At 35.3% G+C, this 72,089-nt stretch overlaps 2 protein-coding genes and 2 pseudogenes across 2 annotated transcripts; all 4 read right to left on the reverse strand.

The window, feature by feature from the left end:
- Positions 1–22,980: 22,980 nt before the first annotated feature.
- Positions 22,981–23,937, reverse strand: LOC100723021 (olfactory receptor 5AL1-like). Its single transcript, XM_003476434.1, has one exon. It carries the CDS (start codon positions 23,935–23,937, stop codon positions 22,981–22,983), a length of 957 nt encoding a protein of 318 aa, XP_003476482.1.
- A 7,423-nt stretch (positions 23,938–31,360) lies between these two features.
- Positions 31,361–36,170, reverse strand: LOC100723297 (olfactory receptor 5W2-like; annotated as a pseudogene).
- A 192-nt stretch (positions 36,171–36,362) lies between these two features.
- LOC134470307 (olfactory receptor 5AP2-like) lies at positions 36,363–37,301 on the reverse strand. The gene has a single exon (XM_063249477.1). It carries the CDS (start codon positions 37,299–37,301, stop codon positions 36,363–36,365), a length of 939 nt encoding a protein of 312 aa, XP_063105547.1.
- A 6,999-nt stretch (positions 37,302–44,300) lies between these two features.
- LOC100723571 (olfactory receptor 5W2-like) lies at positions 44,301–48,607 on the reverse strand (annotated as a pseudogene).
- Between the last annotated feature and the right edge of the window lie 23,482 nt (positions 48,608–72,089).

Here is a 72,089-nt window from a genome sequence, read left to right on the forward strand (position 1 = left end):
CCTGGCCTCACAAGTCCCTTACCTCTGTGTAGTTGCCTCACACTCGCTCTGACCATTGCCCCCACAACTTCCCCACAGTTAGTAGTGATAAAGAAACTGCACTTATCTCATTGTATGAATGTTCACTTTGCATGATTTAATTTTATAATGTGGACAACTATTTCAAAGATGACAACATGTAACCTATTAACTAGTGATATCTTACTGTATTTTTTTCCTTGAAATTCAATTATTTGTACCCTTTTACTGCTTTGTTTTTTTTTATTTTATTTCCTTTCTTTTTTTTTCTCTTTAAAAAATAATAATAATAAAAGAAACTCTGCACTTTTGTGCCCACAACTTACAGGTGCTTTGGGGGCATTCATGTGGCAGGAGGCAGAGCCATTGTCATTCAGCCTTGCTCACCAGCCTGGGGTACAACAGAGCTTTGACCATAAGAAGATAAGATCCCAAGTCTGCGTGTCTCCTTATTTTGCTCAAAATATCATACTTTAAATGCAGGCAGATTTTTATTACCGGCCACACCTGCGTCTGAATCCTGAACCTGTCAAGAGATGACATCAGGGATCTTAGGGGAAAAATGAAAGTATTAATCAGACAAGAGTCAGGAAAGTCTGAAGAAATGTAATTTCTCACCAGTATGCACACACTTCCAGGATCCCTAGCTCCATGTTAAGCCTATCAGAGTTGCTTGGGTATAAGACTGTCTTTTATGATTCAGCAGGTGGCTTGAATTAGAATCTGTTCACTCATCTGAGTTGTTTAATATGGAAAGACATTTTTTCCTTTTAAGTTCAGAGGAATCAAAGTTTCTTGATAAAAGAAATGATGGGACAAATTGTTTATCTGTCCAACAGTTTGCCTGTTTGCAGTGCTGGGATTTGAACCCATAGCTTTTTGCTGCTGGGCAAGCATTCTAGCAGGAAGCTGTAACATCGGCCCAAGGTTTACTTTTCTTCTTATTAAAACTATTAAAAGTATTATAAGGCTATTTTATGAAATTCAAGAGCACAAACTATAACCAAATTTTATGAAGAACAGATACCCAGGTCTTAGAGACAGTAAAAACACATAGCTATCCTCTTTTGGTCTCTGTGGCTACATGAGTTTCTTTTATTTAAATTTCTTTACTTTCTGTTTTCTTTTTTTCTCAGTAGACAGCAAAGTATACAACAGAAATCTTAGCTCTAGAATTAACTTAACCAAAATAAAGTGACCAACTGAAATTTACAAGAGTTATAGGATCACAATTCCATACTCCCACAGACAAAACATGAGTGTCTTATCCTGTCAGGCAACCGCTCTACTCTACATTATATGGAAAGGATAAAACACTAGAACCATGAAGGATGTGACACTCCAGTCCTGTGAAGACATGGTGGGGGACATCATTGCAAGCAAGAAAGCGGAGGTCACATCTTATTAATTTTGTTTGCTTGCTGATTGCCTCACTCATCCACCACCATTCAGAATGACTGCAGAAGTTATATTAGAAACTAAAAGTGTTATGTATCTGAAGAAAACATGCCCTCTGTCCAGAAAGTCACTCTGATGGAAACCTGAAATGGTGTCCAAGCCAAACCAAGACTTGCTGTGAGGTGCAGACAACATAAGGTAAAGGTGGTAGTTACACCAGAGTCTGATGGATTTTAACAAAGTACTCCCGCTCATAATTAATAATGAATCATGAGTCTCTGTGTGTGTCTTTCTCTGTTTTTTCTCTCTCCTTCCTCAGGCTTAGGGTATTTTATATACAAATCTATTCTTCCTTGTCCCACACCATCCCAAGTGTCAAGTGCCTGTTCTCATTTCCTATGACTTACAGGATGCCAAAAACTACTATGGGCCTGGTAAGTCTTGATACTGAAACGTTGGCCTTAGTTGCACATTAACAGGCTTAATCTTTCTTCTGTGGAAGTTGCCTTCTTGCTGGGTCTTACTCCTTCACGCTGAGGTGAAAGAGATTTGAAAGTATTTGATTAGAATCTGTCTCCCTCATTCTGCCATTGGTGCCTGCTGCCTGTCACTGGCATGGACTGGCTCCGGGCTAGACTATCAGGTTAGAGATATGTGTGTGTTCTCCAAATATCACATAATATCAAGTACAAGATACATATCCAACAGTTGTATGGTAAATTAAAAGAATTTTTCATACATCTAATATGTTGTAGTCATAGTAAAAATAATATACCTACTAGTGTTTGAGTAGTTTTTGTACTGTTTCTTTAAAATAACTCAGCTCAATTATTCAATTTAGACAGGAACCATGGTTAGCATTTTAGTTTATGCTTGTTTATTCCAAATCTACCATATTATGATTATCTAATGTACTCTAAATTTCAAAGATTTTTTGGAAAATATTTCTTTGATTAAGGAATTTAGAAACAGCCTTGAATTTTCACTTGTGAGGGATTAGTGGAAGAATTATGGCCCCTTTAAAAACTGGGTTTGACTTTCAGATCTACATAATAACAATGGAATCTTGTCAAAGGATGTGAAAATTTCATGTATTAGGGTTCAGGAGCAAAATATCAAAAACAATTGAAGATAGAGAGATGGCTAGATGGATAGACAGATGGGTGGATAGACAGACAGATCCATACATACAAGGGTGGATGGATGGATGGATGGATGGATGGATGGATGGATGGATGTGTAAATGAATAGATAGATGGATAGATGGCATAGTCTCATGTGATCATGGAGGTAGAGCAGTTCCATGATATACAACTTAAAAAGCAAGACCAGAAATAATAGTCATGTAGTTCAATTTGAAACCAAACTTTTGCAAACCAGAGTTGCTAATGATGTAACTTGAACACAAAAGGTGAAGGCTTGAAAAACAGAAGTGTCAAACCAGAATAATTTGGAGACATCTAAAACAGAAGTTGATGTTTGAGGGCAAGAGAAAGCAGATGCCTCAGCTTTAGAAACAAGTGAGAATCATCATTCCTCCATGTTCTGTGTGGGACCTGAACAGATGGAGTCACATCTGATCTCAGTGGTGAGGCCAATCTTCTTTGCTTAGGAAGTGGACTCAAATACTAATTGCCTCCAGACATCCTCACAGCCACACACAGAAATAATTCTCTACCAATCATGGAGCTGTCCCTTTTCTCAATCAAGGTGACACTCCACAGAATCAGGTAATTTCAGGGAATAACATGTGGTGGTCAGAGGTAGAATGAAAAGTGATGGGTAGCACTCAGAGTTAAGATCAGAAACTTACATGACATGACATGACATGACATGAAATGACATGAGGGTACATACAGATTCATTCCCTTGATGCATTCTCTATCTTCTACCAATACACTCATCAAGAAGGAAAACTGAAAGTCAGTAGCTGAGCATTATTGATTACTTAGGGTCTTTCAGGTTGACAGCATCAGTCATATGTTTAAACAATGATAGTTGTTAAAAATTTGTTTGTACATTTTCCAAGAGTTTATTATTTCATGAATTGAATGAGGAGCAAGTACACATGCAAAATGACTTTACTCATATGGAAGGTGATTAAAAAAGGCTTTAGTCCAGACAATTATTTGTAAAACTTTCCTATCTGCATAGGGTACTGGTCCAACTCAGGAAATCACCTTTGGAGAATGCATTAGAGGCAGGGCATAACATTTCCCCATGGCTTTCTTCAAGGTATTATTTACCTCCTGATTACTCAGGTTATATATAATGGGGTTCAGCATGGGGATGACCATGGTGTAGAAACAGGCCATTTTGTCTGTGTCAAGCAATGCTGGGATTTCAGACATGAGCCCTGAGTCTTTCTTAATGTTCACTGTGAGGTTTTGTTGGAGACCACTATGAAGTATCTCTGAGCAGGATTTAAATTTTACTAACTGGCTTTCTATGTTTATCTGTGAGTCTATGCTAGGCCTAGGCCCCTTGCCTGGCAATGGGAGCTGATTCATAGTAAGTGAACCTCTATGAATCACTGGTCCTGGCTGAGGCCTGTAGTGGCCTGTGAGGCCAGAGATACCTCAAAAGGCAAGAAAAGGCTGCAGCTGTGGACATTCTGGCTCCAACTAACAAGGTAGAGACTGCAGCTGCAAAGATTACTCCTGAAAGTCCACTTCTATCATGTCTTCATGATAAGACAGTGCTTCTAAATTGACTTGATTCATGACTTGGAGATGTCCTTAAAGTGACTCCCAAGGTCTTGCTCATTGCTTGCACTTTCCTCAGTCTCTCTGTCCTTTGTCCTTGGTTCTAATATAAGTGGACTAATCCAGAGAAGTGTTTGTCTTTACCTCAAAGCCTCGACTTAATTAAAGAGTTTTGACCCTCCTGGAGCCCTAAAAATCATACAATTTGTCTCTTTTTATTTAACCTCCACCATATATTTGTTTGGGAGATTGGGAATCTAGGACAGAACCCAATAACTGGTGCCCAAACAGGGACTTAAAATTCTTGGACTGGGAATTTATAGCCTGAATGAGTAAGCCCAGAGTGGAAAGTTTTGGATATGCAGGAGGCCTTCACAGGATAAAAACTTTGCCAGGGACAGAAGAGAAGGAAGAAAAAGGGTGAGTCTTCCTGCTGTGAAAAGCCATTTTTTCTGGGAGTAAAATATAGGGCAAAAGGTTTCAGCCAAGGAGCAAAGGTATTTACAGCTGCTCCAAAGCCTGCTTAAACACTCAGGTGCTTGTGTGCCAAAGAAAGACTTAACAAAAATGTTAAAAGAGGTAACCAAATATAACCCATAGTTTCCTCAAATAGGCACTATAGAAATTGATATACAAATCATTTCCCCTGAGACGTTCTCAACTTGGTATCTGGTCAGGTCAGTTTTAAAGAGCTCCCAGTCTGCAGGCTCTGATTGAGACACAGAAGGAAGAGAGCTCCCTGCTGAGGTGTCTGCCACCAAAACAAAATCCCTTGAGGGACCTCAGCAGGAGCCTGAGCCTTTACAAAAAACATCTTGTACAGCTCTATCCAGAAACTTACAGGTAGTGTGAGAAAAGGCAGCCACAAAGGGAACAAATAATACCCTCCCTGATTCCCAATTGGAATTGTAACATGCTAATGATCAGGAGTATTTTATTCATAAGCCTTTTGAAATACAACTGCTAAAAAATGTTAAACAAAGTGTGGTTCACAATGGAGTACAAAGTCCATTTACTATGGGACTCTTGCAAAATGTTTTGGATACATATCAATTGACACCTTATGATATCAAACATTTGGCACAAATGTGCCTGTCTCCTGCTCAGTCTCTTCATTTGATGTAAAGTTGAAAACTCCTGTCTTGGAGCAGGCTAATAAAAATAGAATGGGTCCCAATCTCCATCCAACAATAAATGAGAAAATGCTTTCTGGGACAGAAATCTGGGTGCCCCCTCCAACTAAAGGAACAGTTGGTCTTGTGTTGGAAAAAGCTGATCTAAATTTAAAAGGACTAACTATTGTGCCTAGTGTGACTGATGGTGATTGTAGAGATGAAATAAAAGTTCTTGGATGTGCTATGGACATCTGGATTTTTGAACAGGGAGACTACGTGGTGCAGTTGATTTTATTGCCTATAGAGAAGCCTTCTTTTGTTAAGGATACACAGCTCAGGAGGAAGAGAGACTCTCAGAGCAAAACTACAAAAGGAGAAATTTATTTTACACAGGAAGTGACTAAAAACAGGCCTATGTGTTTTATAAAAATTAATGGGAAATACCTTGAGTATCTGATAGACACAGATGTGTCTGTAATTGCTTTAGAACAATGGATTGCCACGTGGCCAACACAAAAGGGCCCCTACATCCCTTATCAGACTTGGAACCCCTCAGCACATTTTACAGAGTGCCTCACCTTTGACTTATGAGGGACCAGACCAATAAAAGGGTTTCTTTCTTACCTTACATGGCACCTATTCCTGTCAACTTGTGGGGAAGAGATTTATTACAAAAGTGGAAATTAGTGATGACTAGTGATTCTGATTTTAAAGCTGAACAAATGAATTCCAATTTGGAAACTGATCAAATAGATTCAAACCCTAAAATTAAGAAAATGATGATTAAAATGGGATATCAAAAAGGCAAAGGAATAGGAAAAACTTACAGGGAATCAAAGAGCCTGTTAAGATTACACCTAAAGATGACAGGGAAGATATTGGAAATCAGCAGGTTTTTTGACAAGGGCCATTGATGCTTCTCCCCCCAAAACAGCTCTGCCTTTACAATGGAAAACTAAGGAGCCTGTTTGGGTAAATCAGTGGTCCCTTAAAGAGGAGAAGCTAACTCAATTATACAAATTAGTTGAAGAACAATTACAGCAAGGCCATTTAGAAAGCTCAGTTAGCCCTTGGAATACTTCTGTCTTTGTTATTCCAAAGAAGTCAGGCAAGTGGGGGTTGTTACAGGATTTAAGATCTATAAATGCCAGCTTACTTCCTATAGGAGTGCTACAGCCAAGACTGTCAAATCCAACGGCAGTTCCTAAAGACTGGCATCTCATCATAATTGATCTAGAAGATTGCTTTTTTAACATTTTTATTTTTCCCACAGATAGACCAAGTTTTGCATTTTCCATGGTTAATTTAAACTTAAAAAGATCAATACAAATAATGATGTGGAAGCAAGATTATGCGTGTGTCTTAACAGGTGAAAGAACCACAAGATGTACAGAGCATTGGTGGGAAAGACAATCAATGCTGGGGACAGCCTTAGGTGATGACTCCACCAACCTGGGCCCAGAGACCTGCCAATCAGCCAGAAAATTGACCTCCAGATCTCCCAAGACACCAGGAGAAAAGACAAGTGATCCAGTGGAACAACATCCAAGCAACGAACCGTGAGGCTAGAGATATAGTGAGCAGAAGAGGAATTCCACCAACCCCTGAAATCTTTTGGTTGCCTTAATGACCCTGCTGGCAGAATCTGTAAATATGACACGTGTCTCAGGAGTGGAGTAATGAATTTATGTCTCTAATCCACCATTACTAAGACCCATTACTTTGGGCAGATTCTCCACCTGAGATTTATCGTGAACTAGTCTTGACTTCCTAAATTGTGCCATTACAAGGCCGCTCATTTCTGCATAATTCCCTTGCCTTATAACTAATCTATGTATCCTTAGGAGGATATAAAGAAACATATACTAGGATCTATCCATCAAAATATTACTATGGATATTGATGCACTCCAGAAGGAGGTTTTGTCAGTGTTCCAACAAACCAAAAAATTTGATGAACAAATTCAAGGTTGGGACAAATTTTCTGATGTTTTAGATGAATTAAATCCATTCAACTATTTGAAGGCACATTTCTAGCTTTATGTTGGTATTCTTGGAGTAATCTGTGTGTTTCTCCTTATTCTATTCATAGTGTGTCGAAGAGAAGCCAAAACGGGCCTGCTGACTCCTAGATAACATTCAACCATGCCTCACCCTGATTCAGCTATTGTTACAAAACAAAAGGGAGGAGATGTTGGAGACCACTACAACACAGCTCTGAGCAGGATTTAAATTTTACTAACTGGCTTTCTATGTTTATCTGTGAGTCTGTGCTAGGCCTAGGCCCCTTGCCTGGTGATGGGAGCTGATTCATAGTAAGTGAACCTCTATGAATCACTGGTCCTGGCTGAGGCCTGTAGGGGCCTGTGAGGCCAGAGATACCTCAAAGGGCAAGAAAAGGCTGCAGCTGCAGACACTGTAGCTCCAACCCCAACTAACAAGGTAGAGACTGCAGCTGCAAAGATTACTCCTGTAATTCCACATCTATCATGTCTTCATGATAAGACAGTGCTACTAAATTGACTTAACTCATGACTTGGAGATGTCCTTGAAGTGACTCCCAAGGTCCTGCTCATTGCCTGCACTTTCCTCAGTCTCTCTGCCCTTTGTCTTTGGTTCTCATATAAGTGGACTGATCCAGAGAAGCTTTTGTCTTTACCTCAAAGCCTTGACTTAATTAAAGGGTTTTGATCCTCCTGGAGCCCTAAAAATCATACAATTTGTCTCTTTTTATTTAACCTCCACCATACAATTGTTTGGGAGATTGGGAATCTAGGACAGAACCCGATAATGTTTCTACTCTTTCTCCATTAAATTTGATTATGCTTTCTGATTCATGATAAATTATTTTTTCTATGGAGTTAATGTGTTTCTTATTGCTGGTTTCCTGAGAATTTTATGTTATATTAATTTTGATCAAATATTTTTATAAGTCCATTGAGAGAAAATATGTTTGATTCTTTTGCCTTATTTATTTATTGATTTCTGCAAAATAAATCAAGCAATAAAATAAAAAGATTAATTATAGTAAGACTTACATTTTCAGAAAGAATAGGTTAAATATACTATTTAAAGACACATTAGATTTTTACATTTAACTCTATCATTTAACATTCTTAGCATCCAGTTTTCTCTATAGTAATGTCCATCCTCCTTATAATGAATGAATTTTTGAAAATAGGATCACGTTTGGTCGTGTGAACCCATGGTAATTTTTTTTATACTTACAAAGACCTTTTTTAAAGGTGTTTTTGTGGAGTATAACAAATGACACATAACAATTCCTCATTTTAGTTTTTAATGATTACAATAAATAACTTATTTTTCTGTCCTCTATTTGCTTACGAAAAATATAAAGCTTAATACAGAGAATAGGTACCCAATGTTATATAAGTTGTGTTAGTGCCAGAATACAGTATACAGACACACGTATGCATATACACACACATACACGTGCACATACTTCTCATTCATTTCTTAATCATTTATGTACTGACATCTAATCATATTTCTTTTCATTTTAATTTCATACTCATTTAATCTGAGGCTTTTCCTCTCATTTTTACATAGTTTTTAAATGTGTCATATTTTAGTCCTTATTGTTTAGTTAAAAAGGAGTGTGTGGATATGCATAAATAATCTTTTGCGTATGCTCCAGTTAAAATGCATTGAAACATAAAGAGTCATTAATTTTAATATTTTTAAATATAATATTTGCTATGCAATGAGGTTTTTTTGTACCAGGTACCAGGGATCAAACTCATGACCTCATGTTTGCCAGGCAGGCACTTATGCTGATCTAAATTCCTGTATCCTGCAGTGAGATTTTTGTGGCCAATCTTATTCCTTGAAAATTATAAAACATAATCATAAAAATCATAATTCTGCTCACTATGAATGATACCAAAATAAGTACAAACCAATAATCTGGTTCGTTATTGCAGGTCACAAACTATCATCCTTATCCAAACTGCACAGAAGTGACACATGCCATCCTAAGCATGCAGGGAATAGTGTAGTCCTGTAACATATGCTGTGCTACATCATCAGAGTGTCGTGAATTCCCACACATCCCACATTCCTTCCCTCTCTCCATGTGGTAGGACTTTAACAGACTGATTATGGATTTTTTTTCAAAACAGAATGAAATATCTCTCTTTCCTTTAGGAAAGAGATAGGACGTTCCAACCATAATACATGGTCAAAAATTGTAACTCTGATAAAGATTTGATTTATCACAGAGTCTAAAGGTTTTAATCAGTTACTGTGTTCCTGTCATATTTGCTGCAAGCTGGTGTGCAGTGTCTCACTACAGAAACTAGGTGATCACAAACTCCTGCTGCCTGCACCTACTCTAAAACACTGAGAGTTAGCTTAGCAATTCCATTTCTATCCAGACTTCAAAAAATTCAGAGCAACTGAGAAAATTAAAAGTGTCATTTTCTGTAGCCTCCATTCTTAATCTGTTTATTTAATGAAATAATTACTAATCTCTAAGGAAGGAGATATTGCTGCCAGAGTTCACTCAGGTGATGGATGATGAAACTGTCCCTCTGGGTTTTATTATGAAACTCTTCTTCACTGTGTGAATTCCCCACAGTCAGGGGTGGGAAGTGGGTTTACTTGCTAATCAGTTTCCATGGGACTTGTTAAAACATGTGGCTCCCTGGCTTCTTCAAGGGGACATAATAACGGAATCCAGTGTCAACAAATGCAAAGTTTAACTTTTCCATTAAGGCTAATGAACATGCAGTTTAATTTGAGTGTTAATTTGAGTGTTTAATTTTGATTCCTGGGGGAGGAGTATTTCCTATACCTTGCAGCATCTTCTGAGAGACAAAACAATGGGCAAAGAAAGAATTTGATAGAATGCCCATTTGTACCTGTGCTGTCCTATTTACTAGTGCACTCCTGGGAAACTCACAGACTCTGAGTCTTAATTAACAAATTAAAACATTACTTAGAGTACAGGAGTATTTTGAAGAGTAGATCAATAATAGATGCTAAAAACCCTTACAAACTACAAATCAGTTATGCTATAAAGATTATGAATAGAACAATAATAGTAACAATAAGTGTCTAACATTAATCGACGCTTATGTCCTAGCGAAGGTGACAAAATTGCTGAGCTATATTATAATGATAATTAACTTATACAAAGCACATCAAGTTGTATGTTAAATGAGCCTATGATCAGATAAGATAAAGCCTCAGATAATTGAAATAATTATTCAAGTTAAAGCTGATAAATGTATTTCTCAGGATTCAATTTGCATTGTACTGTATACACATACTTACACACTGCCTTGCTTTCTCATTCTCTCTCTAAATACACACATATATGGTATAAAATATGTGTTTAAAATTTGCTCAAAGATAATAAGGTATACATGACAGTTTCCATGTCAAAAATAATAACAAACTCTTGTGTGCTTTTGTTGTTAATAGTAATAGGATGAATATTGGGAGGAGAGAGACAGAGAGGATGATCATGATGACCATGCTAACTATGGTGATGATGATGTTGATGATGATGATAATGATGGTGATGATGACAACATCTGCTCACAAGGACCTGTTTTCAGCACAATCCTGCTAAAGCTAGTTAATCAGTCCTCTTTGCCCTGAGGCTTCCTCACAGTTTTCCATCACTGAACTCCACTACTGTGCTTGAGCTGTACATTTCTACTTTTCCTGGCTTTTATCATAGTTGAGCTCAGTCTCTGGCCGCCACTGAAACCTGTCCCTGCCATGGCCCCTATGCCAATGCTTTGGAATAGTTTTCCTTACTGTGCTCCAATAAGTATCACTGAATTAATTCATTCTTTAACACACACACACACAAACAGGCACACACACCTTTACTTTTATCATTTGATTATTTAATACATCTTAACAAGGCAACTTTTCCTATCTCTTTAAAAAGATACCTGTTTTTCCAATTATGAGCCCACATAATGTCACAAATAGTAAACTAAATACATAAAGTTTTACATTTGTTCACTCAAGTATAATATGAAATGCTTTAGTTTCATTTGGAATTTTATTCTTTTTTACACATACTAGTCATTCAAATTCAAAGTACAGTAATACATGAAGTTAAGTGTCTGTTTTATTAAAAATCATTTGGAAAATGCTACTTTCGATTATATATATAAAATCCCTATATCTATATATAGATATATCTGTCTATATCTATGTATCTATATGCTTGTTGCTTTTGTCCTACTATAGAAATTAGACAAATTCATGTTACATGGGTTATAAGCCACTATGTAACCAGGGTCCATTCTTTGCAATTTTATCCTTGCTGTTTCCCTTGGTGTCTGTTACAAAATCTTCTCTGCCTCATTAATCGTAGCTTTATTCCTGATCTTTGCCCTTACTAAGTCAATGAACTGCATCTCGAGTGTTTAGTACTTTCTCCCTCTTCAAATGTAACTGCTTGGAAAACCTTACTATTTTTACACTCTTACTATTCAAGTCACTTGACCCCTGGGAGAAAAGGAGCTGATCAGCTTTTCTCAGCACACGTTCTTGCTCCCTTCTGTTGCTGTGACATCTGTCTTACTGTATTCTAATGCTGCTGGCTTCTCAGGATACCCTCATTCACTTACTTCTGGTGCTTTAAATATTTTGACAAAGTAGTTTCATTTTTGTCCTTTTACTTTTTATATTCTTTCTTTTACTTTTTAAATGGCAGAATAATTTAAAAATCATTCAAACCCAAGCCTGGGAGAGCACGACGATGTTATCAAGGGCCATAATTTCAATACCATTGGTGTATGTTTTAATTCAAAACATACATCTCAACAGAGATCACACATAAAACTAAGTAGATTATCCATACTATGTTTTTTAAGAATTTTGCCTGCAGTAAACAGGGATAGAATTTTTCGTGAAGCTCCAATATGCTGACTCATTTATGTCTCTGGATTTTAGTGACCACATTCATAGTGAAACATCTTTTAATTTTGCTTTGGAAGTTGTCTGTGGTTTTTTTTTTTTTTTCAGATTTGCCATTCTACATAGTAATGCTTTTAATAGGGAAGAACTAGTACTCCAAACCCCAAATTAACACAACTATTTCATTTTCATTCTCTAATTATTTGTTGCATAACACGCTTTTCAAAATTGATTCCTTTTACAATTTTTCAAAAAGGACAAAATTAGGAGAATTGATTGAATAATGTCCTATTAAAAGAGCCCGCCTTCAGCTTCTCGGTCCACAGTTAAACAGGTCTCATCCATGCCGAATTGCTTGTCCACTCACCCTGCATGGCCGTCACTAAAGTAAACCACAGGCTTTGCAGCATGTCACCTGCTGTGGCCCTCCGAGGTCCATATGGTCCGGGCTTGGTGTCCAGCCTTCGGGTTACATGGCAGTGCATGGCCTGTAGAGGCAGAGGCTCTAGGAACACCTCAGACATGGGCAATGTGACCCTGAGAAGGTGCAGAGCTTGTCTCCTCTGCTTCCTCCTCTGTCCTCTTAGATCACAGAGAGAGCAGTTCGCTCTGCTGCATGCTCCTGGGCCCATGCACCACCCTCCTCCAAGAATCAAATCATTGGGGCTACCTGATCTTGGACTCTCATATTTAAAACCATGAGCCATAATAAAGCTGTCATCTTGGTATCTCCACTGACTCATACTTCAGTACAGCAATGTGAGGCTGACGAGGTGACCACCTCACAGTTCATCAGTGGGTGCTTCCTTGTCCACATTATTACATATTTCACTTCGCATAAATGATATTCACTACACAGACATATAGGCGATGTGAAGAGTTAATCTTTTCAATAGATAATAACTGTCAATCCACTTCACAAAGCATTTCCTAATTTCTAGGGGAAACAATCCTCTCAATTTATAAATCTTGAATATTTACCCTTTTTCCAGAGTTCTTACAATATATTTTCACTCACCCATACAGAGAAGTGATATTGTTCCTAGGAAATGACTGAAGTGCTCAGTTAATCAGGGAAAGATGAGATAGATTTTAGTGACAGCTGTATCTCAGTTATGTATCAAATTCCTGAGAAGAACTGACCTGCAACACTTCCCATACATAACAGGGGACAAGGGAGACATAGGAGACCCTTGTGAGCCAGGCTTTGACTGTGGAGGCTGCCTGGACGGGACTGAGTAAAGGGCTACACCTCCTGCAAAAGACACAGGACTAAGCAGGGAAAAGTCCCTCTACCTCCCTCCTGCTTACTTCTGAGTTTCTGGCAGGATTTCTGTTGGCTGCATCTATCTGAACCTTGCCACCAAGCACACCTGGGAGACATGGTCCTGGGAGTCAGGAGTCTCCTTCTCTAAGAACACAGGAGAGGTGTAAATCAACACTTATACTGTGGAGTAGTTTGTTTTTTGGTGTGTGGCCTTCACAAACTTCACAAGTTTGTAAACTACCTAATTCAGTCTCCAGCTTTGGAAATATGTACAATAATGGCACTTTCACTATTGGAATGTAATTAGAATTAATTATCCTAAAATAAGGGCCTCCTCTTGCCTTGAAATAGATGTTTGTTAATATTCCTGGTAGGAGAGATTCGATGCTATTTTATTTATCCAGAGCTGAGGTTAACAGGTCTATAGTGTGAGTTTGTTTCCCCATGTATTTAAGTGGCCATGTGGAACTAAATGCTTTCCAAAAGTTCAATGAAAGATGATGCAGTTAATGTTTTAAGATCTTAAGAAATTCTAATACAGGATTTAAACATACTATTAGTCCCAGTTAGTACAGGTAGTGTTTGTGAGAGCTTGTATTTCAAACAGAGTAAGAAAGTTTTAAAATGGAAAGATAGTTAATTAAAATATTTTTATTTAATGTCTTGATAGTGCAAAACCATTGTAAGGAATCATAAACAAAGTAGACAAAGTCCTGTCCTCCTAGAACTTGCATCCTCTGGAAGACATGTTTAAAATATATAATCCCACAAAGGCATATATAATCATAAAGCATGATAATTCCTTGCAAAGAGACATGCAGCATGCTGAGAACATTTGTAAGGGAAAACCAAGCACAGACAGATTTCAGGGAAACCTTCCCTTGCAAGTCATACTTAGATTTTCCAAGCCTGAGTTGGCAAAAAGGTATAAGATGAGAGCATCATGTAGTAGAAAGAAAAAAATACTAGCCTCAGAGCAGTAAGTAAGGGACAGTGAAAAAAACAAAGTGACAGTCTGTAGCAAAAGTCTGTTGAAGAGGGTACAAACCAGGGTTAGGAAGGAAAGCCTACGTCACGTCATGGAGAATTCCAGAGGCTACTGTGGAAGGGACCAAACAGTATAAGAGAAATCACTCTTCTTAAAACGTTGTGCTTTTGAAGCTGCCGAGCTCTGTAATTGCTTCGTGGCTCTGTAACTGCTTTCCTGACCCCTATAACCATGAGAGGATAACCAAACATACAGGATATCTGATTGTATCAAGTTGCCTGACCATTAATCTAGTCTTGTAACTGGTGATCATTAATCTATCTCTGTAACAGATGACCTCATCTTGCTGGCTCATCAAAAGAACTGCCAGGCTGTTCTATCTCATTTCTATACCTCCTTTGTACCCCCCAGCTTATACATCACACAAAAACCCTAGGTCATCAGAGATCGGGGCCTGGTATTTTGAGAATGATCCTAATCAGTGCCTACTGATATAAAATAAAACTGCTTCAAAATCTGCGGTTACTTTTGTGTTTCTGTTTGCTACAGTGCTGCAAGAAACTTCACTTCGATTCTAAGAATGTCTGAAGCAGTTTGAAAAGGTATAGTTATTCGATTGGGCTTTTGTGTTTCAAAAAGTTTGCTAGAAGCCAATTAAAGTGCAATTTTAAGAATTTTAGAAAAGATGTTATTTTGGATGAGAAGATGCCAATGATAAGCAAAGAAAAGCATGCCACTGTAAACAGCTAAGGAACAAATTAGACATAGATCTTTGAAAGAAAGACTGAGAAGTGAAGGATGGATGCTCATGTTCTACTTATGCAGAATAATAGAGAGTCAGACCGCTCAACAAAATATAATAGACAGGACAAAGGCTAGATGTTGGGAATTTGGAATTTGAATTGCAATGGAACCATGTAACTAATACCTGACATTAAATATTTGAATATAGAAATTATCAGTGAAAGCAGGTGTCTGAGAGAAATAAATTCAAGACATATTAATAATTGAAGTTTTGGTTAAAATAAAAGGAAAGAACTAATGCATTAAAGAGAAAAGTGAACCTGAATCTGAATTCAGAGAAATAGGCGAAAAACAAAAAATGTCGTGCTGTCAAAATGAGGGAGACAGTGCATAATATTGTTCAATTTTGGATAATATTCAGCTAGGAAGGGAGATCTTTGTACTTATCAGTAATAATACAGTCAGATAACTAAGGTCCAGATAACTAAGCATAGTCTCAGGGATGGGTGAAAAGGTAGATTGGGAAGAACAAAGACTTATGAAAATTCAGAAATTCTGACAGCTTTTTAAAAATTCATACAACTGCTATGAGTTGTTATTAGACACATGTAACACATATATCATATATTTTACTGAAGATTGAGAGGAAACTGAAGCTCACCAGTAGTAATAAAGATTTCCTGTTTTACCATTGATTTAGGAAAGCAATAGAAAATGAAATGACAGTTCCTAATACGCTATAAAATCAACATTTTCCAATTCTGTAAAGTGATAGTAAAAAACAAAAGCATCACTACTTTTTATTTAGCGATGCACATGGAAGACAGAGAGAGGCAAGCTAATTAGATATCTTGGATGCAGAGGCAGAAGTGAGCTCTGAGGATGCAGAGTAACCTGATGTAGACTTCTTGGGATGGTGACTCGCACACATGTATGTATACACATACATGAGATAGAAAGAGATGAGAAAATGAGTTCTAAGGCAAATCAGAAGACCAGCAAATGTATTCATTAAAGGCATCATGGTGGCCATAAGAAATATTCAATAAGTGTTCTAGATCCACCAAGATACAGGCTGAAACTCTGGGTGAAAACCTTTATAATTATAGTTTTGGAAGAATCTTGGTTTACTTATGATATTATTTTATCATTCTTAAAACAAGTGTTTAGGGGTGTTAAATAGCTGACTATATCAATGTTTTTGGATCATTGAACACAGCTGTTTGCAGTCTCCCTGTTTGAATGTCCACCTTGTATTCTTTGATACTGTGATTTGAGGAACTATTTTCAAGATGATAATATGTAATCTACTAACAGGTGATTTCTTACTGTTATGTGTTTTTTTGTTTGTTTGTTTTGTTTTTTTTGTTTTGTTTTGTTTTTTTGTAGTTCTGTATTACGTGTACCCTTACACTGCTTTGGTTTGTTTTGTGTTTTTCTCTTTTTCCTCTTAAAAAAAAAAGAATCTTTTAGTATTTACACTTACTAGAATACTGAACTATATAATATATACATATATATATATATATATATATATATATATATATATAATCTGTATGGCAGTTTCTATGTTTCTATATATGTGGTTTAGTGATCTATTAATTGTATATTTCATATTCACAATATATTGCAAGGAATATAACTTTAATTCATCTTTAAAATCCGGAAAATTGAGATTTAAAAAAATATATGAACCAGGCCATGATCTTCCTATTCAGGATTTAGACATTGTTTTTTATTTCATAAAGCTTGACTTTTAGAGCTAAATGACTGCAACCTTATCATTTATTGTTTCTAAGAGCAGAACCCGTATTTGCCTTTGAGGAAATACATTTCACATATTTTGAAAGTATAGGTCTTTCAGGAATACAGATAAACAATTCCTTTAAGCCCCCAGCATAATTTTTCAAGTTCATATTAATATTCAGAGAAGCCTGGTGGAACTAAGCACAGCTTTCAGATACCACAGAGAGTCACGTCTGCACTATGTGGGACCTGAGGGATGCTACATTATCTTTACGGTGTCAGATGTGCTCACTTGAAATGAAGTTAATTGCCAGCAGGTAAGTGAGATGGAGTTTGGATACAGAGCATATAATTAACCCTTCAGTTCACTCCAGATCTCGAAAAAATCTATTTTCTTCATGAGTTATCCAATTCATTGAAGTCATACTGTACCCTAACTTCATTTCGTACTTTCAAACTTATTTTACATGAATGCTACTTCATTAATCCTCAGCTTTCTCTGTCTCTGTCTCTTTCTCTGTTTTTTCTCCTTCTCCTTTTCTCTCTCTTTTCCTCTTCTCTACATTTTTTTCCATGCTTCCATGCTAACCAAATGGTGTCAGAGTTTACTCTCCTTGATGTAGTACCCACAAAAGTTATTTGCTATTATTTGGCTGATGGAAGAGCTATATGGCAGTGTGTGGGATTTCCTGCCTAAAATTCTTTTATAAAGGTGCTTCATTAAGAATGGTTCTCCATTTAAATTCTGGGAACAGTTTTCTTTTCCTTTTTTTAAGATAAAAAAGTACTTCCTTTGAAATCACTGAACACGAAATAACTAAAAGATCTGTTAAACAAAAATGGTTACTCCTTATAATTTTTGAATCCTGAAAGAGAAAATTTATTGGGATACCCTCTTCCATATATTTTTTTTCTCAGAATAAACTTTTGTTTTCAGCAGAGTTTCTAGGGAATGGGTTTCAACCCAGGGATTTCCAGAATTTTTTTTCTTTTTAATGCAGGGCTGTGCTATTTTCTCCTTCTGGGTGCTTAGGAGAATCATCTATGGCTGAAAGCAGAACTGGGTCTGAACCATGTGATGCACCGTACTTCTTGAGCAGTTTTGACAGGTTATTCTACAGAAACCAATTTGGTGCGACCCTTGCATAAGCTATGCTAAGCAGGGAAGTGTTTGCAAATCCTGATAAAACCCAGTTAGGAAGTGTGAGTGATTCAGGAAATATTGGACCAAGTGAGTAGTTGATGGGAACAAGGGATTCTCCATGATCATTTTCTTTTATCTCACTTTTGAATACTTTTTCTGTGCAGAGAATTGTTGCTATGTCAGATGTTAAACTGCATAAAATAGCACAAGACTTTAATTCTCAAGCAGTAATGCCCTTTACAAATTAGGATATGAGAACTGGGCATGGTGATGCAAGCCTATAATCCCAGCAGTAGGGATGCTGGGACAGAAGGATCACCAGGAGTTTGAGGCCAGTTTGAGCTACATAATGAGTTCAAGGCCAGCCCACTCTATATAGCAAGAGCTCTACATTTATCTTATGCTAAAGATAATTTATATGTCAAAAGCAACAATACATTACAGGCATATAAAATACAGAAACCCCTCAAAATACACACACACACACACACACACACACACAAACTTAACTTAATGAATAGTGCCATCTTTCATCATTTTTCACATGAGAAAAAAAGAACATATTTCATACATTCTAACTTTCAGTATGAGCAAGTATCAAATGTGGATAATAATTTCACCTATTACTTAAAATTATCTATGTCTCTTGTCCTTCATAATTTATGTATTTAGGCCCCAAATCCAAATTCAATATTAGTGCCTTCTAATTAATTTGTCATTGTCCAGTTTCACCACTCTCTCCAAATATAAAATACTTCTAATATATTTTATATCGTGAAAACTGTAGCTTTTTGTTTACTGCTAAACTTGGAATTGAGGTCTAAGTTTTTAATATAATTAATTAAATTTCTGATAAATAAACCCCAGGGTAGGTTAGTCTTATTGCTTATAATATTTTAATGTAATAAATACCTAAAACTGACAGATTCACAAATTATCAGACACTCTAAATATAGTATCAAAATAACTGAGAAAATGAATACAAGGATATGCACACCAAGCTCTTATTGCTTCAATTGCCTTGAAGTATTTTTAACCTCATTACATACTGGTTTTGAGTAATTACAAAGAAAAACACAGAGTACAAATACCTGAAGGCAAAACTGTAAATGCCAACTGTAAATCACAATGCAATGTTTCATTATTTAGATTTTCTGATGTTATTTTGTATGATTTATGATCTCTCTGGAATATTTCCAGGAATTACATCATCTTAAAGAGCTGCTGATTCCAAAATATAATACTTTTATGCACATAAGTAATTATGTTATGGTTGATCCTTTGCATCCCAATTTGCTAGAGAGACAAAAGTACACACTACACTGGCAAACCTCTACACTGAAACAAAGTGTAACAAAAAAATGATAGCAATTGAAGCAATATGATAAATCAGACACATAATATTTTATTTGCATTTTATACATTAAAGTTGTACATTTTTAAGAAATTGGGTCACTAATTGGGTCCAAGAAAATTAACAAAATAGTTGGCTTTGAAAGTGTATAAAGAAATGATTTTCACTGCATTAAGCACTCACCTCCATATTTGTTATTCAGATCCAGCTATATGACTACTTTGGACATCCTTGAAAATTTAAGTTAGCATACTACAGGAATACCTGCATAGACATGTTTTAGCTGCACAAAATACCATAGATAAGAAATTGCAATAATTATCTACAAACAGATGAGAAGACAATGGAAATGTGGGTTACATAGACGACATATAGTATAATAGATCCAAACGAATAAATGTTATCATTTACTGAAAAATTGATACAATTAAGGATTTTCATACTGAGCAAAAGAAGATTGAGCTACAAAAATACCACATTCTCTCTATTACATGGAATGTAAAAAGGAAAAAACAGAAACTAAAAGTAAGATTTACTATATAAAAAGAACAAAGAAGGGAAGAAGGTGTGTGTAATGGGGAGTTGAATACAATCAAAATATCTTACACACGTTGAAGTCTCCTCAAAAGTTTTAAATAGGTGAAGGTGAAAAATCAGGTAATAGGCGAATGATTAAAGTACTTTACATATGTGTTTGAGTCTATCCAGACAATGTCTATTAATCTGTATAGCAAATATGCACTAACAAAAATGTGGAAAATAATTGAGTCCTTGAGATGGTTCAAGGAGGGCCTCCCAGCAAATTGGTTCCCTGAGGCTTGTCTCACTGGCCTAAACTATCCAGGCCTTCAGAGGTAGCTGTAGGTATAGTTCAATTGCTCATGGTTGTTCCTCCAATGGCACCAGACCTTGGTGTCACCCACTTGATGCTGGTTTTACTGGCATGCAGAATTTAAGAATTGTGGGGTCAGTGATCATTCTAATCAATTTTAAAGGAAGGCCTGTGAGACCACACAGGAGCTCATTAAAGGGCAGTGTTTCATGTTATGGAATTGAAGTCAAAAGTTGGATAGTTATGACCAATGCCAGTAAAAGACCCAGCCAATCAGCAGAGTAGAGTTTTGTGAATCTGTACCAACATCTTTCTTTCCTTTTTATTACATTCAGGCTAGCAGTATATTGATAGGTGCTACCTATTAGTAAGGTGTATTTTGCCTTTGGTTGGCTTGTCTATGTGCCAGTTACCTATATACACAATCAGAAGTGTACATTTCCAATGGAGTAGGTGTTTCTCAACACATGTGATTTCATGTGTCACAAACCATGGTCACAAGCCTCAAATACAATGCTTTTATTGTCACAAATTTAAAGACAAACATTGAAATATAATGACATATACAATGTATGCTGTATGTATATATAATATAATAATGTATACAAGAATAAGGAATTATTTAATACTTTCTACTTGGTGACCAAATTAGTTCAATGAAATCAATAGTAGATAATATTCTTGGATTTCAGTCAATAATGGAAACTTCAACAAAGGAAAATTGATTTCTTTGTGGAAAACAATTGGTTACTATATCTGTCTTGAAATTTTGGTATATTTATTTTAAATTTTCTTATATTCATTTCACATTGCACTTATGGATATATTTTACATAAATGTTTAGTACAGATTCATGTATTTAGCAGCCATTTTGGGGAAACTTTTTGAAAACATTTTAAACTTGTGAATTTCTCAATCATAAATCTTGAACATATCTTCTGAGAATAGTATCTCAGAGTCTAGATATTTGTATTTCAATTCTACAGTAAAGACTTATTTAATAGAATTCTCATTTATTTCTCTAGAAATGAAATGATGACAAATCATAGTTTATTTGGCATTCATTGTCATTAAACTGCAGAAATAAATGGGCCATTCTATTTAAGAATGCATTTAGCAAAAACATTTGAACTTATCCTACACACCTACTGCAATGGTCCTTATAGCCTACATTCACAGATGCTTTACATAAATGCAAAATATAAGCTAGAAACTACTATGCATGCCACCAGGAAAAGGCGACAAGATGAAGGAAAGTTGAGAATTAATAATGAATCTACCATGTCAAACATATAAATTCTCTACCTTACCATAATAATTTAGGTATCTTGATGGGGTCAAATGTTTACTCAGACTTTAAGGAATGAATTGATTTAAGAAAAATATGTATGTACTTATAGTGTCTTTAAGGCCTACATTGTAAAAATAGAATGGGTGGATTGGTTTTATTGAGTTGTGTTGCTCAATAATGGCAGATGGAGGAGGAAAGGTAGCATTTTAGAATAAAAGTTGCACCATGGTTGTCATATTGGTAGAGGGATATAACATTGTGTTGGTCTTCAGTTGAGTTATCCTGACCTCAAGCCTTCTATAGTAGTGATACATGGATGAAGGTGTTTTGGGGATAAGACAGAGAGGCAGCTGTCATTGCTCCACTGTTATGTTCAATGTGTGTGAGACAGATAAAGTGTCATCCTCAAAGGTTTAAAATACAGTTCAACAAGTGAATTTAGAATACATAGAGATTCAGCACAATCTAATAATAAAACATATGACAATGGCATTCTTTTAATGAAAAATGCATAATCTATAGGATGGTATACATAAGCCTAAAATATCATTTTAAGAAGATGTATCATTGTGCAAACACACATTAAAAATGCAAGTAATTAAATTAAATTGCTTAGAATATCACAGTGAAATAATTCTTAATTTTGTCCCTGTCATTTTGCTGATTTTAAAATGTAGATGGTCATGTTGCCAAGTGTTTAAAAATAGCTATTATCCAATTTCCTAAAGCCATATGAAGGGACTTCGGATAACTGAAAGTATAATTAAGCTTTATGGCTATCATTTAAAAATATTTTATCATTTGCTACTTCACAATGAGGCCAGGGGAATCAACCATCATTGCATTCTGAGGTACAGAAACCTGAAAATGTAGCATGGGAAAAATGCACATTGCAAAGCTCCTAGCAAAATATCAAAATTCTAAGTTCTAAACTCTAAGTGCTAAACAGATAGCAAGGTATGGTGGGAAGAGATTTCAGTCAGCTGAGTGTGTACAGAACCTGTCACTAGAAACACAGCATCCAACTGAGGTGAGAATGGAGAAAAAACCAGGGAGCTAGGGAAATCATCTTGTGTTAAAACAAAACAACATCAAATCTTTGATACAAAATATGACACTTTCCCCGATTTCTGCGTGACAAACTTGGAATATAAATCAGCACATGGTGATTCATTGGAATAAAATTCATATTTCTTTATGTCAAATACAATTCCGCTGTAACCTGCATTTCTCGTTATATTCTTCAACTGCTGATGTTTTATGTAAAAATAGGATTATGATATTTCTGTCTCTTTTCTCTTTCATTCTTTGTTTCTTACAAAACTCAACAGATTTTTATTTACAGTGTGAGTCTGAGCTAGAATCTGTGTGAAGGGAACTATGTGGATGTTACAGACTGGGTGGAGAACATGCCTTTGTCATTTGCAGAACTGTGACCCTATGTAAACACAAATCAAACTCCTTGATCTTTGCTTAGTGACCTTTTACATCATTTGGTAGCCAAAAAATTTTTTCAACAGTTTTCTTCAGGGCATTTTTTACTTCCTGATTCCTCAAGCTATAGATCACAGGGTTTAACATGGGAATCACTACCACATAAAACACCGAGGCAAATTTATTTCTGTTCAGAGAATGGGTAGACTTAGGCTGCAGGTACATAAAAATAGCTGTGCCATAAAATATTGAGATGGAGGTCAGGTGAGACGCACAAGTAGAAAATGATTTCTGTCTTCCTTTGGCAGAATGAATTCTAAGAATGGCAAACAGGATGAAGATATAAGAAGTGACCACAATTGCTAGAGAGGAGAGGAAATTAAAGCCTGCGATGATGAACAGCATGAGCTCTTTTATGTGAGTGTCAGAACAAGCCAGAGCAATTAAGGGAACATCGTCACAGTAGAAGTGGTTGACCACCTTGGAGCCACAAGAGGACAATCTAAATGTGGCCACAGTCTGAACAAGACCCACAGTAAATCCATACATGTACGTGCCAGCAATCATCTGAACACACAGTCTCCTAGGCATGAGAATGGCATAAAGCAGAGGGTTACAGATGGCGACATAGCGATCATAGGCCATGATGGATAGCACAAATACTTCACACACAACAAATATGATAAAACAGCACACCTGAATGGCACATGCAAAAAATGGTATGCTTTTAACCTCATGCCAAAAATTCACCAGCATATTAGGGGTGACTGCAGAGGTAAAACAAAAATCAATGAAAGCCAGGTGACTAAGGAAAAAGTACATGGGTGTGCGCAGCTGAGCACTGACCTGGATTAGCACAATCAGTCCAAGATTAGTGGTGACACTGACTAAGTAGACAACCAAGAATACACCAAAGAGAATGATCTGAAGCTCTGGATTGTCTGTGAGCCCCAGGAGGATGAATCCAGACTCTGTCGAGTAATTACCTTTAGCCATGGAAGATGTGGAAAGTGTTCTGCTTACTAAAATTCTTTGAGGCTCATACTCTGAATAGTACTTTTCCCATGAGGAGTAAATAATCAAGGTTAAATCAAGAGACAATGCTAGTTTTGTGATGATATGATGAAAAATTTCAAGGGAATATCTTCATTCTTTATCTACTTCCAGAATGAACTGATTTGTCCGAGGTAAAAATTCCAAAATGTGGAGTTCTGTGGAAATTTGTAATGATTGAATGATATTTGAATATTTTATATACTCATTTAATCTTTACAATGTCTTTATTTAAATATTTTGAGTGAGTCTCAGAAACTGAAGTGGAATGTTTACACTACAGAATGTTTTATTTCGCAATCGGCTAACTCATGAATCTTTATTCAGAGACATCAAGTCATGCTTTATGAAATCATCTTTGTGAGAAGCAGTGATTTCCTAATCACCATAAATCAAGGCACTTTTAGAAAGGCAATTTATGCATTTATCCACATTGAGTGCTTAAATCAATGACTAGCTCATAGTATTTGCTGAATAAATAAAAATCTTGAGATGTTGTTTGGATTGAATCATGTTTGGTAGAAGTCTCTGTAATCCCACAATAACAATTTTGAAAGGGGCCTTCAATTACCTCACTAATTTAGAATCTCTAATCCTTGTGGATCCTCAAGTTTTTTTGGGGGGGGGGGAATTGTCTTTTTCGGTACCAGGGATCGAACTCACGACCGCACATTTGCAAGGCAGGTGCTTATGCTCCTGAGCTAAATCCTTAGCCCTGTGGATCCTCAAATTTTACTACTTACACTGATGGTCAGCAAACCTTGTATATTTTTAGCAGTGGTACACCAACCTCTCCTCCCTCTTCATGTCTGAAATGAAAATTGACTCCTTGAACACTTATATTTCTTCAGAATTCTTGCTCAGTATAAATTCTCCACGTGTTTCAAAATTAGTCAGGAAAGTGAAGATATTGCTGAAGACTTTAGCATCATTATACATCTAATGTTACTATTTGTGTTTGTGTAAAATCATTCTCTGAGGCCTCACAATTTTATACCCTTACCTGCTTTGTCACTTACATATTTCCAAGTCAATCACAGCTGCAAAAGTTGTCAGTCCCCACATATAGTGCACCTTTCATTTGTGCTTTCTCAGGTTCTTGGAAACTTGGCATCGACTATGTCATCACCACTGTACAAAAATTTTCCATTCAAGTGTGCCCAATTTGTCATTGTTTTATCTGAAAAATCAATCAAAGAGTAAGTATAAAAATGAAAGCAATAAATTATCCTATTTTTACATGAGGATATAATTTTTCATTTATTTCTATACAATTTTTAAACTCCATTTCTCAGATATCTTCTAAATTGTTACTTCTTGTATTCAATATTTTTCATACATAGCTTACAATTACATATTCTAATGTACACAATTTATGCATTCTAATTCCTTCAGGATATATCAAATTATGGATATTTTTGAAATAGTCTTCTTTTTGTGTTTGTTATCTGAGCTACCAAGAATACCATGCAAAGAACTAAGCTATCAAAGTAGTTGCCTATACCCTCAAACTTGATATTATCATATAGAATGGAACAGAGTCTAATCAGTCAAAACAAGATCGTGGGAGTATTACAGGACTTCAAAACAAGTTAATAGGAAATCAAAAAGAGTTACTATAATATATGCTAATTTTTTAAAATTTTTCCCCTTAATTAAAACAAACATAAGAAATAACTAAATAATGTTTTTAAAGAATAAGGGAGAGATTGAGATAAGCTCCAACATGGCGTGGATCTCAGGAGACACTGCTAGATCTCCTCCTGGAAGGGCTGCAGGCTGCCACCCTCCCTCCACTCACAGGGAGGGGAGATGCTGGTTTGGCTTCCCAAAGTCCTAAGCTCCAACATGGCATGGATCTCAGGAGACACTGCTAGTTCGCCCCCTGGAAGGGCTGCAGTGGGCTAAACTACTGCCGCTTACCAGGGAGGGGAGGTGCTGGCTTGGCTTCCCAGAGTCCTAAGTTCCAGCATGGCGTGGATCTCAGGAGACACTGCTAGTTCTCCCCCTGGAAGGGCGGCAGGCTGCCACCCTGCCTCCGCTTACAGGGAGGGGAGATGAAGGCAATAAGATTCACTAAGATGCCCATTCTGATTTGACTGTTGTCTCCTTTGGAAAGTCCTGTAATGTTTACAATGTCTAAGTTTTATTGGTCTTGTTCTCTACTGTTTTGTCCAACTTTATAATATCTAATGAGATAGACTATTCTTTTTAAGGAAACAAGAGACAACGTTGATAACCATTGTTGATAACCTTGTACTCTGTTCTACAACATGTGCTATGTGTATCCTTGGTATTGACTGACAGCTTTGTTTTCCATATTTGACTTTATTCTCTCCCCCCCCCCAAAAAAGTAATAAGAACTAAGGAGTAATAAAATCTAAAATGTGTAAATTTTGTTGTAAAAAAGAGAGGGGAAAAAAAAGAGCTCTAACGGATATAACAGCAAGTGTGTTTAGGGGTGTTAAATAGCTGACTGTATTAATGTTTTTGGATCATTGAACACAGCTGTTTGCAGTCTCTCTGTTTGAATGTCCACTTTGTATTCTTTGATACTGTGATTTGAGCAACTATTTCCAAGATGATAATATGTAATCTATTAGCAGGTGATTTCTTACTATTATGTTTTTTTTTTTTGTAGTTCTGTATTACGTGTACCCTTACACCACTTTGTTTTGTTTTGTGTTTTTCTCTTTTTCCTCTTAAATAAAATTTAAAAAAAAAGAACTAAGCTAACACAAATTACTCACTTTAAAAATCAATTATTTATTTATTTGATTTTTCTTCACTCAAGAATTTGGCTTAGCATTTCCAAACCTAGGATTTTTTTTATTTCTCCATCCCAATGCTGATATTTACACTGAGCAGATGTTACTATTTCCAATTTAGAGGGAGAAAAAGTGTTTCAACTTTGGAAACATGAGGTGCAGAAATATAGTCTCTTCCACAGAAAACCTTTCTATACCATGAAGAATAGGCATAAAGGGTGTTTTATTTTCTACAACTGAGCATATGTTCAATACTCTCTCTCTCACACACACATCTTTTTTTATGTTATTTAATTCAACTATTTCCATAAACTTAAATCAAAAGAATATATGTTAAGATATACCAGTGACCTCCATTCCATGACTAGTATCCATTACCTCTCATCCCTCAGTCCCTCAGTACCCAAATCTGGGAAGTCACCAATGCTCACTGGGTCCCACACATTTATACTTTACCTATTTTATTCTGATGTTTGTTTTCATCAGTGAAATGCAAATACTCTCTCCAAATTCACCAACAGCTTCCTTCCTCTCAAGCCCAACATTCATTTCTGTTTTGAGTTTTCTGAGGAAGTCAACATCACCTGACATTTAGACTATCACTTTTTTCTTTATCAGTTATCAAATTTCTGACATTTTCCATTTTTGTAACTACTTGTATTTTCCTAAAGAACTTTTTATTTTTTGTTACTGTTTGAAATAAAATTGTTCCTCAAGAGTATTTATGCCAGCTCATGTCATTTTTGCCTGTTTTACTGGGAGCTGTCATACATAGTGATATAAAGGTATCTATCAGTACATCCAGTTTTTCTCCTGAATCCCAGGCAAACATATGTAATTCTTCCCAATCATCATCAAATATATATTCCATAGGTACCTGCATTTATCTTATACTAAAGAAATTTTATATATTTAAAAAGCAACATATTCTGGCATATGCATCAGAACAACCCCCCCAAAATACACACACACATGCTCACACATGCACACACAAACACAGATGCACACACCACTTATATTAAACTCAGTAAATAGTGCCATCTTTCATCATTACCCACATGAGAAAGAGCATATTCCATATATTCTAACTTAGAGCAAGACAATTATCAAACATTGATAATATCTTCACCTATTTCTCAAATATGTCCACGTTTTGCACCTTCTGTGTTTTATGTATTAAAGCCCCAAATCCAAATTCTAGATTAATACTTTCTAATTAATTTGTCTTCATCCAGTTTCACTACCCTCTCCATATATAAACACTATTGATTCATTTCTACGATGGAAATTGTAACTTTTTGTTTACAATTAAACTTGTAATTATAGTCTAAGATTTGAACATATTTAATTAAAATTCTGATAAATAAACCCCACTATGGGTTAGTCTTATCCTCTTGTATGATTTTAATACAATAAATATCTATATCTAATAGATGCGCAAATTAGCAGACACCCTAAATATGCTATCAAAATAACTGAGAAAATGAATACAAGGATATGCACTCCAAGCACTTACCACTTCAATTTCCTTGAGTTTTTTAAAACTTCATTACACACTCGTTTTGAATAATCAAAAATAAAAACACAAGGAGTACATTATACCTTAAAGCAAACTGTAAATGCCAACAATCACAATGTAGTGTTTCATTACTTAGGTTTTGTGAGGTTATTTTGTATGATTTTTGGTCTCTCTGGAATATTTTCACCATTTAGACAAACTATTGATCAAAAAATATAATAGGTTTAAACATATAAGCAATTATGCTATAGTTGATCCTTTGGGACCCAATTTACTTGACAGACAGAAGCACACACACTGGCAGTGAACTGAACCTAAATGTAACAAAGAATTAAATGATATCCATTGTAACAATATGATAAATCATATACATTAATGTTTCATTTACATTCTATATGTTAAATTTGTAAATTTTTAAAGAGATTATGGTATTAACTGGATCAAAGTAAATTAACTCAATACTTGACTTGGGAAGTCTACAAATAAAATGATTTTCATTGCAATAAACACCCTTACCTATCTGATATTCAGATCCATCAATATGACTATTTGGGATATCCCTATGTACCATCTATATAATATTCAGATCTGCCTATATGACTATTGGGATATCTTTGAAGGATTTAAATTATCATCCTGCAGGAATACCTTCATAGCCATGTTTATAGCTGCACAAAATACCATAGCCAAGAAATGGAACCATGGTAATGTCTGTATACAGATGAGAAGATAAAGAAAATAGGGTATATAAACACCCTGACATATAATACAACCATGAAAGGAATAAAGTTTCATTATTTACTGAAAAAATGATGGAACTGGGGATTTTCACTTGAGCAAGGTAAGACTGACTCACGTTCTTCCTAATCACGTTCTTCCTAATATGTAGAATGCAAAAAGGGTAACATGAAAGTTAAAGGGAGAAACATTAGATAAATGAAAGAGAACAAAAAGAAAGTCATGTGTTATGGGAAGTTAAATATATTCAAAATGCACTATACATGTTGAAGTTTCCCAAAAATCTGAAACAGGGGGAGGATGGTAGTCATGGAAAATCAGATGATGGGGGAATGATTATATTTTACATATATATTTAGTTTAGTTTAGATTATGTTTTACATATATATTTTAGTTATATATTTTAGTTTAGTTTACATATATATTTTAGTTTATTTTACGTATATATTTAGTTTATCCAGGTGAAGTCTGGCAGCCTTTGAGCTATTAGAAAACCAGAGTAGAGGGGCTGGAGGTTTAGCTCAGTGGCATAAGCGCCTGCCTTGAAAGCGGGTAGTCATGAGTTCAATCCCCAGTACCGATAAAAAGGAAAAAGACAAAAAAAAAAAAAAAAGAAAGAAAGAAAACCAGAGTAGAAAAAAGATAAAAAGCAGAAATCAAGGAAAGACACAGAAATGTGGACTTTTCTTTTTAAGAAATTAATATCTGTACCTTTATAGAATCATCACATTAGTATACAGAACAACTTTTTTCAGAGTAAAATTCATTTTATTTTTTCAGTGTGGAGCACTTAGAACTTCAAAGGGCTTTTTCCTCTGTAGATATGCGTGTATGTGTGTGTGTGTGTGTGTGTGTGTGTGTGTGGCACATATCCTACTCATACACTCAAATATTTATTTTCTTTTAGCAGGCCAGAGTTTAACTCAGTGGTATAAGCACCTGCCTGGCAAGTGCAAAATCATGAGTTTGATTCCTGGTACAAAAAAATATTTTCTTTTACCAACATCACATAAACACTCAAAAACCATTATATTATCTGACATTTATTTTAAGATTTTAATAATAAAACAAATATTTTAATACTTTGTCTCATTTTGTGTCTCAATCATAGTGTAGATGGCCTGCATGACTCATGGAATCTTCCACCTTGGAGTAAGATAAAGCTCATCATCTCTTACTGTTGATACTGATGTAAAACAAAAGAGAACATCAAACAATATTTATGGAGGTAATTATTTAGGAGACACAGGAAAATGTTTAATCAAGTCTGAAACTGGAGTAAAGTGAAAGGAAAATTTCCTGTAGAAAGTAAAGGGAGAGTTCATAGTTGATAATTCTAACACACAAATGTGCATTGTTAAGACTCTAAAATTGTTTTTTCTACCTGAAATTGTGTGGACTTTTTTCATTACCAGAAGTAATAGACCTACTCAGCAAAAAAACCTTTATAATTGTTAAACCATTCCCTAGAATCTCTGAAACATCTCTGAAACAAGCAAAATTTCATTTCTAAAACTAAATATTTCCATAGATGGCAGTGTACTCAGTGAAGTAGGGGCTACTTTTACAGGTAAGGTCCAAAGTTAAAGAACACATGTGTGTAAGACATCAGTAACAACAGCAGGCAGCAGGGAGAACAATGAAGCAGAAGAAGAGCAAGAGAGCCACCTGCATCGTGTTTATATAGTTCTTATACAGGTTGTCATCTCATGTTTACATTTTTACATGATGCTGTAATCAGGGCACGAATGTTTACTTGTGCTAAGTCATGGTTACATAACTGTATCCCACTGTGTGCCTGCATTAGACAACTAGGATCTTTAGACACACCTGAGCTTTCAAGCAGTCTGAGTGGTTCCCCACAATCCTGTAACAAAAATCGAGGTGAGTTAAAATTTTCTTATGTAACAAGTTCAACAACCCCAACATGGAGTTGCAAAGCCCAAAATGGAATCTATTGAATCATGATCTGTGGGGAGATGCTGGTCAAAGAGTGACTGAATCTCAGTACAGTAAGGAAAAAACCTTGGAAACAACCACTTCCATGATCCTACAGTGCGTGGTTAGAGTTGAGAGCAGAATATGCAGGGCAATAATCATCAGAATTTATAAAAAGTCATTGTCAGAGATGTTTGCTTTGGTCACATTATCTAATGAGATTGTTTAAATGAGGTGCAAATGTCTCTTATAACAAACCATCTCATTCTGACCTGATACCCTAACAAAAATGCCTGTATAATGCAAAATGCTTTCAATATTTACTTGAGTTATAAATAAATAACCCTGGGAATTTCAGTTGTTGTTTCCCTGAGGCTCTCTTATGTCTAAGAAGCAGTCTCTCTCAGTTCTCAGTAATTGGAATAAAACTCATCTCCAAATAATCTTTCTCATCCTCTGTGCAGCCACTGTGGCACATTGCAACAATAGCCTTCAAGGGATCCTGCAAACGATATGTGCTAGGTGTCCTTTGACAATCTGGGGCCTGGTCAAAGTATAGCCAATCAGGAAGAGTATTGGCTTGAGGATGCATGGGCCCTGCAGGGACACTACATAAACACTGCATAGATTAGACTCTAAACACTATATAGTCTCCTACAGGTTAGGGGCAGTATGAAGTGTACAATTGCCTGAGCTCCCTTTAAAGATGCCTAGACAAGGAACTTCTTGGGTGGCCAAATCAGAGCCTACTCTTTGATAGTAGGAGCTTTACTTCCTTGCCTTTATATCTTTTACATTCTCGACGTGATATTTTATGAATAAATTTTCTTGCACCCTGTCTCTTCCACCCAAGTTTCATTCTGTATCAGTGTGACATACAAACCTGGTGTTTAAGCAACAACCCAAGGAAGTCTTTATCATGCAAGGCCCATTTAGCCATGTTTTTGTGGCTTGTGGAACACACTATTTCAGGTGTGTTCTGAGGTTTATAAGGGTTACTTCAATGTTTGGCTAATTGATGTCTACTTATGCAACTTGAAGATAAGATTCCCAGTGCATTTTTTAAAAATTTCAGAACAACTTTTAATCTTGTTGGTTATTGGAGTGCTGGGACATTTGATGTCTACTACATCAACTTGAAGATAAGATTTATTACCCAATAAACTACTGAAATTTCATGAAATACAAGACCTGTAAATTTATAAAAGGATGACTAATCAGCACTCAATAAATTTTAGCATAACTGATACAACATCCAAATAAAAGGAGAAACAAATAAAAGGGAACACAAATTAACTTTTCATGAAAACATTCTCTGAGTTGGTAAACCATCTGACAATTTAACAAAAATAAGGGTGACACACTTGGTTACTTGTAATATTTCTTATGACTATGTCAGTGCAAATACTTATTTTACTAGATGAAATTGTATGATATGGCTTTGTTTCTTGTGTATCACTCAACATTATTTTATAAAAATGAACACTGCCAGTGTGTCTGTGTGTAGTTACCAAAATCCATCTTTTCTGTCTCGGTTTTTCCAATGCCTCCTTCACATCTTTTTTCTGTAGGCTGTAAATCAGAGGAGTCAGTGTAGGAATCACAAGAATATAAAACAGTCAGGTCATTTTATCTTGATCTAGGGAGTAAGAAGAACTTGGCCTGAGATTCATAATAAGCAGCATTCCTTGGAAAATGGCAACTGCAGTTAAGTGGAAAGCATGGTAAAGAAAGCTTTGAATTTTCCCTCAGCAGAGCGGATCTTCAAGTCTGATAAGATGATGTTGAATAGGAGACCCAGTTCAATGAACCCAAAAATGGTGAATAACATCAGCTTGTTGATTTGTATGTCAGAACAGGAAAGGAGAAAAAGCAGAGGTAAATTGCACAAGAAATGATTAATCTCATTAGACCCACAGAAACATAAGTGTAATGCCAGAATTGTATATACTGAAGCATCTACAATTGCCAATAGGTAAACCCCAGCCATGAGCCAGGAGAACAGCCTGCTGGACATGTGGGCCGTGTACAGCAAGCAGTTGCTTATGGCTTTATACTGGTCAAAGGCCATCACTGCCAGCAATATGCACTCAGCATCTGAAAAGACACAGAAGGTCAGAAACTGCAGCACAGCCAAAAAAAGAAATTGATTTATTCTTAGCTATGCGATCCACCAACACATTGGGCCCAACTGCTGAGGAATAGCAGAGGTCACAGATTGAAAGGTGGCTGAAGAAAAAGTACATTGTAGTGTGAAGCTGGAAATCCACCCTAATTAAAATTATCATTCCAAGATTTGCAAGCAGATGAATGACATAAACAAAAAGAAAAACACTAAATAGAATCAACATCTCAGGATTATTGGTGACTCCCATAAAAATGAATTCAGTCAATGAGGAACAATTTTTTTGTCCATTATTCCTTTTTTTCCTAAAACTATATAAAAATGATAGATTCTAGAACATGTCAAATATCTCCCTACATTCACAATATATTCGTAAGACAAAATATACTGCTTCTGCATTTTTTCTTTTTCCTTCAAAAGATGCCTATTCATGAACCTTACTTTCAAGGGGGAGGGAGGAATGTCTGGAGGGGAATGGGAAATAAAAGGAATCAAAATGTGCGATGTACATATATCAGCTCTCTAAGAAACATGTCATAATTGTGTATTAGCAAACAGGCACTAACAAATATTTTTTTAGATTAGAAAATAATTATTATATCTAGTTGACAATGATAGCAAAATATCAGAAAGTACCACTGAAGAACATTTAAATACAAATGTCGTGGAAAATGTGGCTTTCTACAAGGTCATAACTTTATCTTCATTATTTATTTTAGGAAGTAATGTTTTATGATACTGAAATCTCAGTATATTTTTGAAATAGTATGAACCCAGCACTCACCATAGAGATTCCTCCCAGATTTTATATGTGCTGTTCCTCAGAAATCGTGGTTTATTGGAAAAACATTTTAACTCTAGAAACACAGAGGTATCACTGAGTAGTAATAAAATTAGTATTTTGCTATTGCTTCTCTATCTGTTGTTAGTCTTGGATGAAATACAAGTTTAGTATTGTTTTAAATAGAAATTAGTTGATTCTGGCATAATGCTCATTGCATATTTGATCTGGAGACAAAGCGTGAGACTCTGGATCATTCAAAAGAAAGTGGTATAAGTGGTAGATGCACCATAATTTAAAACATGTACTCATATCATACCCATTTTAAATGGACTTTCTTATTTAAAAAAGGAAAACAAGACTGAAAGAATGAATACATCAAAGCAGCATGAGATTCCCTTATTTATAGATGTGTACACTTACATATATTTATATACATGGCCCTGTATGACGTTTTATTGATGTAGAAGAGCTGGAGGGTAGATATTTCTGGTGATCTTATTTTTATTCTAATAAAATATATTGTCTGACTTGTGTGAAATTGAAATTGTAGCCATTTTGTAATGTGGTACCTAAAAATTTTTAATGACAAAAACAAACATAAAAATTCTTAAATCCATGTGTATACATGGGCAATGATAAAATGAGTAAATCTCTAGATGAGAGCCTAGATGAAATTAGAGTAACTACAGTATTATTTTGTTGATACTAATAAGTATAATAGAGTCTTCCAGTTCACAGAAAAAGTATCATTTTTTGACATTATGATGCAGAATTTATTAAAATAATTGATTTACAGACGTTTCATTTCTTTCCTGAAAAAAATAAAGTTAAGACATTTTTTTAACCTTCTGTATTTAGTTTGGAATCACAGGAACTTACTGGCAATGAGAAGTTCTTAAATAGATGAACACTGAACAGATAGCATTTTTTATTTTTTTATTTAAAGAGAAACAAAACAAAACAGTAAAAGGGTACAAGTAATACAGAATTTTTAAAAAAATAAACAGTAAGAAATCACTAGTTAACAGATTACATATTGTCATCTTAGAAATAGATGTTCAAATTACAAAATTAAAGCATACAAAGTGGACATTCAAACAGTGAGATTGCAAACAGTTCAGTCCAACAAAAACTTAATATTATGGTTTTCTATCTTACACACTTAAATATACATGCAGTTATATCCTTTAGAGCACTTAGTTTTCCTCTATTTTTTACAATAACAATTACACATTTTGGATTTTATTACTCCCACAGTTCTTATTACCTTTTTTGGAAGGTAATAAAACCAAATGTGACAAAATAAAACAGAGTCAGTTAAAACAAAAGGATGGACACAGTACATGATGGAAAAATAGAATACAAGGTGATCAACAATGGTTACCATAATGTTTCTTGCTATCTTAAAAAGAATTGCCTATATCATCAGGTGTAATAAAATTGAACAAAACAGTACAGAACAAAACCAATAAAACCTAAACATTGGAGACCTTACAGGACTTCAAAAGAAGATAATAGTCAAACCAAAAATGTGCATCATAGTAAATCTTATTGTCTTCAAAATGGTTGCCTATACCCTCAAACTTGATACTATCAAACAAAAAGAATAGAGTAAAATCAATCAAAAAAGATGATGAGAGCAATACAGGGGTTCAAATCAAGTTAATAGGAAAACAAAAAAGTTACTATTATATATCCTGCTTTTTAAATTTATTTTTCCCTTAATTAAAAAATAATAAAAAATTTATTTTTAAAATAAGGGAAAAAAGGAGAGATTGAGATAAAAGAGGACATAACAACATAACAACACAGGTCAGAACAGAACAATTTAAGCTACATGGTGTTTTACCACCAGGTAACTTGACATAATAGTAGTTACCATCATGTTTCTTTCCTTGATATTTGAGTACAAATTCGTATACTATAGCATCAAACATATCAAGCCAGTATGAAACCATTTAAGAAAATGAAAGTATTACATGGTATTTAGAACCAGCTAACAGAAAATGGACAATGGTTTCTATATTATCTCTTTGCCTATAATAATTTTCTTTATACTATCACTTATAATAAAATCCAATAAGATACAACATGATAAAACCAATGGAGACAGAAGAACAAAAGCTTGATGGGGCTTCAAAACAAACTGATATTAAATCAGCACTAGCTATTATAATGTCTTGTTTTCTTCAACATAACTGTTCATATTATGGGCCACATTGCAGACCCCAATAACATCTCACTGGGCACACTTATCAGTGAAAGAGGGTGAGTGACAGGAACCTGTTTGCAAATCACCAACATGATGCTCATTCTATTCTGCCTCAGTTTAGAAGGAAGACAATGTCCAATAATTCCTGTTCTCACACTTGTAAAGGCATACTCATGAATCTATAGTGGGAAATATCTCTAAGGTTGGGTGGGCAAGAACCAATGACAAAGTGTTTAGATTTTATTCTCAGAATTTCCAAACTGTTCTGTATGGAAAACAGAATGTTACCTAGAACACCGTGCAGTGCTGATTGCTTTTCTCACAGCCCCCTTCACATCTTTATTTCTTAAACTGTAAATCAGAGGGTTCAGCATAGGGATGACAACTGTATAGAATAAGGAGGCCATTTTGTCTGTGTCCATGGAGTAAATGGAGCTGGGTCGGAAATACATGAACAGGAGGGTACCATGAAACATGGCCACGGCTGACAGGTGGGCAACACAGGTGGAGAAGGCTTTGCGTCTGCCCTCAGCTGAGTTCATCCTAAAGATGGTGATAATGATGGAGCTGTAGGAGAGGAGGACAGCGCCAACACTGCTTCCCACGACACAGCCAATGAAAGTGAACATCACAACCTCATTTATGTATGTGTCTGAGCAAGACAAGGCCAGCAAGGGTGGGATATCACAGAAAAAGTGATTGATGACATTTGAGGTGCAGAAGACCAATCGAAATGTGCAGCTTGTGTGGATGGCTGAGTCTACCAAGCCTACGATATAAACACAGGACACCAGCTGGCTACAGACCCTCCTGGACATTGTGATTGTATAAAGGAGTGGATTGCAAATGGCAACGTAACGGTCATAGGCCATAACAGCCAACAAGAGACATTCCACATCTGCAAAGGCTCCAAAAAAATACATTTGTATGGCACATAAATTGTATGAAATCCTCTTTTGCTCAGATAGGAAATCAGCCAGCATCTTGGGAGATACAGTTGAGGAATAGCAGACATCACAGAAAGACAGATTTCCCAGGAAATAATACATGGGGGTGTGAAGTGTGGGATCTGTTTTGATGAGAAGGATCATGCCTAGGTTGCCAACCAAAGTTATGCCATAAACAAGAAGGAAGAATACAAAGAGGCCCTGTTGAATATCTTTTCTACTGGAGAGGCCTAGGAATACAAATTCAGCAAGCACAGTGCAGTTCTCCTCTGCCATCTCTCAGATCTGGAGGATCCTGGATGTGAAAATGGAAATGAAAGTAAGTTTTCATACTCTGACTATATCTATATTTTATGATGGCTTATCCTTTAGTTCTATAATCAAGAATAAGTAACATAACATTTGTTTAAAAATATAGTCTCTTATAGGAAATAGGTCCATATCCATGTTAATAAACATATTTACATTCTTCTGTATAGCTGATGTAGCACACATTCATCCAAAGTAAGTCATGCTGTCTCCATGTACATCTGTGTAGCCACGGTGACACATTCCTGAGACTCTCCCTTCTGGGAGACTGAGGTGAAAGCATAATAACTTCAAGTCTAACTTAGTGAATTAGTGATATCCTTACTCAAGGTAAAAAAGAGAGAGAGAGAGAGAGAGAGAGAGAGAGAGAGAGAGAGAGAGAGAGAGAACTCTGGTGAAGATCAGTGGAAAAAATTTGGATTTAATAATCAGAAGAGAGAGGGAGAGAGAGAAACAGAGAGAGAAAGAGAGACACAGAGAGAGAGACAGAGAGAGAGAAAAAACTAGTACTCAGGCTAATTTTTATTTATTTCTTAAAGATGAAGAAAGTTATCTCTTCAAAAGTGAAGGAAACAGTTGTAACAATTATTTATTCCAGATTACATATCTTTTGATAAGACTATCATTGTCCACTTTGTGGAAATATCATCTTGCCCTATAATACCAAGGTATGACTAATTGAGAAGTACTAGTAATGAATATATCTTATTTTCTTTCTCTTAATATCTAAAATCATGGAGCAAGTAGAGCTAAGGCAGAGCTATTTTTTGGCTGATGTACTGTCATACTTTCCTATTAAACGTTCAGGTCCTGTCTAGCTTCAGCAAGTAACTGCATGTCACTGTCACTGAGAAAACAGGACCAGATGGATTAAACAGTTTACTGTGTGCTCTACAAATGGATGGGAAATCTCCATGAGCCATCACTCTATGAAGACAGACATGAGTAAGTCAGAGTACTTCTACTCTTCCATCCCCCCAAGGTTTTTTTTTTAGGTTTTTTGAGACAGGGTCACACTTGAACAAGATTATGTTGTCTAAGCTGATCTCTAACTCATGATGATCTTTCTGCCTCATCCTCCCAAGTGCAGTGATTATAGCCATGTGTCACCATGCCTCTTTATCCCCTTGTAAAGCTGTTATCAAGATGTTATTCTCTGTTTTAAACCAAACAGAAGAGATATTGGTAACATAGGAGACCCAAATGTAAGAAAAGTTTGTTTACTAATTGACTCCATCTTATCAACTAAAATCCACATGATCTATTCACAACAAATCAGAAATATGCAATACAAAATAAAAATATTGTGCTTTCTTCATCTATGACCTCCAAGAAATTTGTTCCTAAAATATCTTCATTTCTCCAGAGTATGTTATATTGCTTTGCTGTTTACTTTGACTCTTATTTCTATCATATTCCAATAAAATCTGTTGAGTTTTAGGTAAAGACAGTAAATTTTTCCAAAGAGGGGAAATCAGTTCTAGGACTCACCATTGTAGTTTACAAAACAAATCATATAACACATTAATATCATTCATGTCCTCCTTTGGTTTTTGGATAGATGAGAAAGTGAAATTAAATATAATGAACTTTAAAAAGTTATAATAGTAATAAAAATTAATTTGTGAGTCTCAAAATCTTGCTGTAAACTCATTTTAATGTATGTAGAAAAATCTTTTAATGATTGAATTATAACATGATTACATACTTTAAATGTATCAAAATATTGGTAATATATTAAAAATAATATATGATGTTTTCTCACTTTCATCATCATATTAATATATACTGTTTTCCTGATGTCTGTGGATAGCTATTGAAATGTTAATATGTAAAGAAATTAAAATTTATGTTTGCATTATCTCATAGTATCATTTGGTTTTTATAACACACTTGATTGAAAAAAATAACTAAAAAGTGCACAAGATCAGTCAAAAAACTACCAGAAAACATCAGTACATAACCCAGTGCTCCTGATCTCTTCACTGAATGCAGTTCTGCTTGCCAAGAGATAAGTCTGTCCCCTGCCTACCCTGGGTCAAAACCATTGCTATAACTCCTCTCTGCATGTCAGACACTTGGTCTGTCAACAATAAGTGGCAGATATTTTAACATCTGGTGTGCCTCACAAATAGGGTGTTGAGAAAAGAAATGTATATCTCTTAAAAATATTTTCTTAAAACCATCTAGCATAATGCATAATCTTATGTCATATTAGCCAAAAGAAGTAACACTAATCAACAGGCATTTTTACTTCCAGTTCACCTGTCTATAAGTGAACAATTTACTTGTAATGATGTAAAGTGAAAACACACACATGCACAAATATGGTTCATGAAAATCACTGACGAAAGCCTCTGTGATTTCAGCAAAATCATACCTTATTTCATATACTAGAGATAACTAGGCTTTGTTATCTATACTACCACATTTCTAATTTCTAAACAAAACTGAAGTCAGAGCAAAGTTTTGCAAACATTATAACCAGTGATGGTATATTTTTCTATTTATGTACATTAATTTACTCAATCTCTTACACTCACAGATATTTGTACTCTAATTTTTCTTATCAAAAAATGTCTCTCATAAGTAAACTTATACATCCAAAGTTATATTATCTACAAGTGTTTCTTTGAAGTCAATTCTAAGAAATAGAATAGTAAGTATGCATACTAGATTTGATTGAAAAATTTGATCAGTTTTAGCCTCCTTATGTTTTTATTTATTATCATATATTGTCATATATTTTACACACTATCAGCTATGTCCCTCATTGTCCCTAGCAACCTCTTAATTATTTGACAAAAATTCTAAAACTTTGAAGAGGAAAGTTAATTTCTAGATCTATGTAGTTGCTGTTTGAATGAATCCATAATTGCTCAGAGTAGATTCTACTGTCAAGTGCAAAGAAACAGTTTTGTCTTTAAAACAACTCGTTACTTTAATGTGCCATTTATTACATCTTCTCACAGGATGTAATAAATGGCACATTAAAGTAATGTTTGAATGTTGACTAAATTACTGAACTACCGTATCCTCGGAGGTCTGTCAGGGCTGCTTGTGAACCAGTGCTGAATCCCAACCATGAACAAAAGCAGAGGACAGCAGCAGGAAGGGCTGCAAGGGGCAGCTCATTGTTTTATGTACGTGAACTTGGCGATCTCACATTGTTAATACAGATGTAAGGAGAAAGGGATGTGGAGGGCGGCTGGCTCCCTCAGATCCAGGAAGCCAGTGGAAAAATGACATCATCATCCCTGAGGATTGGGTGGTGCGATACTCATGGGGCTTACTCTATTCTGGTGCTTTTTGAGAGGTGCTTCATAATCCAAAGGTTTCTGTAGTCTACTGAGAAGTATAAATTACTCTGTGATGATCATATTTCTTCTGTTGATAATTTTAAAAATGTAAAACAATCATGAACATTGTTTCTATATCGCGAGACTTAATTTGTCACAAATCCTACTGATGAAAGTATGCAAAAAATACAGTAATTGAGAGTGAGAAATATACAAGTTTGTACACGCTGATACTTCAGGTAACCTTGTGTTTCTACTGAAGTAAGTTGTGGACCTAACCATCATAGATATTGTGAATATTTTTGTTTGTCTTGTTTGTTGTTATGAGGCTTCCTCTATTTCCTACAAATGTAGAGTACAAATTCAATGAAATTATATGACCTTAGTGTATTTTTAGTTTTTTGTAAAAAATATTTTTTTCTGACTATTTGCATGACTCTTGAAGTTTCATTGTCATTTTTCTGTATGAACTTTAAGTACCAATTGTACTCCTCTGGGAAATATCGTGGAGGCAAATCTCAAACTTAAGTAATTGGCACTAAATTTCCATGGACACAAGAAAGTAAAATTTTCTGTCACCCAAGAGCTTCATCAAAACTCTGTGTATTTTTGGAGAAGGTGGGTTTTTTACTTGGGTTTTTTTTCTTTTCCTCAAAGACATTTCCATCTTCAGGGATACCTCCTTTCCTCACACTACACTTTCCACCCATGATAAAACTTTAGCTCCACAAACACAGCCACATCCCCAGGCCATGTGTACATCAACCTCTAGCCTCCATTAATACTGGAGCAGGGGTAGCCATACATGCTGGAAAATGTATTCATCTAAATTCATCCCTAAAGAGTTTTGTTTGTTGTTATGTGTTTCAACACAGAGAGACTTTGCAAACTTAAAAGAGTGAAAAGATTGAAGGTGGATATTAAAACATTTAGGAGAAACAATTAAGGAAATCACAAAACACAAACATCTGTATCTAAATGACTTCTGGTGTCACTAGTACCCTTAACACAATATCATGGGCAACTCTCTATTTTAAAATCTCTCCATCAGAAGATGGTAGTCTGGTCATGAGTCATGGACTAGTATGAAATAAATTCAGTGCATGATCCTAATACAGAAGAAAACCAGGTTCACATATTGCTCCACTGGTAAAATCAAGAAATGACTGTGGGTACAAATGTCTATCTTGTATTAGCAAAGCATCACATTTTGGCTGACATAAAGGATATTCTATGAGAATTTTGTGCTTTACTAATATTACAAGTAGTTATAGGAGCTATTCTATTTAGGTAAGAATGAAATATTTTAGTTGCCTACAATCTAATACCCACAATGCTTGCTTTTAGAAAACTATCAAATTAGTGTTACACTTTTAAAGAGTAACAAATGAAATTTAAGAAATGAAAACATTCATGCAATTCAAATCTGGACCAAAAAATAACAGAAGCATTATTTCAGAGGTTAAGTGTGTGCCCTAACATAAATCAATATCCAAGATAGGTTATATATGTATTAGAAATGAAATTGTTTACAGTGGTTCTTCAGCTCGTGAACATTTCTGTTTGCAGACATGGGCTTAAAAAAACATCTGATAAAATTTGCTTCTGTTCGCAAATTCTTCATTGCCTGACAAATGCAACTACAGCATCTTCCTTACACAAACACCCATGTGAAATCTTCATCAAAATCATAAAACAAATTAAACTTGTGAAGCACAATACAAGACACCAAATTTTGTTTTCCAAAACAGGTCTTCCTGGGCTTGGGATTGAGCTCTGCATCACAGTGCTTGCCTGGCAAGTGTGAGATCCTGAGTTTGACTCCTGGTACCAACAAATCAAAACCAAAGAGACATTCCTACCCATGGGGGTTTCAATCACCATTTTTTCTTTTCATCTCTGTCAGAGTCCCAAGAATAACACTGAAAAGCAGAGGAATCACATGGGATCTATTTCCCTCAGGAAATGTTTTCTAAGGAGGATATTTTGAAATGGCAACTAGAAAATATTAGATGTTCAAATGTCACTTAGCTTATTTTGTTTTAATACATAATTAAGAGTGTCATGGTTCTGGGAATTCCTTCATGCATATGGCCCCATCCTCATTTTTCAATAAGCTTCTTGCAGTGTTTTGAACAGAATCAAATGGAGTAGCTCAACATCACTAACATAAATATTTTAATTTCTTGTGTAATTAATGTGTATGCCTTTATAGATCTATTACATTGGGCACAAAACTTTTATACTCTTTCTTAGAATCTGTACAGTGTACAGTTAAAGTGCAGTCTCAATTATTTGATATCTAATACGCACTAACATGATGTTGCAGGGGTTGATTTTTATTATTGACTTCCTTTTCCATTCTGAGTCTCCATTTGAAAGAATCTTCTAGAAATTCATGCAGAAAACTGTGGTATTGTTGAGCACAAAATGTTCTCTGTCTCAGATTGGAGGTGATGGCTTGGTAAAGAGAATGATATAAACCATAGAACCCTGAGGAGAGTGGTATTTGGAGTTAGGGTGATGGACTTTAAAACAGGGCTAAGAAAGAAAGAGATGAGAGAAATAGGGATGTAATGGCTGAGAGGAAAATCTTATATTGCAAGCATGGACTCTACAAGGATCATTTGTTTGAGTTTGCATTTAATTTTACTTTTAATAAGCACAAATTTGTACCAGTTAATGGGTAGTGTGTGATGCAGAGAGTCACATTTTATTCATCAGCTCAGACATTCTCCTTGGAGCTGCAACAATCAAAATACTCTCTTCTACTTATTTTCAAACACAATAAGAATATATAATGGACAAGATACACTCTACTATGCAGGCGAACAGCAGAACCAGCTCCTCTTATCACACACATGCAAATTTTAGGAAATGAAACTAAACAAAGAAAAAGCAAATAATTCAATGAAAAGGTATAAAAGATTCAAATAGACATTTCTCAAAAGAAACATAGCCGAACAGATGAATATTTATCCAGTATCAGTAATTACCAAGGAAATGCCAATCAGAATACTTTGGCATTTATTCCTTGTACTTTAGACTTTTGTTCCTCAAGTGGAGTCCTTTCCTACCCAGCTCAAGGTCTCTGATTCTAAGCTTCTCCATGTAGTATCCCTCCTCCCTCCATCATTATCCATTGCTCTCTACCTGATTTTTAGATCTGAACTGAAACATCCCCCTCTCGAAGAGTCATCTTCCCTCTGCTATTCAGATTTACACATTTGGCTTGCATTTAGAATAGCCCAGCTTTTAAGTTCTTAGCCTTTTTATGAATGATTATGAATTATTTATAACTTTGTTTAATTAATATTTCTAATTTCCAGTATAGTATAAGAATAATTAATGTGGAAATTATTTTTCTACAAAGTGCTAACCCACAACACATAGAAGACAAACACAAAACCTCTTATAGAATTATGAATAAATGCATAAAATATTCCTCCAATTAAATGATAATTTGGACACTGAACACATAGAATGGAAACTTACCAAAAATTAAAGAGTATTGAAGACACACAATGAAGTTTGACTAGTTAGGAATCTATAGAATGTTGACTTATTATTGCTTGGTATAAGGTTTCTTACACTGAATTTAAAATTTGAGACAAATTTTTGTGGTAATATATAATTAGAAGCCAGGAAGAGTATAGATTTGCATGAATTAATAAATGTTTATTTGTAGTATATGCTTCATCACAACAAAAATTTTATTTCTCAGCTTTTGTGAGGCCTGTTTCACATTCCTGTTCCATAGGCTGTAAATCAGAAGTTTCAGCATGGGAATCACGAGGGTGTAGAACAGTGAAGTCATTTTGTACTGATCATGAGAGTCTGAAGAACTTGGCCAGAAATACACAAAAAGCAGAGTTCCCTGGAAAATTGTAACTATAGTTATGTGTGAGGTGCAGATGGAAAAGGCTTTGGATCTTCCCTTAGCAGATGCAAGCTTTAAGACACAAGAGACAATGTAACAATATGAGACAAAAACCCCTGAGATGGTGATCAGCCTTATAAAACCAAGAATGGTGAACACTGCTAACTCACTGTCCTGTATATTGGAGCATGACAGCAGTAGGATTGGAGGGATACCACAGAAGAAGTAACTGACTTCAAGAGACCCACAGAAACATAAACTGAAGGTCATTACAACATGAATCAGAGCATCCTAAGTTCCTACCAAAACTCTCTGACCAGGAGCTGGTAACATCCCATGCTGGGCATGTCTGCTGCATAGAGCAATGGGCTGCGGATGTTCTTGTGCAGATCAAAGGTCATCACTGTCAGAAGCATGCACTCAGAGTCTATAAAGATACAAGAAAGGAACTGCAGAGCACATCGAATGAAGGGAAATGATTTGTTCTCAGCTAAAAATCCACCAGCATTTTGGGCCCAGCTGCACTGGAATAGCAAGGTCAGAGGAAAACAGGTGGCTGAGAAAAAAGTACACTGATGTCTGAAACTGGACATCCATTCTTAAAATGCATTCTTAGATTTGTCAGGAGACTGATTAGATAAACTACTAGAAATATGGCAAACAGACAAACCAAAAACCAATATCATACTAAATGGCCAAAACTTGAAGGCCTTTACTTTAAAATTAGGTACAAGACAAGGATGTCCCTTATCACTGCTCCTATTTAATATAGTTCTGGAAATACTAGCCAGAGAAATTAGACAAGAGAGAGAAATAAAAGGCATGAAGATAGGAAAAGAAGAAGTTAAGCTATCATTATTTGCAGATGACATGATACTCTATATAGAAGATCCCCAAAACTACATTGAAAGACTTCTAGATAAAATAAATGCATTCAGTAATGTAGCTGGATATAAAATTAATACTGAAAAATCAATAGCATTCCTATACACTAATAACAAAGCCACACCCTTCACTCTAGCAACCAAAAAAATGAAATATTTAGGAATTACTCTTACAAAAGAAGTGAAAGACCTATACAGGTAAAATTATAACACACTGAAAAATGAAATTGAAGAATATCTCAGAAAATGGAAAGACATCCCTTGCTCATGGATAGGAAGAATAAATATTGTGGAAAAGGCCATTCTCCCAAAACTTTTATATAGATTCAATGCAATACCGATAAAAATACCACCAACATAACTCATAGAACTCGAGCAATCACTCCTAAAATTCATCTGGAGTGAGAAGAGACCTAAAATAACAAGGACAGTTCTCAGCAGCAAAGGCAAGGCAGGAGGTATCACAATCCCTAACTTGAAGTTATACTACAAAGCAACTGTAGTAAAATCAACATGGTACTGGAACCAAAACAGAGCTGAAGATCAGTGGAATAGATTAGAAGATACAACCACAACTACAAACACACTCAACCACCTTATCTTTGATAAAGGGGCAACCATGTTCGGTGGAAGAACGACAGTCTCTTTAATAAATGGTGTTGGAAAAACTGGCTCTCCATATGCCAAAAACTAAAACTAGACCCATGCCTATCACCATGCACTAAAATAAAATCTAAATGGGTCAAAGATCTAAGTATTAAAACAGAAACACTAAATCTATTGGAAGATAAATTGGGTAAAAAACTTGAAGACATAGGAGTAGTTAGAGAATTCATGAACAGGACTCAAACCGCACAGGAAATATTTCCCAGAGTCGATAATTGGGATCGCCTCTTATTAAAAAATTTCTGCACGTCAAAAGAAATCTCCAGCATAGTGAAAAGAAAACCCACAAACTGGGAAAAAATCTTAGTGCACTGCCCCTCAGACAAAGGACTTCTGTCTAAAACATATAAAGAATTAAAAAAAAATCAGACCCCAAACTTCAAAGACCCAATCCAAAAATGGGCATCTGAGATGAATAAACAATTTTCAGATGAAGAAATACAAATGGCAAATAAATACATGAAAAAATGTTCACCATCACTGGTCATTAGAGAAATGCAAATTAAAACCACACTGAGATTTCATCTCACTCCTGAAAGAATGGCCACGATAAAAAAAAATAAAAATAAAAATAAACCCCAACAACAACAAATGCTGAAGAGGCTGTGGGGAAAAAGGAACTCTCCTGTACTGTTGGTGGGATTGTAGATTAGTACAACCATTGTGGAGGTAAGTCTGGAGATTTCTCAGAAAGCTGGGACTGGAAGCCCCATTTGACCCAGCTATTCCACTTCTAGGCATATTCCCAGAAGAACTGAAGGCATCATACCACAGTGATATATGTGCACCCATGTTTATAGCAGCACAATTTGTAATCGCCAGATCTTGGAAACAACCTAAATGTCCATCAACTGAGGAATGGATAAAAAAGTTGTGATATTTTTATACAATGGAGTACTACTCAGCTATAAAGAATGATCACATTGAGATATTTATAAATAAATGGACGCAGCTTGAGACCATACTCATAAGTGAAATAAATCAAACTCACATGTATAAATACCAAATAGTTTCCCTAGTGTAAGAAAAGATAAGAATACAAAAATATGTGGTAATCATGATTCCCAATCATATTGGTTTGAAGCCATATAATGTTTTCACTCATTAATTGCAAAGGTTTTAACCTAGGTTGTTCAATTTTAGTATCGGTGATAATACAAATAGCTATTTTGAAGAAAACAACATATCATAAAAGCTAGTGCTGATTTAATATCATCATGTTTTGAAGTCCCATCAAGCTGTTGTACATCCGTTTCTACTGGTTTTAACGTGTTGTATCTTACTATATTTTACTATATGCGATAGTATAAACAAATTTTTATAGGCAAAGAGATAATATAGAAACCATTGTTCATTTTCTGTTAACTGGTTCTAAATAACCTGTAATTCTTTAATTCTCTTGAATGGTTTCACACTGTCTTGATATGCTTGATGCTATAGTATATGAAGTTATATTCAAATAATTCAAGGAAAGAGGCACTATGGTGACTACTATTATGTTAGATTATCTGGGTATGAAACACAATGATGCTTAAATTGTTCAGTTCTGACCAGCGTTGTTCTGCTACAATGTCCTCTTTTATCTCAATCTCCATTTTTTTTAAATTAATCTATTTTTTCCTTATTTTTTTCAATTAAGGGAAAGCTAAATTTAAAAATAGCGGGATATATTATAGTAACTTTTTTGTTTTCCTATTAACCTGATTTGAACCCCAGTATTGCTCTCTCCATCTTGTTCTGTCCGATTATTCTATATTCTATTTTGTTTAATAGTATCAAGTTTGAGGGTATAGGCAACCACTTTGAAGGCAATAAGATATACCATGATGCCCATTATGGTTTGACTATTATCTTCTTTTGAAGTCCTGCAAAGTCTCCAGTGTAGGTTTTATTCGTCTTGCACTGTACTGTTTTGATCAATTCTATTATACCTGATGATATAGGCAACTCTTTTTAAAAATAACAAGAGGCACAATGGTAACCATTTTTGATCACCTGGTATTCTATTTTTACATCATGTACTATGCCCATCCTTCTATTTTAACCGACTCTGTTCTGTTTAGTCATGTTAGGTTTTATTCTCTTCAAAACAAGTAATAAGAACTGTGGGAGTAAAAAAAAAACCAAAAAGTGTAATTGTTATTGTAAAAAAAGAGAGGAAAGGAAGGTGGTCTAAGGGATATAACTGCATATATGTTTGAGTGTGTAGGATGGAAAACCATATTGCTGAGCTTTTGTTGGATCATTGAACGGAACTGTCTGCAATTTCACTGTGTGAATGTCCACTTTATATGTTTTACTTTTATAATTTGGACAACTGTTTCTAAGATGACAATGTGTAACCTATTAACTAGTGATTTCTTATTGTATATTTTTTCTTGAAATTCTGTATTATTTGTACCCTGTCCCTGCTTTGTTTTTCTATTTCCTTTCTTTTTTCTCTTTAAATAAATAAATATGACAAACAGAATCACTTCCATTCCAAGTATTTTGGTTAGTTCCTAAGAGGAAGAATTCGGTGAATGAGGCACAGTTGTCCTCCATTCTCCTTTATTCTTTTTATGAACTGCTTCAAAAATCATAAAGATAATGATTAATTAAAATCCAATGTTTTTTACATAGGTAAAAATGTACACAAGATTAAAAATAATGTCTTTGTGAAAATAATTTTCTACACACTCAGGAAATAGCCCAGAAAATGGCACCTTTGAAAAGAAATTATCATGTTTAAAGAACAAAATGGTCCCAGTGTAGAAACTTTATAACTCTGAAAGTGAATTGATGAATAATACCTGATATGTGCATTATCTTGGTTCTTGTCACACATTCTTAGGAAGTATATTTCCAGAACCTAGAATTTGCTTTCAGAGCCAAAATGATATGAAGAGAACAGCAAAATGAAATATATAAGACTGACAGTCTCATTATTATTAAGAAAAGATCACACGGGATACATTATTCAAGAAATGTGGTTGAATTTATCATTAAAATGATATAAAACAAAGGTTCTCAAAGAAAATAATTGTACTGTTTATGATGTCCTTATGCTTTATTGAAAAATGACACATGAATCATTGGACTACTCTGCCACTCATTATCATTGGTTTGTTACAAGTTCCAAGTTCCCTTGAAAACAAAAGCAATGACTTCAAATAGGAGAAACAACATACTACACACATACATACACACACACACAGGCACTCTTGCTTATCATTGACCTCAGATTTGATTTTGTCAATTAACTCAATATGGGAAGAGAACAGGATGTATGTCTAAACATTTTATCTGATATTCTTTCAGTTTTGTTTTCATCTATACACACATGTGAGATAGTCTAAGTGCATATTTTATAATGTATAAAAGTAGAATTTATATGGTTATCTTTTATTATTTCTAAACTTAAATTTTATGGTGCATACTTCAGTTTACACATATTGGTATGTGATATGTTGCTTGATTGGTTTGAGATATGTTGCTTGTGGCATGATTATTTGAGTAAAATTAAAATTAATTTTAAATTTAATATATTGTCTCATTTGCAGACTGATTTTGAAAAAGAATAGTTTACTTATGCAATTTGATTAAAACATAAATAAGGAATTCCTTTACAACCCTTATAGAAATGGCTAATGAATTTTAGTAAAAATTACAACACAAATCTAACAAGAAAACATCATTGGTCATTACATTATGAAATATATTTAACTGAGTATATTTAACAAAATCATTCACTAATACATCTCTCACTATTAATTCCATTAAGAAAGTAATGCTTTACTTGTTTTATATTTTTAAAATATACTCACAGTGAATCCTCCTTGAAAGGATGAAGATTTTCTGTACTCATTGTCAGCACTGAATAATCTATAGATGAATTTTTTCTCACCTGGAGACTGTTGGGATGTAAGTATCCTAAGCATCTGCTTTCCACTCTTTGTGTTATTCAAACATAATTCATTAGGTTGCTGGATTCCACTTTCCCCTAAGTGTGGTGCTGCAATAACTTCAGTAAATGTGGAACTTTTAATTGCTTCCCCTTGTCAAAAACAAATTAATCAATTTTAAAATTGAGAAAAAAATTACATTGTACTTCTTAGTTATCATGAATCACACTCTTCTCATGAGAGTAGACATTTTAATGAAACTTTATTATTTTAATTTTTACATTTTAAAAAGTATTAGTATATGTTTGCATTTCATAGTGAGTACATTCAATAACAATATAACCTATACATAAAATATACAATTTATATAATGTATCAGTATCATACTATATATGTGTATACATAATTCTAGAGGCTGGAAGTACAAATTCAAGACACAAATAGAATCATTACACAGAGACAGTCTTTTGGTTTCACAGATACTCAAATATTCAGATTTTACATGCAGAATCAGCCAGAGAAATCAAAAGCTCTGTCTCATAAAGGCAACCATGCAATTGCTGATGGCTCTAAACATATAAACTCCACACTTCCCAAAAGCCTCACATATTAATGCCAAGATTCTAAGGTTAGGATCTCAGCATATGCAAGAACAACCATAGTGGAAAACAAATCACTGCCAACAAGGCAGATACAGGAGGATCGGACTATTTTTGACATTTCAAGCATCCTGAGACTTCAGTGAGCTGTGATTAACTGAGTTAGCCTGCCTGGAGAATCCTGGAGAGCAAGGAGTCCTGATTTGTTGATGTTGTTTTCTGGGAGAAGCAGCCACAGTCCATCAAGCAGCTTCGTCTACCCACATTCTTTGCAGTTTTATGGCACAAGCTGCTCTCATGTCAGCTGCAGCTGATTCAAACTTCTGGTTTCCCCTCACAGAGGTACTTTTCCTAACCACAGAAGACTTGAATTTGAACAGTGAAGTGTATTAGGACTGATTTTTATTTGAAATGAGTGCTACTATGAGTGTGCTTGAGTTTGGAGAGATAGGCAAGATTGACTGTGAACATATAGGCCTGCTGCTGCTATATTTGAGGTATGATCAAAAAGTAGTGTTTAAATTTTAAAATACCTATTATATGAAAAAATATTGCTATCATCGTTGGTTTCTAAAAGACTCAGCTTGCCACAGACATTCAGATCCTGAGACTGTTTGGTGATTGGAAAGTTTCCTGCAAAGTAAAGCCATATGTACAGGTCACTCCTTACTGAGATTCATGTGATTACATAGAGAGCCGCTCCATTATTTTAACGGCTGCATTGTGCTCCAATATCTGCTATCAATATTGCTATCAACTCCCCCTCATGGTACATTTAACAGTCGTCTCTAGGTAGATGCTTAAGTTGATGTGAAACGTGTGCCATTACAATGCAGTGATGACTTTGTACCTCCATCCTGCTGTACAAGAGGTAAATCCCCTGAAAGTGCCTGCTAGGTCAGAGGGTGAATGTGTCTTTGATTCATGTAGATGTTGCCAGTTTTGCCTCTGGATGTGGTGGTAGCAGTCGTTTCCTCACTTAAATGCACTTATCCCATTTTTTGTGTCACTTCCTGTTGCTATGTTCATTTTCTATCTTTAATTATATTCTCATGTTGGCCTTGACTTTCTGAAGCAATTCAGCTGATTAATAGCACTCAAAACTTAGAGTCCTGCCTCCTACATGGGGCCCAGGCTGCTGTGCCTGGTCTGTGCTAACCTGAAGCATCTCACAGTCCAGGACAGGGCTCATGTAGGTGAACATCGTGCTGTCTGTCTATTGTAAAAAAAATCCCTTACAGAATTAGTGACATCCAAAATGTACAACAGAGGACCTAATCCCAAACTGGGAAAGTCAGCTGGCAGCTGAAGTGAATCTGTGCACCATCCCAAGCCCCAGAGAGACTTTAAGATCATCTCTTAGGGAGCTCAAGGACCCATCTAGGGCCCAGCCACACTTGGCTGTGCTTGGCAGGTTTCAGGCCTTCCCAGAACATGCCCAGTGACTTTCTCCCAAACTGGGAAACTCAGCTGGCTAGGATAAATCCGCTTGACATCCTGAGCCCTGGGAGACTTTAAGATCATCTCTTGCAGAGCTCAAGGACCTGCCCAGAGTCCAGCCACACTAGGCTGCACTTGGCAGGTTTCAGGCCTGCCCAGGACATGCCCAGTGACCTTCTCCCAAATGGGGAAACTCAGATGGCAGCTGGGGTAGTTCCACATGCCATCCTGACCCAAGGGAGACTTTAAGATCGTCTATTCCAAAGCTCAGGGACCCATCCAGAGCCCAGACACACTAGGCTGCACTTGGCAGTTTTCAGGCCTGCGCAGCACATGCCCAGGGACCTTCTCCCAAACTGGGTGGCTGGTGGCTGGGGTAAATTTGCATGCCACCCCGGCCTGGGACACTTTAAGATCATCTCTTCGAGAGCTCAAGGACCCGTTCTCAGCCCAGGAACACTAGACTAGCAATCCTAAAGGAAAATGATTTTCAACCTAGACTGATGCACCCTACAAAACTGTCCTTCAAAATAGATGGAGAAATAAGATACTTCCATGACAAAGAACAGCTGAAGAACTTCATGATCAACAAGCTAAACCTACAAAGAATACTGAAAGACAGTTTAGATACAGTTAGGACAAAACTACTAAGCCAAGCAGACAATTTAGCAGAATGGAATGATAAAAATGCAACAGCATAAAGATAACATGTCAACAATAAATCAATATATAACAGTTATAACCATAAAAGAAAATGCTCTAAATCACCAATTAAAAGAAACAGACTGGCAGAATGGAACAAGAAGCACCATCCAAACATATGCTGTCTACAAGAAACCCAAATAAACCAAAAGGAAACTCATAGACTGAAAGTCAAAAGATGAAAAGCAATATCACATGGAGCAGGAACCCTCCAAAAAAAACAAGAGTAGATATTCTGTTTGCAGATAATGTGCACTTCAAACCAAGAATGATCCTAAAAGATGAATTAGGTCACCACATACTTGTTAGGGGAAAACTTCAAGAGAAAGAGATAACAAACTTAAATATATATGCAACAAATTCCAGAGCACCCAGTTATACAAACCAAATTTTAATAGAAATGAAAAATCAAATTAACAGTAACAAAATTGTAACAGGAGACCTTAACACACCATTGACACCAAGGGACAAATCAACCAGACAGAAAATCAGCAAAGAAATAACAGAACTGAATCACACCTTTGAACAAATGGACTTGATAGACATATACAGAGAGTTCTATGCAACAACATCAGAATATACATACTTCGCAGTGGTACATGGGACATTCTCTAAAGTAGACCACATATTAACCCACACAACGTATATAAATAATTCAAAATAGTTGAAATATTCCCATGCATGTTATCAGATCATAGCACCATGCAATGAGAAATTAATGATAAAAGAAACTGCAAAAACCCCCACAAACCCATGGAAATTGAATAATACACCCTTGAGCAATCAGTGGGTCGGGGGGAAATTAAAGAACAAATTAAACAACTCCTGCAATCAAATAAAAATACAAATACAACCTACAGGAATCTGTGGGACGCAATGAATGCAGCCTTAGAGGAAAATTTATTGCACTGAGTCCCATATCAGGAAAACAGAATGAATACAGATAAATAATCTGATGCTACACGTCAAACATCCAGAAAAAGAAGAGCAAATCAAATCTAAATCCAAAAGAAGAGTGGAAATTACAAAATCAGAGCAGAAATTAATGCATTAGAGACCAACAATCCAAAGAATCAATGAATTAAAGTTGGTTCCTTAAAAGAATAAATAAAATTGATAATCCCCTATACAACCTAATTAAAGCCAGGAAAGTAAAAGCTCAAATTCATCCAATAAGTAACAATAAAGCTAAAATAACTACAGACTGTGGAAATACAGAAGATCATCAACACCTACTTCAAAAACCTCTACTCTTATAAGTTTGATAACACAGAAGAAATGGACAGATTCCTAGAAACATATGAAGTACCAAAGCTAGGTCAAGAAGATGTAAAACTATTGAATAACCCTCTTTCTATCAATGAAATTGAAAATGTAATTAAGACCTTACCTACAAAGAGGACCCAGGCCCAGATGGATTCAAGGCGGTATTTTTAAAGAAATACAAAGAAGGCAATGGTGACAATCCTCAAACTCTTCAATGAAATCAAAAGGGAAGCAATTCTTCCTACGTCATTTGTGGAAGCAAATATAACTCTAATACCAAAACCTGAGAAAAATGAACTAAAAAAAAGAACTATAGACCGATCTCCCTAATGAACACACATGCAAAAATCCTCAATAAAATATTGGCAAATAGGATGCAGCAAATCATCAAGAAGATTATACCCCATGAACAAGTGGGATTCATCCCAGGAATGCAAGGATGGTTCAACATATGTAAATCAATAAATGTAATCCACCATATCAATAAAGCCAAAAGTAAGAATCACATGATAATTTCTATAGATGCAGAAAAAGCCTTCGATAAGGTCCAACATTCACTCATGATAAGAACTTTACAGAAAATTGGAATAGATCGTCTTTACCTCAATATAATAAAGGCAACTTATGACAAACCAACAGCCAGCATCATACTAAATGGCCAAAAATTGAAAGCCTTTACTTTAAAATCAGGCACAAGACAAGGATGTCCTTTATCACCACTCCTATTTAATATACTACTGGAAGTACTAGCCAGAGCAATTAGGCAAGAAAGAGAAATAAAATGGGTAATAATAGGAAAAGAAGAAGTTGAATTATCATTGTTTGCAGATGACATGATACTCTACATAGAAGACCCTCTAAACTCAACTGAATGACTCTTAGATACAATAAATAAATTCAGTAATGTAGCTGGATACAAAATCAATACTCAGAAATCAATAGCATTCCTATACACGAACAACAAAATCACAGAGAGGGAAATAAGAGAAACCACAGTCTTCACATTAACAAGCAAAAAAATGAAATACTTAGGAATTACTCTTACGAAAGAAGTTGAAAGACCTATACAGGGAAAATTATAATACACTGAAAAAAATTGAAGATGATCTCAGAAAATGGAAAGACATCCCTTGCTCATGGATAGGAAGAACAAACATTGTGAAAATGGCCATTCTCCCAAAACTGTTATACAGATTCAATGCAATCCCAATAAAAATACCATCAACATACCTTATAGATCTAGAGAAATCACTCCTAAAATTCATCTGGAACCAGAAGAGACCTAGAATAGCAAAGGCAATTCTAAGCAGCAAAGTCAAGGCAGGAAGCATCACAATCCCTGACTTGAAGTTATACTACAAAGCAACAGTAGTAAAATCAACATGGTATTGGAATCAAAACAGAGCCGAAGATCTATGGAACAGATTAGAAGATACAACCACAACTGCAAACACACTCAACCACCTTATCTTTGATAAAGGAGCCAAGCAGGTTCACTGGAAGAACGACAGTCTCTTTAATAAATGGTGCTGGAAAAACTGGCTCTCCATTTGCCGAAAACAAAAGCTAGACCCATGTCTATCACCATGTACTAAATTAAAATCTAAATGGGTCAAAAATCTGAATATTAAAACAGAAACACTAAATCTATTGGAAGACAAATTGGGTAGAAATCTTGAAGACATAGGAGTAGGTACAGAATTCATGAGCAGGACTCAAACCACACGAGAAATACTTCCCAGAATCAATATAACTTGGACGACTTCTTACTAAAAAGTTTCTGCATGTCAAAAGAAATCTCCAGCATAGTGAAAAGAAAACCCACAAACTGGGAAAAGATTTTAGTGAACTCTCTCTCTCAGACAAGGGACTCTTGTCTAAAACATATAAAGAATTAAAAAACCTCAGATCCCCAAAATTCAAAGATCCAATCCAAAAATTGGCATCTGAGATGAATACGCACTTCTCAGATGAAGAAATACAAATGGCAAATAAATACATTAAAAAATGATCATCATCATTGGTCATTAGAGAAATTCAAATTAAAACAACACTGAGATACCATCTCACTCCTGAAAGAATGGCCAGGATCAAGAAAACCAACAACAACAAATGCTGGAGAGGCTCTGGGAAAAAAGGAACTCTCCTACACTGTTGGTGGGAGTGTAGACTGGTACAACCTTTGTGGAGGTCAGCCTGGAGATTTCTCAAAAAGCTGGGATTGGAAGTCCCATTTATTTCAGCTATTCCACTTCTAGGCATATTCCCAGAAGAACTGAAAGCATCATATCCCAGTGATATATGTGCACCTATGTTTATAGCAGCACAATTTGTAATCGCCAGATATTGGAAAAAACCCAAGTGTCCATCAACTGAGGAATGGATAAAAAATTGTGGTATTTCTATACAATGGAGTATTACTCTGCTATAAAGAAGGGTCACATTGAGATGTTTATCAATAAATGGGCACAGCTTGAGACCATACTCATAAGTGAAATAAATCAGTCTCGCATGTGTGAATACCGAATAGTTTCCCTAATGTAAGTAATGATTCAAATATATAAAAATATGTGGTGATCATGATGCCCCATTATGTGGCCTTGAAGCCTTATAAAGTTTTCACTTATTAATTGGAAATGCTTTGTTCTGGGCTTCTTGATATGAAAATATTTGAAGCTATATTTTAGGAAGTCATTCAAATATTTCAAGGAAAAAGACAGATACTATGGTAACTACTATTAAGTTGGGTTATTTGGTGGTGAAGCACTAGGTTGCTGAAACAGTCATGCCTTGATCTGTATTGTTATATTGTTACTTCCTGTTTTATCTCAATCTCTCCCTTATTCATTAAAAAATTATTCAGTTATTTTTTATGGTTTTTTTAATTAAGGGGAAAAATTTTAAAAATTAGCAGGATCTATAATACTAACTTTTTTGATTTCCTATTAACTTGTTTTGAAGTCCTGTAATACTCCCACGATCTTGTTTTGACTGATTAGACTCTGTTCCATTCTGTATAATAGTATCCAATTTGAGGGTATAGGCAACTACTTTGAAGGCAATAAGATTCACTAAGATGCCCATTCTGGTTTGACTATTGTCTCCTTTGGAAGTCCTGTAATGTTTACAATGCTTAAGTTTCATTGGTCTTGTTCTCTACTGTTTTGTTCAATTTTATAATATCTAATGAGATAGACAATTCTTTTTAAGGAAACAAGAGACATTATGGTAACCATTGTTGATAACCTTGTAGTCTGTTTTTACATCATGTGCTATGTCTGTCCTTGGTTTTGACTGACAGCTTTGTTTTGCCATATTGGACTTTATTCTCTCTCCAAAAAAAGTTATAAGATCTAAGGAGTAATAAAACCCAAAATGTGTAAATTTTGTTGTAAAAAAGAGAGAGGAAAAAAGTGCTCTAAATGATACAACAGCAAGTGTGTTTAGGGGTGTTAAATAGCTGACCATATTAATGTTTTTGGTTGGATCTTTGAACACAACTGTTTGCAGTCTCACTGTTTGAATGTCCACTTTGTATGCTTTGATACTGTGACTTGAGAAACTATCTATAAGATGATAATATTTAATCTATTAACTGGTGATTTCTTACTGTTTTTTTTTGTAGTTCTGTATTACTTGTACCCTTACACCACTTTGTTTTGTTTTTTTCTCTTTTTCCTTTTAAATAAAATAAAAAGAAAACCACACTGAGATTACATCTGACTCCTGAAGAAGAAATGTGGGCTGATGAGTAAGTTGTGTGCTAACTTGGCTTTAACTGGTTTTGTAACCATTGCTTTCATTTCTTTGTGAAATACAGTTAAAACAACTTTATAGTGATGAGGGCTTTTACCTTCTTTGTCTCTTGCATGCTTGGTACTTCAGTATCAGCCTGAAGTTTTTCTTAGGTACTGCTTCTTTAGCACTTTGCAGTTAGAAAACCACTTTTAAATTACTGTTGTCATTGCCTTCAAAGTTTCCTATGGGGAGGGGGCTGGAAATAATATAGTGTATGTCTTTTCTCTGTATGTAAGTAGTATAATTTGTTGTTTTCAAATACTAGTTCTTTGAATACAGGTTTTTTTTAAATCTACAGAAATGGTAATGCAAAACTATATATTACTTTGGAAGATATTTCCTGAGCATAATTTGTCTTATTATGCTTATATAAAAGCAAGTAACCAGTTTTCTTTGTGTTCCTTCAGAAAGTTTTTACTTGAAGATAAAAATCCAGATGTATGTCTAAATATCATGCAGAAGCCAATCTGATTTTTAAACATTCTTGGATAATCCATAAAAGGAATAATCCAAATAAAAAGTTGTAATTACAGTGGTAATTCCATATTTTTAGAAAAAAGTTCCAGCTTTTGGTATTTCATTGTTACTGAGATCTATTTTTAAAAAAATTTGCTCTTCGTTTTAAAATAAAACTACCAAAAACAAATGCTGGAGAGGCTGTGGGGAAGAGGGAACTCTCCTGCACTGTTGGTGGGAGTATAGACTGGTGCAACCATTGTGGAGGTGAGTCTCAAGGTTTCTCAAAAAGCTGGGATTGGAAGTCCCATTTGTGCCAGCTATCCCACTTCTAGGCAAATTCCCAGAACTGAAAACATCATATCACAGGGATATATGTGCACCCTTGTTTATAGCAGCACAATTTGTAGTAGCCAAATCTTGGAAACAACCTAAGTGTCCATCAACTGAGGAATGGATAAAAAAGTTGTGGCATTTTTATACAATGGAGTACCACTCAGCTATAAAGAATGATCACATTGAGATATTTTTAAGTAAATGGGCACAGCTTGAGACCATACTCATAAGTGAAATAAATCAAACTCACATGTATAAATAGTGAATAGTTTCCCTAGGATAAGAATACATAAAAGTATGTAGTAAACATGATTCCCCCTATATTGCTTTGAAGTTTATAATGTTTTCATTCATTAATTGGAATGGTTTTATTGTGGGTTGTTTGATTTTATTGTCTGTGATGGTATGAATAGTTATTTTAAGAAAACTAGACAATATAGTAGCTAGTCTTGATTTAATATTAACTTGTTTTGACATCCCATCAAGCTTTCATTCTTCTGTCTCCATCGGTTTATCATGTTGTATCTTATTGGATTTTATTTTATGTCACAGTACAAATGATATTTTTATAGACAAGGTGATAATATAGACACTATTGTTTGTTTTCTGTAGTTGGTTGTAAATACTCTGTTATACGTTCATTCCATTGAATGGTTTTTAACTGTCATGTTGTGTTTGATGGTATAATATACAAAGTTATACTCAAATATTTGTAGGAGGGGACACTATGGTAGCTACTGTTATATTGGGTTATCTTGTATAAAACACTACATTGCTTAAATTGTTCTGTTCTGACCTGTGTTATTATGTTGTTATGTCCAATTTTATCTCAATCTCATTCCTTTTAAAAATTTTTTTTGAATAAAAAAATATTTTTAAAAATACCCAAAATGTACAACAGGTACTATGAAAGTGAAAGGGGAGGAAACATCTAAAAAGGGAAGAGGGTAGCCATTGTTAGTTCCCTATTATTTTGTTTTAAAGTCCTATATTGTTTTCATTGTTTTGTTTTGAGTAGTTTTTTTTCTGCTTTACTTGGTTTGATTTTACCATATCTGATGGTTTGCACAGAAATTTCAAAGATAATAAGATACATGATGGTAGCCATTTTTGTTTTCCTATTATCTTGTTTTGAAGTTCTGTATCACTTTCACTGTTTTGTTCTGACTAGTTTTATTCAGTTCTATTTTTATTTAATTAGCTTTTTTCCTGGATAGCTATTTTGTAAACAAAAAGAGACATTATGGTTAACATTCTTGATTTCCTAGTATCTTATTTTGAAATCACATATCATTTTCACAGTTCTGTTTGATTGATTTTCTTCTGCTTTATTTGGTTTGATTTTAATATGTCTGTTGGTATGGTATGAAACTAACAGACTGAAAGTCAAAGGATGGAAAAACAATACTTCATGCAACAAGAACACCCCACACAAAAGTGGGGGTAGTTATTTTGTTTGGAGACAATGTGAACTTCAAACTAAGAATGATCAGAAGAGATAAAGAAGATCATTATACTGGTTGGGGAAAACTTCAAGAGGAAGAGATAACAATCCTAAATATATATGCACCAAATTCCAGAGCACCCAGTTATACAAAGCAAGTATTAATAGAAGTTAAAAATCAAATTAGAAATAACACAATTATAACAGGAGAACTTAACACACCATTGGCACCAAGGGACAGATCAACCAGACAGAAAATCAGCAAAGAAATAACAGAACTGAATCACACTTGTGAACAAATAGAATTTATAGACGTTTACAGAGTGTTCCAACCAACGAAATCAGAATACACATTCTTCTCAGCAGTACATGGGACATTCTCTAAATTTGACCATATACTAGCCCACAGAAGATATTTAAATTAATGCAAAAGAGTTGAAATTATGCCATGCATGTTATCAGATCCATGAAACTAGAAATTAATGATAATTAGACTAGAATTTAAGGATAAAATATACAGCAGAAATACCACAAACACATGGAAACTGCATAACACTGTTGAGTAATCGGTGAATCATGGGAAATTAAAGAAGAAATTAAACAATACCTACAAGCAAATGAAAATACAAATACAACTTACTGCAATCTGTGGGATGCAATGGAAGATTTCCTCAGAGGAAAATTTATTTCACTGAGTTCCCACATCAGGAAAACTGAACGAATACAAATAAATAACCTTATGCTACACCTCTTACACCTAGAAAAAGAAGAGCAAATCAAGCCCAAAGCCGAAAGAAGGGAGGAAATTATAGGAATCAGAGCAGATATCAATGCAATAGAGACTAAGGAAAACAATCCAAAGAAGCCATGAATCAAGAGTTGGTTCTTTGAAATAATAAATAAAATTATGTCTCTAGCCAACCTTATTACACAAAGGGAAGACAAAGCTCAAATTCATGAAATAAGGAATGAAAAAGGTGAAAACACTACAGACTCTGTAGAAATACAGAAGACCACCAACACATGTTTCAAAAACCTCTACTCTCATAGGTTTGATAACATGGAAGAAATAGACAGATTCCTAGAAACATATGATGTACCAAAGCTAGGTCAAAATGATGTAAAGCTGTTCAATAACCCAATTTATATTAATGAAATGGAAAATGTAATTGTCCTTACCTACAGAGTTCAGCAGGCCTTGGGTCTGCCTACACCAACACCCCGAATTCCTGCAGTGCTCACTGGACTCTGGGGGTTTTGACATGCCAATACCTGAGCTCCAGAGACTGGGCAGCCTGCGGTGAGTGACTGTGCACCATCTCCTGAGCCCCAGAAGTATAAGATCCACACTCCTCCATGGCCAGGGAACCTCACAGATTCCTGCTGCACTGGACCAGCTCAGCAGGTTTTGGGCCTGCTGGCAGCAACAATCTAGCTTCTTGCAGTGCTCAGCCAACTCTGAGGGTTTGGGCCTGCAGGCACCCTCAATTTGAGAGACTGGGCAGTCTTAGATGAATGTCCCTCCTCAGTACCAGACTGCGGAGTTTGGGATCACTGCTCCCACCAGCAAAGGGATGCCACACTCAAATTGCCCACCAGGGCTTAGGGCTGCCTGCCCCACACCCAGTAATACTCTCTCAGTCTGGGGAGCTGTGCAGCCAGAGCTGCAGGAGCTTAGAGCATAGAAGAGGATATCCAACAGGTCCCTGGAAAGCCTTGGAATAACACCTAAAACATGGATATATAGGAAAATGACAAAAATGAAAGACCAAAATACAATTTCAAAGCTCCAGCCCATCCCAAGAAACCTCAGGAGCTATGTACATAGAAGAAAATATATGCCATATGCCTGAAATGCCTGATATAATAGCAACTCAAAAAAAGAAGCAAATCCGGGAAGCTTTAAAGAAATTCAAACTCAAAATAATCTCCCAGGAAAGAGAAAAAATGATAAAAGACATGAAAGGGATGCTGAACATATCTAAAGAAGACACAGTTAAAAATTGGAAGAACTAAACAAAAAGGTAGAATCCCTGGATGGACAATATAAGAAAAAAACAGAACATATGCAGCAGATGCAAAGAGATATACAGGAAATCAAAAATTCCATTGAAAGTTGTAAAAACCGCCTCAACAGAAGTGAAGACAGAATTTCAGACCTCAAAGACAAGATTGCAGCCAGTGAACAGGAAGGGCAAGATCTTTAAAAAAAAAAACAAGGAATCAGGAAATAACAATTCAACAGCTGCAAGATGATGCAAAGAAAAAAATAAGATTGACAAGGATAAATGGAAAAGAAGGTGATACCATAAAGGATGTCAAGAGCATACTTAGAGAAATAAGAGCTGAAAAATTCCCAGACATCAGAATGGATACTGACATCAGGATCAGTGAGGCATACAGAATTCCAAACAGCCATAATGAAAATAAAACTACACCCAGACATATAATAATCACCAGTCCCAGAAACCCAACATAAGAATAGAATATTAGTTTTCAGAGAGAAAAGACAGATCACCTACAAAGGAAAACCTATCAGAATCACAGCAGACTTCTCAGCACAAATAATAATGTCAAGAAGAGCATGGAGTGAAGTATTTTAGATCCTAAAGGTAAATTATTTTCAACCTAGACTGACATACACTGCAAAATTGTCCTGCAAAATGGATGGAGAAATAAGATACTTCCATGACAAAGAACAAATGAAAAAATTTCATAATCACCAAGTCATCCCTGAAAAGAATACTGAAAGTCAGTTTAGATACACTTAGGAAAAAAACCACTAAGCAAAGCAGACAGTTAAACAGAATGGAAAGACAGAGATGCAACAGCAGAAAGGTAACATGTCAATAATAAACAAACATATAATAGTTGTAACCATTAATGAAAATGCTCTACATGCACTAAAAGAAACAGACTGGCAGAACTGATCAAGAAACAACAACCAACCACATGCTGTCTACAAGAAACACATCTATCCCAAAGGATACTCACATACTGAAAGTCAAAGGATGGAAAACAATACTTCATGCAACAGGAACCGAGAAAAAAGTGGCAGTAGCAATTCTGTTTGCAGACAATCTGAAGTTCAAACCAATAATGATCAAAAGAGATAAAGAAGGTTATTACAGACTGGTTAGGGGAAAACTTCAAGAGGAAGAGAAAACAATCTTAAATATATATGCACCAAATTCCAGAGCACCAAGTTATACAAAGCAAATTTTAACAGAAATGAAAAATCAAATTAACAATAACACAATTATAACAGGAGACCTTAACACACCATTGACACCAAGGGACAGATCAACCAGACAGAAAAACAGCAAAGAAATAACAGAACTGAGTCACACCTGTGAACAAATGGACTTGATAGACATATACAGAGTGTTCTATCCTACATCAGAATACACATTCTTCTCAGTGGTACATTGGATATTCTCTAAAATAGACCACATACTAACTCACACAACATAGTTAAATAAATGCAAAATAGTTGAAATTATCCCTTGCATGTTATCAGATCATAGCACCATGAAACTAGAAATTAATGATAAAAGAAACTACAAAAACCTCACAAACACATAGAAATGGAATAATACACTCTTGAGCAATCAGTGGGTCAGAGGGGAAATTAAAGAAGAAATTAAACAACACTTACAATCAAATGAAAATACAAATAAAACCTGAAGGAATCTGTGGGATGCAGTGAATGCAGTCCTTAGATGAAAATGTAATGCACTGAGTTCTCATATCAGGAAAGCAGAATGAATACAAATAAACAACCTGATGCCACATGTCAAACATCTAAAAAAAGAAAAGCAAGTCAAGTCCAAATCCAAATGAAGAGTGGAAATTATAAATTCAGAGCAGAAATTAATGCATTAGAGACCAACAAAACAATCCAAAATATCAATGAATCAAAGAGTTGGTTCTTTGACAGAATAAATAAAATTGATAAGCCCCCTATACAACCTAACTAAATCCAGGAAAGTAAAAGCTCAAATTCATCCAATAAGTAACACAAAAGCCAAAATCACTACAGACTCTGTGGAAATACAGAAGATCATCAACACCTATTTCAAAAACCTCTACTCTTATAGGTTCGATAACACAGAAGAAATGGCTTCTTGACCAAAGCTAGGTCAAGAAGATGTAAAACTGTTGAATAATCCTCTTTCTATCAATGAAATTGAAAATGTAATTAAGGCCTTACCTACAAAGAATAGCCCAGGGCCAGATTCACTGCGGAATTTTACAAGAAATACAAAGAAGAGTTAATGCTGACACTCCTCAAATTATTCAATGAAATAGAAAGGGAAGCAATTCTTCCTAAGTCATTTACAGAAGAAAATATAACTCTAGTACCAAAACCTGAGAAAAATGAATTAAAAAAGAAAACTTCAGGCCAATATCCCTAATGAATACAGATGGAAAAATTCTCAGTAAAATATTGGGAAACAGGATGCAGCAAATCATTAGGAAGAGTATCCACAATGACAAAGTGGGATTCATCACCGGCATGCAGGGATGGTTCAACATAGGTAAATCAGTAAGTGTAATCCACCATATCAATAAAGCCAAAAGTAAGGATCACATGATCATTTCTATAGATCCTGAAAAAGGCTTTGATAAAGTCCAACACTTACTAATGATAAGAAACTTACAGAAAATTGGAATAGATGGTTTTTATCTCAATATGATATAGGCCTTCTATGACAAACCAACAGCCAGCATCATATTAAATGGCCAAAAATGAAGGCTTTACCTTAAAATCAGGCACAAGACAAGGATGTCCCTTATCACCATCCTATTCAATATAGTACTGGAAATACTAGCCAGAGCAATTAGACAAGAGAGAAATAAAAGGGATAAAGATAGGAAAAGAGGAAGTTAAATTATCATTTTTTCAGATGACATAATACTCAATATAGAAGATCCCCAAAACTCCATTGAAAGACTCCTAGATATAATAAATAAATTCAGCAATGTTCATGGATACAAAATCAATGCTCAAAAATCAATAGCATTTCTGTACACTAACAACAAAAGTATGGAGAGAGAAATAACAGAGTCACACCCTTCACACTACCTCACTAGCAAATGAAATACTTAGGAATTAATATTATGAAAGAATTAAAAGATCTACACAGGGAACTCTATAGTACCCTGTAAAAATAAATTGAATATAACCTCAGAAAATGGAAGGACTTCCCTTGTTCATGAATAGGGAGAACCAATACTGTAAAAATGGTCATTCTCCCAAAATTACTATCCAGATTCAATGCAATATCAATGAAAATATTGTTTACATACCTCATAGACCTAGTGAAATCACACCTAAAATTCATCTGGAACCAAAAGAGACCTAGAATAGCAAAGGCAATTTAAGCAGCAAAGGCAAGGCAGGAAGCATCATAACCCTTGAAGATCTACTACAAAGCTAATAAAAACAACATGATAATGGAGTAAAAATAGAACTGAAGATCAATGGAATAGACTAGAATATACAACCACAAGAAAAAACACACTCAACCACCTTATCTTTGATAAAGGGGCCAAACACGCTCACTGGAAGAATGACAGTCTTTTTAATAAATGGTGCTGGAAAAACCTTCTCTCCATATGCCGAAAACTAAAACTGGACCCACCCTATTACCATGTACTAAACCAAAATCTAAATGGATCATAGATCTGAATATTAAAACACAAACACTAAACATGTTGGAAGACAAAATAGGGAAACATCTTGAAGACATAGGGGTAGGTAGAGAATTCATGAACAGGAATCAAACCCACAGGAAATGCTTCCCAGAATCAATAACTGGGATAATGTTCTATTAAAAAGTTTCTGCATGTCAAAAGAAATCTCCAGCATAGTGAAAAAAACTAAAAAATTGGGAAAAAAATCTTAGTGAAATGCCCCTCAGACAATGGACTTCTGTCTAAAACATATAAAGAATTTTTTAAAAAATCAGATCCCCAAAACTCAAGGACTCAATCCAAAAACTGGCATCTGAGATGAATAACCAGTTCTAAGATGAAGAAATACAAATAGCAAACAAATACATGAAAATATGTTCCCCATCATTACTCATTAGAGAAATGCAAATTAAAACAACACTGAGATTACATCTCACTTCTGAAAGAATTGTGAGGATGAAGAAAACCACCAACAACAAATGCTGGAGAGGCTGTGGGGAAAAAGGAACTCTCCTGCATTGTTGGTGGGAGTGTAGACTGGTGCAACCACTGTGCAAGTCTGTCTTGAAATTCCTAAAAAAGCTGGGATTGGTGGTCCCATTCAGCCCAACTATTCCACTTCTGGGCATATTCCCAGAAGAACTAAAACATAATACCACTGCAACATATATGCAGCAATGTTTATAGCAGGACAGTTTGTAAGAGCCTGATCTTGGAAACAATCTAAGTGTCCATCAACTGAGGAATGGATAAAAAGTTGTGGCATTTTTAAACAATGGAGTATTATTCAGCTATAAAAAATGATTACATTGAGATATTTACTAGTAAATGAGAGCAACTTGAGACCATATTAATAAGTGAAATAAATCAATCTCACATGTATAAATATCATCAAGTCTCTCTAGTGTAAAAAATACTGAGTGCATAAGAGCTTATGGTAATCATGATTCCCCATTACATTGTTTTGAAGCCTTATAACAATCACATTTGATTGTTGTAATGGATTTATACTGGTTTTTTCATTATATTATCTGTGATGGTAGGAAAAGCTAATTTTAGGGAAACAAGTCATTATAATAGCCTGTACTGATATAATATCATCTTACTCTGAAGTACTACCATCCTCTTGCTCATCTGTTTCCATTGGCTCTATTATGTTATACTTTATTGGATTGAATTACGTGTGAAAATATAAACAAACTTTCTATGGAAAATGAGATAAATTAGTCACTATTGTTTGTTTTCTGTTATTTGGTTCTGAATGGCTTGCAATACTCTCAACCTCTTGAAAGATTTTATACTATTATACTATATTTGATATTATTTTATATGAAGTTATACTCAACTATTTCAAAGAAAGAGACATTGTGGTAGTTACTGTTAATTATGGGTTGTCTTCTGGTGAAGTACAATATTACATACATTGTACTGTTCTGCTCTGCTTCGTTATGACCTGTTTTGTCTTAATCTCTTTAAAATAAAATTTAAAAGTCCTTACGTACAAAGAAGAACCCAGGCCCAAGCAGATTCAAATGGATTCTACAAAAAATACAAGGAAGACAATGCTGTGACTCCTCAAATTCTTCAACGAAATTGAAAAGGAAGTAATCCTCCCTAAGTCATTCCTGTAAGCAAATATTATTCTAGTTCCAAAACCTCAGAAAGACCCATCTAAATAAGAGACCTACAGGCCAATCTCCCTAATGAACACAGATGCAAAAACCCTCAATAAAGTATTGCAAATAAGATGCAGCAAATCATCAAGAAGATTATACAACATGAACAAGTGGGATTAATCCCAGGCATGCAGGAATGGTTCAAAATATGCAAATCAGTAAATGTAATCCACCATATCAATAAAGCCAAAATTAAAGATCACATGATCATTTCTATAGATCCAGAAAAAGGTTTTGATAAGGTCCAACGTTCATTTATGATAAGAATGCTGCAGAAAATTGGAACAGATGGTATTTACCTCAATATGATAAAGGCCATCTAAGACAAACCAACAGCCAGTATCATACTAAATGGCCAAAAACTGAAGGGCTTTACCTTAAAATCAGGCACAAGACAAGGATGTCCCTTATCACTGCACATGTTTAATAAGTACTATAAATACTAGCCAGAGCAATTAGATAAGAGAAAGATATAAAAGGGTAAAAAGATAGGAAAAGAGGAAAGCAAATTACCATTATTTGTGGATGACATGATACTCTCCAGAGAAGACCCCCAAAACTCCATTTAAAGGCTCCCAGATATAATAAATAAATTCAGGAATGTAGCTGGATACAAAAGCAGTACTCAAAAATCAATAGCATTGGCTAGGGATTTAGCTCAGCGGCATAAGCGCCTACCTTGCAAGCAGGCAGTCGTGAGTTTGATCCCCAGTACCGATAAAAATGAAAAAAAAAAGAAAAAATTATAATGCACTGAAAAAATAAATTGAACAGGATGTCAGAAAATAAAAAAGCATCACTTGCTCATGGATAGGAAGAATATATATTGTGAAAATGGCCCTTCTCCCAAAACTGTTATAGAGATTCAAGGCAATCCCAATACAAATACCATCAATATACCTCATAGAGCTACAGAAATCACTCCTCAAATTCATCTGAGACCTAGAATAGTAAAGACAATTCCAAACAGCAAAGGCAAGGCAGGAGGCATCACAATCCCTGAATTGAAGTTGTACTCCAAACAACTATAATAAAATCAACATGGTACTGGAATTAAAAAAGAGCTGAAGATCAATGGAATATACTAGAAGATACAACCACAACTACAAACACATTCAGCCACCTTATCTTTGATAAAGGGGCCAAACATGTTCACTGGAAGAACGACAGTCTCCTTAATAAACGGTGTTGGAAAAACTGGCTCAAAATATGTTAAAAATTAATACTAGACACATTCCTATCACTATGTACTAAATTAAATCTAAATGGATCAAAGATCTGAATGTTAAAACAGAAACACTAAATCTATTGGAATATAAGTTGGGTAAAACCCTTGGGGACATAGGGGTAGGTGGAGAGTTCATGAACAGTAATCAAACCACACAGGAAATACTTCCCAGAATAAACAACTGGGATCATGTCTTATTAAAAACTTTCTGCACATCAAAAGAAATCTTTAGCATAGTGAAAAGAAAACCTACAAACTGAGAAACAACCTTAGTGAACTGTCCTTCAGACAAAGGATTTCTGTTAAAGCATGTAAGGAATTACAAAAATCAGACCCCCAAATTTAAGGATCCAATCTAAAAATGGGCATCTGAGATGAATACACAGTTCTCAGATGAAGAAATACAAATGGCAAATACAAACATGAAAAAATGTTCATCATCATTACTCATTAGAGAAATGCAAATTAAAGCCACACTGAGATTACATCTCACTCCTGAAAGAATGGCTAGGATCAAGAAAACTACAAACTACAAAATCTGGAGAGGCTGTGAGGTAAAGGAACTCTCCTGCACTGTTTGAGGGAGTGTAGACTGGTGCAACTGTTGTGGAGGTCAGTCTGGAGATTTCTCAGAAAGCTTGGACAAGAGTTCTGATTTTTTCAAGCTATTCCACTTCTGGGCATATTCCCAGAATAACTGAAGCCTTCATACCACAGTGATATATGTGCCCCTATGTTTATAGCAGCACAGTTTGTAATATCCAGATCTTGGAAACAACCTAAGAGTCCATCAACTCAGGAAAGGAAAAAAACGTGTGACATTTTATACAATGGAGTACTACTCAGCTATAAATGATGATCACATTGAGATATTTTTAAATAAATGGGTGCAGCTTGAGACCACACTCATAAGTGAAATAAATCAAATTCACATATATAAATACCGAATCATTTCTCTAGTGTAAGAAATAGTAAGAATACATAAAAGTATGTGGTAATCATGATTCCCCATTATATTTCTTTGAAGCCTTATAATGTTTTCATTCATTAATTGGAATTTTTTTTTCTGGGTTGTTGAATTTTATTGTCTGAGATGGTGTGAACAACGATTTTAAAGAAAAAAAGACATTACAGTAGCTAGTGATGATTTAATATCATCATGTTTTGAAGTCCAACCAAGCTTTTGTTCTGTCTCCATTGGTTTTATCATGTTGTATCTTATTGGATTTTATTATACATGATAGTATAAACATAATATTTTATAGATAAGGAAATAATACAGTAACCTTTGTTCATTTTCTGTTAGTTGATTCTGAATACCCTATAATACTTTAATTCTTTTGAATAGTTTTACACCGTCTTTTTATGTTTGATACTGTAATGTTTGAAAGTATACTCAATTATCTCAAGGACAGAGACACTATGCTAGCTAATGTTAGGTCGGATTGTCTTGTGGTGAATTACTATGTCGCTTAAACTATTCTGTTCTGACCTGTTTTGTTATGACCTCTTTTATCTTAATCTTTTTTTAAATAAATAAAAGAATTTTGACAGATTTTTATAGTTCATTTATGATTAGCTCATTAACCATTAAGTACACAGTGGTGAGAAACAGAAAAAAGGTGGGCCTTTGTTCCCCTTTGCTTGAGGTCAGAGACATTTCACAGTGGGTGGTTACCAATTAATAGCTCTTGGTCTGCAATTCCAGGAAAATTTGTGTCTCACAAAGGGAGCAAACGTTGACACAGCAAACATGTTACTCAGTGAATGATGCATACAGAACAGCATGATAACGTGGTCAGTTAATCTATAACTATATGATTGATGCTTCAATTAGCACAGAATGACAATTCTGCTAATAACTATGTTTTTAACTAACTATTTTTGCTAAAAACTCTTTTTAACTTTGCATTTTAGTTATTGTTTTAGCATTTTAGTACAATAGGAGAAGGTCACAGGGCATGGTCCTGTGCAGGACTGAAACAGGCCTGAAGGTCCTGGGCACGCCTGAAACCAGGTGAGCACAGCTTACTGTAGATGGGCTCTGGGCAGGTCCTTGAGCTCTGGGAGCAATGATCTTAATGTCTTCTGGGGTTCGGGATGGTGCACAGACTCACCAGAGCCACTGGGGCTAACCACTTCTAAGAACAGTAAATGTAATTTGCTAAGTTAAAATCCACATGTCATAAAATATACTGTTTAATTCTTTTAATGCAACAATAGGTTCACCATGTATTGCAAGAACCAACTGTCTCTAGTTGTAAAACATTTTCATAAATACAAAACCTCACTGAGTGATTTCTCTGTCTTCACTTTTTTCAGCCTGTGTATTCCATCTCTTTGTATTTAAATTTAACTTCTCTGTATTTCATAAAAAGCATTCATATTTAATCCTTAAATCTTAGAATTAAAATATTTTTTTACATTCGTAGATGGCCCAGCATGCTTTTAAAAACTATAATGCTTTGCTTAGTGTTAGGATTTTCAGCACAGCTAAAAGGATAGAAATATGAAATAAAAGTGGTCTTTATTCTGAGAATGCGGAGAGAGAAACCCCTCCCCCTGACCACTGAAGTCTGGCTTTCTCTCCGCCGGACATGTGGTGTGGGGGCATACATATAGTTTAGGGTTAGGATGGTGCCTAAGGGGCATTACTGATACACAGGTAGCCCATTGGTATTTATTTGGCACTACAGGTAAATTGTCTAGGGGTGGGAAAGGTGACTTCAAGATAGAGCCCCCTTGGTTCTGCCTCCCAGGCTCCCACCATCTACAGTGTCCCATCTGGGCAAAATCCTTTAATTCCCGTCTTTTGATTATTAGGAAAAAGGGTAAAGTTTTTCTTTCTTTTACTGCGTCCTGGTGGAAATGGGTGCTGTACTGGAGTTTAGGAGGGTCGACAGGATGATGGTTGATGCCCATGTAGAAGTTGGTGCCAGGTGTTTTAGTGAGTACAACTTTATCACTGGTGAATGCCCATACATTAGACTGGAAAAACAAAGAGACAAGGTGTTATGAGGAGGCAGACCACTATCATGTTTAGGAACCCAGGTGAGGTAAAAAGGAAAGGTGCCTTTGATTTTGATATGTCATTTTATCAGGACCACTTTGAGGTAGAATCATTGCCACGGTGAGGTAGAATTCTGAATAATAAGCGTGGGGTTAGGAGGAGTGAAGTTATGAGAGGTGATTATTCCCTCGTCTGAAAGGATAAAAGTTAAGAGTGTACGGAGGTAAGGCTTGTCTCTGGTCCAGGAGTTGAGCTGGAAAAAATAGGGTGAGTGGGAAGGCCATGGCTGTACCACTATAGGGAAGGTAAGAGCCTAGGCCTTCAGGGATGTCACATTTAACCAAATAGCTGAGGGTAGAAAGAACTAAGACAGTTGTCACATAGAACATTATAAAGATGATCTTACACATGATGTGGGAGTCTTTAGGAAAGATTGTTAAGAGTCCTGTTGTAAAAGTGATAATTAATAGAATGTAAGAAATTAGGA

This window comes from Cavia porcellus, unplaced genomic scaffold (assembly GCF_034190915.1).
Source record: "Cavia porcellus strain 051 isolate PalLab524CR breed Dunkin Hartley unplaced genomic scaffold, mCavPor4.1 scaffold_5, whole genome shotgun sequence".
Lineage (NCBI taxonomy): Eukaryota > Metazoa > Chordata > Mammalia > Rodentia > Caviidae > Cavia > Cavia porcellus.

What these genes read in the sequence shown, in the direction of transcription:
- LOC100723021 (XM_003476434.1), bottom strand. Translation starts at nt 23,937, where the DNA reads ATGGCTAAAGGTAATTACTCGACAGAGTCTGGATTCATCCTCCTGGGG.
- LOC134470307 (XM_063249477.1), bottom strand. Translation starts at nt 37,301, where the DNA reads ATGGCAGAGGAGAACTGCACTGTGCTTGCTGAATTTGTATTCCTAGGC.